The sequence below is a fragment of the Emydura macquarii genome, unplaced genomic scaffold (genome assembly GCF_026122565.2).
Source record: "Emydura macquarii macquarii isolate MOO-44397 ecotype Brisbane River unplaced genomic scaffold, CSIRO-AGI_Emac_v2 contig_1043, whole genome shotgun sequence".
In the NCBI taxonomy this organism is placed as follows: Eukaryota; Metazoa; Chordata; order Testudines; family Chelidae; genus Emydura; species Emydura macquarii.
In genome coordinates, this window is record NW_027131180.1 from 19,765,634 (window position 1) to 19,837,722 (window position 72,089).

A 72,089-nucleotide genomic window follows, 5' to 3' on the forward strand; every position below is an offset into this window, starting at 1 on the left:
CATTTCCCTCACTAGGACATAATGAATAGGCTACTCAGAGTAGGCTGGAATAGACAGTGCTGCAGGCTGATTTATCTTAATGGCACGACGCAGTGCTTCCCAGATTTAGGCCCATCCTGCATACATGACACACCCAAAGCTTACACTCAAATCAACAGGACTCTTCAATGTACCAGGTTTGCAGGATCAGGGCCTCTGGAGATCATCACTTCTACCGGCAAAAGCACACCTGGGGTTAGAGGAATATTAATTCTAAATTATATCAGACAGCTGTTCTACACGCAGCAAGTATGTTACCAATTCACCATGGCTCCACAGCTTTCTCCCCATTCCCTGACTATTTAAAGTGATTTACTGTAATCTTTGCTTTTGCTGTATGTAAATGAATATGCCACACATTTAGCTCCTTCAGCATGTCCTAACTACCACACCCTCTCGCTACACCACAAAGAAATCAGCAATCGCTCAAATTAAATTCCTTTATTAATGGAATGGTTTAATAGACCAAAACCAAAATGGATCAAAGGAATTTTTGTCCATTAATGTTGCCAGAGAGAGTAAATATTAGCTACAGATGTCATCAAGCTTTCTTTTAACAAAAATTAACTATGGCCCATGGCAAAACAAGCAACCTTTAGAAATGTATTGTTAGGCTGCTAGTAGAAATGATCTACACTTTATGAAAACAAAAGTCCTGGCAAAGCCAGTTTTAACTTAGTTAACTACTGTTTTGATTCTGTGTTAACTGCCCTCTGCTCCCTCCCCATATATTACATACAAGCCAGCCATTAACATGGGAAAAAAAAACAAATTAGGGTTTAAGGAACTAATGGTCCCTAATGGAGCAGAGAGCACCCTTTAACAAAGCCCAGCAGAGCTATTAGTGTGCAAGTCATTTTTTCTCATTCAAGATAAAAGAATATGTTTACTGGCTATAGTAAGTCTGCAATCAAATTTGAACCAAATTTCTCTCATATTAACTTATTTTCAACAATATAAAGACCACTTAAAGAAATATCTGGTATGAAAAAAAACATTTTGAAAGAGCATATTTCCTTCTGGAAGCATTGTATGCTAACTTTGAGATCCCACTTTTATAATTAAACCATGGCAAATAACTATGTGAAGAAATCTGCTCAGAGTATCAAACTCCACTTACCAACTGGAATGTAGTATGTCTGATCTGACAGCTAGTACAAGGCAGAGTCTTAAAATAAATCCAACTCTATTAAGTCATTATGATAAACAAAGAAATCCCACCTAATTAAAAAAAAACCGTAATTAACAACTTGACTTGATAAAAGGACAGATTTACTCTGTACCAGGGCAGCTTGTTAAAGAGGTCTCTGCTGCATTTTCTTAAGAGCCATAACATATATAATGTATGCTTTTGTTTCAGTTTGTAAATAGGCGTTACTGATGTTAAAGTTTGCTCATACAATCAAACATTGCTTTGCTGTAACAACATTGTTCTCAGTCCTCTCTCTCTTTGGTCTTCCTGTCTGTATCTCTCTTCTAGTTTCTGTTTTTCAGAGTCCATGCTATAAAAGGTAGAGTCTGCACTTCTTCTGATTTGCTCAAACTGACTAAAATCTGCAACGTATTTCCCGTTTTGAGAGAGAGAAACAACAGGCACAAACTCATAACCCCAGTGGATCTCTTCTGGGATATAAGAAGTTCTGCTTTGGCAGACAGCACTAGTGGATTCTACTGTGGCATTCAAGAGGACAACCAGTTCAAAGTCCTTTTCTTTTAGGTTTTGGGGTGTGAGATCTCTTAAAGGGCTACTCTCATCCAATATGTGGTAAAAGGTTAAAGGTAAAATCAGGAAAGGACTTTCTGAAGAGGAGTCAACATGGAATTTGACACTAGCTTGGTTGAGCAGGATCCTCTCCCCTTCTTTGGTTTCATAGGTTTGAAGAAGTTTCCCAGACAATTGGCACTGAATCAAAAGGCTCTTCCTCATATTTGCCACTCTGATCACGAGGCAAAGTTCTCCGTTGTGTTTGGTAATTACAGCACAGTGACTGAACTTAATAGTCTCAGCCCGTTTTTTGGGTCTTGCAATTTTGGCCAAGAAGGTACCCGTGATAAAAATCTCAATCAAGGTTGTGATGACCAGCTGAGCAACCAGGAGGAAAATGGCATGAGGGCACTCCTCTGTGATGAAACGGAAGCCATAACCAATAGTTGTCTGTGACTCCAAAGAAAAGAGAAATGCCCCAGTTAGTGAGTTTACTTCCTTGACACAAGGCATATGTTTGGGGGGAAAATGATCCCTTTCTAAATCTCCATGAAGAAATGCAATAGCATAATAGATAACTCCAAAGAGGAACCAGGTCATCACAAAAGTAGCAGCAAACAGCGTAAGTTTGTATCTCCACTTCATGTCTATAACTGTGGTCCACAGATCTTGAAGGTAAAGCAGGTATATACCATCTACTTTGTCAATCCTCACATTGCTGTGACCACTTTTGGACATCACGCGGGGTCTGTGTGTCTTGAGTTCAGCCCTGATGATACCATTAACGAGTGGGGCACTCGGTGTATTGATTTGAGTAATGTCCATTTTCAGTTCCTCAGTTCTAAGAAGAGAAAAAAAAGAATTTGGTTATTTAACAAAGTCAAAGTGCATAACTGAGCTTCAAAAACTATTTAAATACCGCAAAAGGATTGAAGGTACACAATTATGACTGCATTATATAGTTATAGGAAAGGAATGCATCAGGGACAAAAGGCTACCATTATATAGTGTCTGATATTAAAGCTAGTTGATTTTTTTTTAAGTAATGCTTTGACTTTTATGATTGCCATATAAGGATAAATGGACTATCTCATGATAGCTTGGAAAAGAAATTTGACCAAACTAAAATCCTATATTAGTATTGTGATTTTTAAAAAAGACATGAGGTAAAATTCTTCTCATATATTACATAGACAAAGCAGGAGAGACTCTTTTACTGCTGAATTTATTCCCACTCATGCACTCAGGAGAGAGATTTCATTAAAATTAAACCCATTTTGATGCCAAATTTAGAATGCTGGACCACCCTTATCTCTCAAAACAACACAGTCAAAATAAGCAAAACAAATTTTGATCATGGCCAATTAATTTCCACATGTGATTTAATCAATCATTTTCTAGCTCTTCACTAAACATATAACAAATCTACAGGGAAGCAGCACAGCTCTCTGAACACATAAAGGAGAGTTTTGGAAATAAATATTTGCACCTGAAAACTCTTCAAGGCTGTTTGAAACATATAGCACTCCAATTTCAAACAGTCAGTGGAAAACAGGAGGCAATTCACAAATTCAGCATTCTAGCATTAGGCCCTGACCTGTGCAAACACAGGAATCATTGGAGCACGAGACTCAAGAAGTTTGTTTACTGTGAACCCAGTTCGATCCAGATGGAGGTTAAGTGGGAGTATATTCAGGACTGAACAAAGCCCCCAAAGTGCAGGAGACGTTTGCCTGTGCCAGTTTGATGAGGCAAATACAGAGAAAGAGCTTCCAGGACAAGACAGTGGTTACGTAGTGCAAGGCCAGGGCATGCTACAGTAGTTTCCAATAACAAAACTTCCTGCTCTAAAAAAAGCCCCCTGTGCATCCTTTGTGCTTTTGGCAGTTAATACAACAAACATTGGTTTGTTCCATTGTTTTGCTTAAAAAGAAGCTTTAATAAGTGATTCATTTTTATGAACCACAGGAAAAAAAAAGTTCTCCCTTGTAACTACTTAAAAGAAACTTTCAGGAAACTCAAGACGTATTTGTGGTGAGGGTGTGCGCCAGCCCAGGACAACAACATAATTGTTCACTGTTGTAACTTTCCTGTTATGTCAATAAAAGAGAGTTTTGTTTACTAAATACACTGATAACCAAATTACTGGTTTTCAGGGAAAGGGTAATTGAAATTGTATTTGTATTGGCACACTGTAATTCATTCCGATTTTGTTTTAATTGTTAAAGCTCATTCCCCTTATTTTCGGGTCAGTTTTAAAATATAAAAATCCAGGAATGTACTGATGATCCCAGTAGGAGACCTTTCATGTGACAATCAAATCACCACACACACTGAGCAGCATGTCCGGATGATTAAAAAAAAAAAAAAAAAGACCAAGCGATCTTAAAAAAAGAACTACAGGAGGAAGCAGAAAAAGCAAAACAAAACACAGCAGCATATAAGCAACTGCTGTTTAGACAAGCTCAGAATTCAAACTGTGCTGCCAGGGACAGTGCCGCTTGTGTAAGTATATGCAACATGCAATGCAAAACTCCTTAGGAAGAAATGCTTGCCATATAGTCATGTGGCTCCATTGCCCACATCAAGCATTACCATGATAAAATATTGATATAAAAAGTGCCTACATTCCATCCTGATGTCAGTCCCTCTCCTCTAAAGCTCACTTCCCCACAGTCTCTGCTTCCATTCATGAGAATCGATCTGTTACAGTTAGTTCTCTGCCACAAATAACTTTAATTTTCTAAAGGCCAAATTGTACCTGGACTTTATGAGGCCATGAAGCGGTATAGGGCCAGCCCCACTCCCCTGTGCCTCCTACCCTCGTCGCTGCTTTGTGTGCATGGAGCACAGCAGACTCCCCAGAGCCGCTACCTCCCTGGAATTGTGCAGGTGCATGAGGCGTGGGTGGAGAGAGCTAAGGATCTGCACTCTCCCCTCAGTGCACCAGCTAGTAGAGTCGAGGTGTAGGGGGAGGAGAACGCTGTGCAGGCCGAGGTGGGAGGGTCCCAGAGCTTGGGTTGCAACCCAAGCCCAAACATTTATACCACAATTAAACAGCCCTTAGCCTGAGTCAATTGGCACGGGCCAGCCACGAGTGTCTAACTGCAGTGTAGACATACCTTATAGCAAACTATAGCTATAGCAAACTAGTACTGTCCAAGAGACCAGGGAGGAGCCAAGGAAGGAACTGTGATTGTAAGGCATAATTCTTTCCCAGGGTTGCTCCTGGCATGGAACAAGTACAATGTGTGCTGCCTCTTCCAAAGCACAAGACATAAGATTTCAGTTAAACTGTAAGTGACCTACAGTGTGCTCTAAGTAACCTCCCATTCATCCCTTTACTCAAGTGAGTTCTTGTTCTTTCTGTCCTTGCCATCCGAACCTTCCTTCCACTTCTGTAGTCAGCCTTACAGATCTGTAGGTTTCTGGATTTTCCTTAGCTTATATATGAATTATAATAGCTTCACTCTGGTCTTTACTACACTCCTCTCTTGATTTGTATTTCTATATTATCTCAAGGCTCTCAGCTTTTCAGATACTTCCTTTTGTATTCTGGAATGGATCCCATCTGATCCTGGGCTTTTTTCTGACTTCCTGCATTTTCCCTGTTACCTCATCTATTCCTGCACAATCCTGAATTCCTTTAGTACATGTCTTTCCTCTCTTGGGAAATTCATGCTGGTTTTCTCTGCAAAAGTACTTCCTCGGTTTGGTGTAATCCTTGCTTCATTAATACCTGAACAGAAACATTGCCATACTGTGTCAGACCAATGGTCCATCTAATCCAGTGTCTTGTGGCTGACAGGGACCAGTGCCAGATGCTTCAGAGGAATAAACCCTTTAGTAACCAGTTATGGGATAACCTGCACCTAAGGGAAATTTTCTGTTAGCCCAGATAGTTAGAGATTGGCTTATGCCCTGAAGCTGAGGGGTTTTATCCCTTCCAAAGCTCTTGTTTTTTAAAATATTTTCTATTTTAACAGGATAGTCTTGTTACTCATATATATATATATATATATATATATATATATATATATGTCTCTAATCCCTCTTTGAATCTGCTAAACTCTTGGCTTCTGTGTGGCAGTGAGTTCCACAGGTTGCCTGTGAGCTGTGTGGATAAGCATTTCCTTTTATCAGTATTTGCCACCTTTAAAAGTCATTGAATGTCCCCTGGTTCTTGTAGAGACTAGAGACAAAGACTGAACAGAAGTTGCCAACCACCCTTCTCCAAATCATTCATTATTTCTTATACTTTTACCCTGTCCCCTCTTAGGCAGTTCCTTTCTAAGGTTAACAGTCCGGTTCTTTTCAATCTCTCTTCACGTGAGAGTTTTTCCATGCCCTTAATAGTTCTCATCACTTGTCTCTGAACTCCCTCTAATTCTGCAAATATCCTTTCTGAGAAGGGGTGACCAGTACAGAATCCCAAATGAAGGTAAGTCAGTGCTTTATATAATATCATTATAATATTTTCCTGAATATTCTCCATCCCACTCCTTATGCATCTTTATATACAGGCTCCTTAAAACATTTCTACATGGTGACTTCCTTACATCTGGAAGTTTTTTGTTCTGTCTTGATTCCCTGCCCAGCTTTTATTCTACTTCTTTTCCTTTCAATTTTTTCCTGAATCAGCAAATGTTCCTAAAACAACAAGGTTACATTTTTCAAAGAACCATTCCCAATTACAATAGAATATTTGCAAGCTGTAAGAGAGCATCTACGATCTGTCAACTAGTTGATTTACACTGAAGTGAAAACTACCAGTTTTACTTAGCCAAAATACCCTGTTAAAAAGAAACCAAACCCCACCCCATCTCTAACTATAGAGTGAATTGAATGATTCTTTAAAGAGACAGTAGCATAATAAGGGAAGGGAAGGGAAGCAGTAGTCTCAGATGTGTATAGTACTGAAATCCCAAAAAGTTATCCACTCCAGACAATGGTGGATTTACCGTGAAACAAACCGTGCAGGGGCACAGGGCGCATAATGACAGGGGGCCCCAAAATACAGGACAAATCTGACAAATGACAACTTCATAGGCGTTGCAAGTCATGAAGCGGTCGAGGCTTTCTGCATTCTGCAAACTTATTCTGCAAACTGTTCTAAACGTGTTTTTTTGAAGTAGTCTAGCAAAGAATTTTGCTTCACCATTTTTCCGCTGTCTCGGCGATAGCATAACAGCAACTAAGGGAAATTGTCATTTGCCAGTCAAAGTCTGTCTGCTTGACCAATTATCCAATTGAACAAAAGCACTTTCCCCTGCACTTTGCAACAATGCCCGTGATTTGTCACTAGTATATAATGGTTCAAATATCATTTTTACAGAGCCTGATAAAAACGCCAGATTAACTGTGTTAAACCTAATTGGGTGGTCCGCTTGCCGAGTTGTGGGGATACCACAATGACTGCAAAAGTTAAACAAGTGGACTCTGAAGTGACAATGGAACTACAAAATAATGGTAATTTGTCAAAGTAAGGGAACAAACCTACCCTTACGACATTGCATTATGGCCAAAATCTGTTTAAGTAGATATGATAGAATATTTCTTAGTAAATACACCGAAAAATGTAGGTAATATGGAAAATTTGAGAAAAGAGTATGAGGTTGGAGGACGAAAGCAATTTAGAGGTCTTCATGAATCCCATTTTCTGAGGATGAAGAAAAATGGGACTACAGAATTAAGAATTTGGTTGATTTTTTCGGAAACCACTAAGGCATTCTACTGTTATGTTTGCAAATTATTCCCTGACCATAATAAAGGAAAACAAACATTCATTGACGGGCACTCTAGTTGGAGAAACGTTACAAGAGAAATTGCTGATCATGAAACTTCCAAAGCTTATACTAATGCTATGTGTAAGTTCATTCAAAGGTGTAAATTATCTGGAAGAATTGATTCTGTGTTATCGGCTCAGTTTGAAAAGGAGCGTTCTTACTGGAGGAAAGTGCTGAGACATGTTGTTGCCACGGTCAAACTGCTGTCTTCTTTGGGACTACCTCTAAGAGGACATGATGAGTCAGCATTGTCAAATCAAAAAGGTAATTTTTAAACTTGTGTTGAATATCTTAGTGAATTTGATGATTTTCTCAAAGAGCATTTGAAAAATTATCAGTATTGTGGCTCAGGGAAGACCAACTTTTTAACACACCATACCTACGATGAATTCATCACTATAATGGCAGAGCGGCTCAGAAACCAATTCACTGATGATGTAAAGGATGCCAAGTACTATTCCATAATAGTTGATTCAACACCAGATGTGAGTCATGTAGACCCATTAACATTAATTTTAAGATATGTGGCCAGCAATGGTAAATTGTAGAGCTATTTCTTTGTTTTGTCCAGCTAAAATCCCACACTTCTGAATATCTAGAGACAACTGTTTTGGAAATCATTGCAAATTTAGGTTTGGACATCAAAACTGTCATGGGCAGAGCTTTGATAATGCTGCAAATATGGCAGGAAAAGATTCAGGTCTACAGACAAGACTGAACAATGCAAGCCCTTCTGGTTTATTCACGCCGTGTTCCAGCCATTCCTTAAATTTAATCTGCAACGCTGCAGCTGAATCTTGTGAGAGAGCTACACATTTTTTTTTACTTCATTCAAAATGTGTATGCCTTTTTTTCAGTTTCCACGCATCAGTGGAGTATGCTACAATCATGCTTGGAGCAGGCGAATTAAAAACATTTGACAGTCAAAAGAATTTGTGACACCAGGTGGTCTGCTTGTACAGATGTTGTTTTGGCTTTGAAAATGAGCTCTGATGATATATAGAAAACCTTATTAGACATAGCCACAGTAAATTCTGAAAAACCATGTGCAAAAACTGAAGTAAATTTCTTAGCAGAAAAGTTTTAAAAGTACAATATTGCTGTTTTTACTCTTTTGTGGAACCGTTTACTTCAAAGAATTAGTGTCATCAGCAAATTGCTGCAAAAGGTTGATACATATTTATTGAATGCTGCACAATTGCTAGCTTCAGTTAAAAGTTTTGTCATGGAAGTTCTAAATGACTATAGCTCGGTGGAAGCAGCAACACTAATATTAACAGAAAATATAGGTTCCTCTGATATATCTGATGAGAAGCATAAAAAAAGCAGGAAGTTTTTTTTCGATGAAACTAGGGACAATGAAATCAATTTAAAAGGGAAAGAGAAGATCATCATTGAGACCATCAGTGTTATTTGTGACACAGTAATAGTGCAATTGCAGAGTAGAGGTGAATCTCTAAAGATACGAATGGCTGTCTCTGGCTGACCTTAGACAAGCATCTCTCAGTGAAGGAAGTAAAACATCCAAATCCAGTCATGGTTCTTAAGTTCTTCTCTGCCTGACTGACATATGGTCAGTTCAGAATGAGGTCAAACCAAAGAACTCTGGTGTTCCATTGTGTCCAGCAGAGATTCATATGGGAATCATGCTATCCCCAAGGGCCTGATCAGGGACATTGCTGTTGATTTTATGTGGAGGGCACTCAGGTAACACAGTGATGGCCAGAGGAATAAAGGATACATAGATTAGATAGATAATCCATCCAAGTCAGTGGAGAGATTCCATTGTTTTCAATGGGCTTTGGATCAGAACCCCAAACAGGTTTGAGGAACATAGCTTTCACTGCCACTGCCCATATTCGGTAGATAAACTGAGGGTTTTTGCTGTACACAGAGCAATCAATCTGGAATCCTTTGTGAGTACCAAACTAAACTGTTAGTAAAATTAAATTTTTCTGTTGTATAAAACAAGTTATAAAATGCTACTGGAACGGAGACAAACATTTATGCAAAGTGTCACCAGAAACCTGGTATGTTCAAACCTTTTTATGAATGACTTTTCCTCAATAACAAAATGTTCGGTACTTTTTTATGTCTCTTTGCTGGGGATTTTATTTTTTCAAATTCCTTAAGTTCAAAGTGCTTTCATCTTTAATCTTTATTAGCATAGCCAGGCATTCTGATTCCTAGCGCCTGAGAGATGCTCTTCCCTCCCCTCACCCTTCCTCCAGTTCATGCTATACAAACCTTACCTGTCTCTGTAGAAGGGCAAGTCTAAACAGACATTAGTTCACTATGAAGTCACGCTTTCCATTTCTGAGGCTGGTAGTGCTAGAATTAAACTGCAGGTTACAAAGAGACATTATCAGCCGAATATGCTTATCATACTAATACTTAGCACTTTCCCACTGTATCACTTACAGCTTCAAAGTGTGGTATGAACATTGATTAATCATCACAACACCCCTGTGGAGCAGGCAAGCATCTCTTTACTTGGAAGAAAATGAGCACAGAAAAAGGCCAATGTCTTAACCAAGGCCGCATAACATGTCAGCAGTAGAGCCAGGCATTGGATTAGAACTCTGGAGAGCCTAGCGCCTACCCATGGTCTATCCAGTAGTGACTGCTGTGTGAGGTTCCTCTTTTCTTTTCCCCTTACCTTGTTAGGGTGCCCTCCTGGGGAGCCCTCCATTCCCATGTTCTATCCCCCTGTGTCCTGTTTTCCATTGTCCTGTGAGGTGTCCCTTTCCTGTCCTGCTCTCCTTATCTCTTTGAATTAAATGGGCTCTATCTATTTACATTTGTGTTATAACATATTCAACACTGTGGTATCTTTGTCTCTTGCAAGTTTTTGTTTTATTTATTTTCTTACAAGTATCTTATGTTAGGCAAGGCTAATAGACCGACCTATAATGAAGGGTGTCTAACATTTCCCATTATCACACCTTGTTTTCAGTTGTTTTAGAACTTTGCCACACTTTAACCATCTGGGCTGAAATTTCCACACTGGGTGTCTGAGGCAGGGTGAATTATTTTTGGCAGTTTCAGCCAAAATGGATCAGCCATTACCAAAATGAGGCTAGAAAAAAATATGTTGTTTTATGTAGGGTCAAGTGTCCACCGCTCTGGGGCAGCCCTGTCGTGTGGCTGGCTTTGGGGACAGGGACCTCAGAGCTTCCATGGTTCCGGAGCACCTCCTCTAATTATGGCATGGATCCAGACTTTTGGGCAAGGCTCAAGCTGTGGAGCCATAACCTGGAAACCCTGAGAGTTCTCAGGACTTCCAGGCTCCCTGCCATGGAACCAGGAAGGCTTGGGATGGATTTCCAGAATCCAGCTGCTGGGCAGCCCTATCCCAGCCTTCCAGACTCTCGGGCCAGACTTTGGAAGCCAGTTTGTCTGGCTGTGTGGAAGTCCTGGCATTCCCAGGGCAGGATCATCCATGTGACAGGGCTGCCTCAGCTGCAAATCCTGGAAGCCCTGGAAGCTTGTGGTGAAATTGATAGGATTCTTGTCAGTTTTACTGCTGTTCACTCCTGAATAGTGCTGACAAGAATCCTGTTGATTTCATGCAGCCTAGGGGAGCCTTTTTCATTTCAGAAACACTATGTGTCAGCATTTTCAAAACCAACAGTTTTTGGAGTTTCTGGCTCACAAGAAAATGTCCACACGTGCACACACACAAAAAAAGATTTCAGTCCCTCAGAATGAAACCAAATTTTAAAATGTTAAAATTTCTTGCACACTGGAAATTCTGAGTCTAGGCCAGTGCTAACAAAGAGCTAATTTCTAAAGCAGTCAAAGCTCTACTTAAGGTGCTAAGCCCCATTAGGACCCTTCCTGAAGAGACTTCACTGTGAGAAACAATGCAAACTCAGGACTTTGCTGCAACAGACAGTGCAGAGGACTTTCTGGTGAGAAACAGTGCAGGGGATAGCAGCACAACTGAATGGACTCACTCCCCTTAATAAAGGTGAATTACTAAAATGAGTTAGAAAGTGGCACCTCCAGGCAGGACCAGGCAAGCAGCACCCTTGGGACTGGAGTCAGACCTGCAAAGGGACACTTGGACTACTACTACTGGCTGATTTTAACAATGAGTGGGGCTGGGTGGATGGGTGAGGCGGTACAGTCAAGGGCCTATCATCTGTGAGACATTCCCATAGCAGGTGGGAAGGAAGTTACACAGTCTACTGCTGAAGTCATTGAAATGGGTTGTGTTTATTTGCATATATGTTCTGTTGGCACATTTTCCCAACTTTCTCACTATGCGCGCTTTCCCCTAAGAAAAATTTCCTTCTTTGTACACAGCCTCTTGTGAACAAGAAAGTTCGGCCTGTTAAGAGCTAGGGTGCATTTAGCTTTCCCAGATTTCTGGGCCAGGGCTCAAGACATCAGTTTAGATAGTTGTCAAGAGGGACCCTACTTACATTGAACCTGGCTTTTATTGCTGCTGTTACAGGCCTGGCAGAAGGGTTACCTATATATATACCATAAGACAAGCTCACACTGTCGCCACTGATGAGGGCTGCAGAAACAGAGACAAAACTAGAAGAGGAACAGTCCCAATGAGAAGTGAAGGCATACAGTGCAAATAGCCAGGCCAATGGTGAAGGAGAAAGAAAGGCAACATCTGCTTCTTAGGTAGCGCATGCAGAATGGCACACCCTGCTGGCACCCAGGAAGCAACAACCTCTCTCAGTCCCAGCTGCTGAGGAAACAGGAATGCAGCAAATCAGGGCTCCCTGAGGCAAACTGGAGCAGCTGGTGAGTCAGGCTTGATTTTTGTTAAGTGCAGATGCTCAATTTTGCTAAACCGATGAGGATTTTTAATTCTGGATCTCAGCCTCTATGTAAGAAGTAACATTTTGTACCAAGTGGAAATATCACTGATAAAAGCCTCTATCCAGGGGCTCAACAGCCAAGGGGGTGGAGAGAGAGAGAGAGAGAGAGAGAGAGAGAGAGACCTCCCTCTTGTAGACAGACCATTCACCCAGTTTTAGGCTGGATAGTCCTGTCTTTGTAAGGTTTCTCTCTCTGTCCAGTACTGATCTAAAACCAGGCATGGTTTTGTCCAGTATCATCATAGATGCATGGAGAATGCCACTTTACCGGGCCTCACTGTTGCACCCCTGGATAAAGACTTTTATCAGTGATATTTCCATTTGGTATGCCATGTTATGTGCTACATAGTCACTGAGATCCAGAATTAGCAAGCCCCATCGATCTAGCAAAATTGATCATCAGCATTTAACAACAATCGAGTCAGACTCACCACGTGGCATGACTGTGCATGTGAGGTCATGCTGGTGGGGGCAGGGTGGCAAACTCTGCAAAATGATGGCCTCTGTGTGGCGTGACTTTGCATGTGCTGTGCATGTGAGGTCAGGCTGGCAGGGGAGGGCCCACACCATGCCGGAAGTTCATGCAACTGAGCCAGATGTCCTGTATTCTGGGGATGCATCAGTGGCCACTCTATTCCCATGGCCTCTGACCAGAGCTGGAAATTTGAGTGGCATTGGGGCCCCCATGCACCAGGTTGCAATGCCACTCACTGGACAGCTGGACCAAATTTGAATAGCATTGCAACACCATATGCTTGCTTGCCCCCATCCCCCAACATTTATAGTCTTTCCAGTGCCCATGGACATCGGGCATCCCACAGCTCCTCGGGAGAAGTGGAGCAAGGGGGACCAGAAATTCCCAGGCTGGTGGATCTGGGCTTTCAGTGCTTTCTGGGGAAGTGGAGATGCAGAAGGAGGATGGGATCTGGGGCTCCCAGAACTTCCTGGCCCCTGGTGAGGATGGTGCTTTTCAGCCTGATTGCCTCACTGGGTAAGAGCATGGAGCTGGGGATGGGGAGGCGGGGACAGAGAGACTGCAGGGCTGCGTGCAGAGAGTGCATGGGGTTGGGGGGGTTAGCAAGAAGGGAGTGCATAGGAGCTGGGTGCAGGGGAGTGAGCACAGGTCTAGGTGCAAAAGGAGAGAGCTTGAGGCAGGCTGCAGGGCCAGGGAGGGAGAGTTCTGGGCCCCTCCTCAGGAAAATTCTGGGTGTGCTCCTGCCTCTATCCATGTGTCATACCTATCCTGCCCCCATAACCACATTATCTGGGTACTGTATATATTAACAACACCTCTGTGAGGTAGGGCAGTGCCATTATCCCCCTTTTACAAATGGGGAAACTGAGGCAGAGAGCGAACGAAGATGAGTGACTTGTTCACAGTCACACAGGAAGTCTGTGACAGAACCCAGTCTCCCAAGTCAACACCCTAATCATTCTTATCCCCAAACCTTTGCAATCTATTGCACATCATTTAGGGTGATCACATTCCCAATTTTATAGGGACTGTCCTGATATTCTGGGCTTTTTCTTATATAGGCACCTATTATCCCCCACCCCCTGTCCTGATTTTTCACACTTGCTAACTGGTCACCCTAACGTCATTTCTCACTATTCAAGCCTCATGATTTGTTAACATTAATAGGAATAGGCTCTTTGAGGTTTACTTTAGCCATTTTCTACTTAGCACCATTCCCCCGCCGCAGAAGCACATAGTAAGAGATGCACCCTTCCCCAAACTGCTTAAAATCCATATAGACAAGACAGATAAGGAGTGAGAAGAGAAGCAGAGGCACAGAGAGGTAAAGTGACTCACCCAAAGTTCCCCAGCAGGTCATGGTGCAGCCAGGAAGAGAACCCACGTCTCCTGGCCTACAGATGAGGGTTCAATTCACTGGCCAACATTGCATCTAAAATTAACTAGATTACATTTGGTTTTTCACAGGTTTCCATTTAAGGTCTCAAAGATTTCAACCCAGACCGACTTTCCCAGTGCAGCATAGTTGCAGAGCGGAGGAAATACTTGTTTTAAAATGTGCGGCTGTCTACTGGGAACATCGTTTTTAACATGATTGCCAACTCAAGGATAACTAATGATAGTATGAATTTACTCTGGTTTTTTTTTTAGTCAGGAGTTCACAAGTAGAAGAGCCTGCTTTAGGCCCCAGTGAGACGGAGAGTGCAGTTGCACGTACAGGCCTCACTTTTAAATGGGCAGGCTTTCTTCACTGTAAATAAATTAGGAATAATAAACAACCTGGATGGCTCAGAAAATTCATATGGGGACACAAGAGCTTTTCTGGGTCATAGGTTTGATACTGGCACTAGTGGTCAACATGTGTTACCATTTGTCTGGCTTTCTAGGAACTATATACAACTGGAACCTATCTGCCGTAAATCAGGCTAGGTCCGTCTACTTCAGTAGAACTTGGAGGGTTGATATCAGCTGAGCATCTGGTTGATAATCTGGTTTGGTCCCAGAATAAATTATCTTTCATTGCAGAATTTTGCCCTGGGAAGGCTGGCATGGTCCCTCTGTCACCAATTCCCGTTATTCTTCCTTTCTCTCTTTTAACAGACCAGACTTTACCACTGTGACACCTCTCATGCTTACACTCTCTCAAAGGGAGGTTCCTACATGGGCCCAGCTCATACCCCCTCCATGGAAAATCCAACAAGAGCACCAGGGGCCTCCACAAAATTCCCCTCATGGATCCTCCTGTCAGTTGGATAGAGCTTTCCCCAACATTGAGGAAAGGGGGGGGGGGGGAGGGACTTGGTCCCCACAACCAAGGGTCTTATGGATCCAGTGGAAGTCATGACCACACACTGTTCTTGAAACTTTCCTTAAATAGGGATTCCACAGCCTGGGGTGGGCTTTACTCAGCAGTTAATTCACTCCTGCATTTGTTCTCCACGTGCTTGGGGAAGGAGACAGGAGGCGTAATGAAAGGATTGACCAGGCACTCACATAGTAAATCAGTTACACATTGCCATGCTATATGAGGGTTGCCTGTGCTTCAATATGGTGTTTCAGTCACACACACTCTGAAGAGCTCTTTCTTTTAGGTAGTCACAGTAAACTATTTGCTAATTCATTTCACTGCTTCATGCATGTGCTCTATTACAGTCAAGTTGGAGGTTTGTTTTTTAATTAGTCTCAATACACTGTTGCTTTCATAGCAGAGTGTAGGTGGGGCTGCAAGGTGAGGCTCACGGAGGGCGTCAAATTTTTGCTCTGGCAGATTTTGTAACAAACTCACTCCATTTGAAAATGGTGCTTTTTTGGTAAATCACTGTCCTTCTTTAGTCAGCACCTAGGAGACCTACTGCATCATCAGTAGTGAAAAAGGATGGGTGGGTGGGTGTAATGATCAGAGACCCCATGTGTCTCCCATCCTGCACACTCTTTCCAAAATGATTTACACACTGTAATGCAACTAGGCTCTGAAAAGAGCTTATTGGAAAGTTTATGATGAAAGAAAAAAAATTGCATCAATATGGAAACATATTTGTCAACTAAAATTCTTCTGGTATATAGTAAGCACAACATATTATTTAAAACCATACTACAGCTTCATAAGGAAGAAAAGGGGTGAGGTGCAAAAGGTCCTATATTAAAAGATCAGTATATTGTTGGCCTTTTGGTTAGCTCTGATCTAATGTAGATAGAATCTAATCTAGTTGGGAGAATATAGCATATTCCTGCCCAGAAATGGGATAGACCCAGTCACACTATTAGAGTTTTCCAGCTCTGAAAGCTATGGGCCAGATTCACCTGTATGCTTCAGCTGCTGGGCAAAGTAGCAATAAATCTGACATAACTTGCTAGTTAAACCAGCTTTATGGTTGCTTTGCATGACCAGAGCATACCAGTGAATCTGATCTTATGATTTTACAACACTATAAAGTGTGTTTCCAAGAAAAGATGACTCCTCTTGTCAAGGTTTCACCTCAAAACTTGTTATAAGCTGATTTTCTCAGGAAGTGCTTGTGCTATGCAGACGAATTCCATTGCCTGTGTGAACAAGTTCATGCAGTGGAAGGGCAGCTGAGAAGACAAAGTCTCTTTTTTTCCATCTCAGTCTCTAGGTTTTGAAAGCAAAACTTTAATTTCACTTTGCTAAACACTAACTCAGGCCAGGTCTACACTACACAGTTGCGTCAGTAAATCCACACCCCTGAGCGCGGTAGTTATACCACCTAACACCCCCCCCCCCCCCCCCCCCCCCCCCGGTGTGGATAACACTATGTAAGCAGGAGAACTTCTCCTACTGACCTAGCTACTATCTTTCGCAGAGATGGAGTCGCTAAGGGCTGGCCTATACTAGAGAGTTTTGTTGACCAAAGTCAGCTTTTTTTGGGCAAAACAGTGCACACTGCAATCACTACCCCCAACAAAACTGCCCCATTTTTCCCGAGAAAATAAAACCGCCTCGACGAGGGGCATAGAGCCTTTCTCGGCACCGTTTAAACAACAAAGTGTCAGAATAGGCACAACCCTTGGTTAGAGCGCTGTAAATGGCCGCCGGCCGTATCCCACAATAACCGCTGTGGTAAGCAGTTTGAACTGAGGTGCCCCACGGCCACCTGCCACTCCCTTTTCAAAGCCCCAGGAAGTTTTCAAATAACTCACCGTGGAGAACTCAGTCCACAGTGGCAGCATGCGCAGTCCTGCCTGCCCTAAACTACAGGGAGAGGTGTAACTCCTGGTGGGCTGTGCAGAGCCAGGGAGGGAGGTGGGGGCTATGTTCCCCTTCCCCCTGCACGGTGCTGAGCTGGGGTGGGAGGTACGGGGAGCGGGGGGTACACCAGCTGTCTGTGCAGCAGCTTCCGCCTCAGGATTGGTTGCTTCCAGTTACTGCTGTCTGAACTTAAAGAGACCGAATGTGGACACACTCACTGGCCCCCAACACACACTGTCTGTCTGTCTGTCTCTCTCTCTCTCCCCCTCTCTCTTTCACAAACACACACACACACTCTCCCGCTCCCTCTCTCTGCCCACTTCTGTGAGCTTCTTGTATTTGTGGCAGTTTGACTGACAGGGCAGTTGAAAAGTGGCTGTCAATCGAGCAGGATGCCCGTGGAATGATGGATTCAGAAACCTTCACCATGCGACGCTGTGCCTGCCCTGTGTGGCATTGCAAACCCTTCCCAAAGCACCCTACCGTGCCATTGCTTGGTGGGATGGCGCCTCATAGAACACAGCTCCCTGTGTCAACAAATGAGCTGACAGTGTGACGGCACTCCACTGACACAAGGAGACAGTGAAGACACGCATCAGTGGTTTAATTACAGCAGTGGCAGTATGCTGGCAAAACTTATATCAACAAACTTTCTAGTGTAGACAAAGCCAAGCCAACAGAAGAGCTCTGGCTTAGAGCGTTTTCATCAGAAGCGCTACAGCTGCGCCGATGCAGTGTTTGTAGTGTAGCCCTTCCCTCACATACCGTATGACAGCATCCTGCTTTCAGCTTTATTCAGAAACTAAGCAACTAAAAAAAAACCCAGTTACAGCAGAATTTCACTAATTTGCATGAGCAGCTAGGACACGCACTAGAGAATACTAAAAATCTGGGTGAAATTCACTCCAGTATAGCTGGCCAGTACAAGGTCTATGGACCACTAAAGCTACAGAGGCGTAAATGGTGCCATAGACTTCATGCTGGCCCTCTGCACAGTGATGAGTTTCACCCTTTGCTAATCAGTAAACATCCATGATGAAAATTAAAAACTAGCTATTTTTTCAAAATAAAAAACTGGGACACTCGTATTGACTTTTTTTAGGGCTGCAACATAGCCATTCAAAAGATAAAAATACACATTGGGAGGAACCCTGGCTGCACTGAAGTCAATGGCAAGATTCGTACTGTCTTTAAGGGGGCCAGGATTTCACCCTTTATTTTGAAAATGTGTGCTGGTGTCGCTGCTGCCGGCTTCTGACACAGAGTGACACATGCATGTTACTGGGGAGTGGAGTTACTTCGTGTTTGGAATGAGGTGATGGTGTATTACTGAATAAGCATGGTGACCACTCATGCCAAGTAAAAGAACAGCTTTGATAATGCCCACTCACATTTGTGTTTTCGCTTTAAACGGCAAATGTTGTAAAGCACACTAACCACTTGATCCTTTGGGCTGTTTGTTTAAGCCTAAGTGACATTTGCTCTGAATTTACAAGAAACAAACACTTTTTAGCTCTTAAACATACAAACATGTGACCTGATGAAATGAAAAACAGGGCTTGTCTGGGAAAATCAAGACACACTGTTGACTTACAGATGATGCGTTGTTCATTTATTCTGACAACCACAGGTTAGCTTTCACTACGTATAACAGCACTTCAAAGTACAGTATGCTTGTAAATGATTGGTAGTGTATTTTGTAAAAGTAACTTTTGGGGAAGCAGGAGGGTCTACCCAGACCTATTAAAGTTCAGTATGTTAGTTTGCTTTAGAATTACTCTCCTGTAATGTGTAGTGCTTCTCTATGTAGACATGCCATTGGCAACATGATCTATCCATGCAACACTCATTTGCTGAATCTTTGTCGCTCAGTGTGTTGAGAATGAGCAGTTGCAAGTATGAGCAGGTTTGCCTATTAACAAAGTGTTAACTTGTGAGGTATTGCTGTATTTAGGTTTGGGTTTGAAACATCTGGTTTTGAATACACATTCCATTGCACGTCTTGCCTATAGAACTGCTAGGTTCAATTATGACAAGTCTTTAGATCGTGACACAAATCGAACTTCTGAACTGACCTTCCATGATGCCTGAGCCGTATCACTAATGTCCCGTAAATACAGGGTTCTGATTATTCTCTTTTTGAGCTGAAACTTGATGTTCTTAATCCAAACTCCCATAGAGCTTTGCCAAAAGCCCACACAAACCTGCAGTTCATGTCTTCTAACCTATGTCTGGCTGTGAACTGAAGCAGTGCAAAGGAGCTATAGCAGAATGGAGAATTGGGCCCAAAGCCTAGAGCATCCAAAGTACTGACGCACCTAACTCCCATTGAAATCAATTGGAGTTCCAGGGCTAAACACCATTGAGGATCCAGGTCTAGTGCTTACCTCTGGCTGGCAGCAGCTGCTGGCACACAAACCTCTGAGCCCTCACCATCACCTATGTGGATAATGGCTTAAAGCTCCAGTCTGAATTTACAATGAGCACTGAAATAGTTACCAGGCTCATAGAAGCAATTAAAATGCTTGAGTGAATGTGGAGTCTTTCACCTGCCACTATGAAATTAATGGAATGATATTTAAAATGCCAGTGGCACTTTCCAATTGGGGAGAGTGGTGCTTATTTTCAGGATTTGAGCTGAGTGTATAATTTCAGGGCAAATTTATGTTTCTTTCCTCACCAATCCATGCATGTGGTTAATTTATGGTTTAAAAGGCGTTTTCTCTCTCATACACACACACCCACACCCATATATGTTTTCCACTGAAGTCTGTGCTTTTTCCTAGACCCACCCAAATTCCAGTACATAGTTCACTTGTGCGCCAAGTTTTCATACTCTCCCTGCAATGAATGGAAAAAATGCCCTTTTTTTCCATTTTTATACATTTCTGGGGAGAGGAAGGAAAGGCCTCCAGAGGAATTTGGTTATACCTGTTGTTTCAGAGCAGAAACATGAGAGAGTTCCACTGTTAATGAGAACATTATAGTGCTGCTTGTGGAAGGAAGTTTATGGTATTGGAATCCCACACTATCTGATTGTGTTTTCAAGCAGTAAATATAGAGCACTCCAGAGATTTAAAAAAATAATTATAAAGAAAAAGTAATATAAGCTACTAGATGGTGTGGCTTCCTGTTCTGTTTATACCAAGTATTCCAATAACACTATTGAATGCATTGATGTTTTATGAGGGAGGTTAAAAAAAGAAATCAAAGCTCAATGGGGAGAAATATTAGGGAGCTTCATGCGGAAATGATAGTTTTCAGATGTAACATCATAGACGCCCTTTAATCCAATATTGCAGGGGATTAGAGAGTGTTTGTGAAAGGTGTTGGATTGACAGTATTGCAGTCCTCCTTATCCACCATGCAGAGAGGAGAGAGGCTGCAGGATTGTGGGCTTCCCCACACTACCACTCTAGAGGGACTGTTTTGGGGGCTGAAGGGGACCCCCCCCCCAGACTCCTCTTAGAGCGCCATACTAGTTCCAGAGCTACATGGAAGTCCTGCAGTGTGCTGAAGGGCCTGATTCTGTTACCTTTGCTCACATTGCATAACATCTTACTCCACAGCTAACCCTACTCAAACCTATGCCCCAAATCATCCCCACCTGTAGTAAGGCCCTTAGGACAGGCTCTGGAAGAGGAAATCTTGGCAAGCATTCCTTCATGGAGATGTCGCCACAAGAGAGGCACAGGGCAAGAGGGGATGTCAGCTTCCCAGGAAATATCACCTCCACCTCAAACCTGATGGTTTTCAAGGTATCTGCTGAAGGTTGGGGCTATCTGCACAGAGCTTCCAGGCAGCATGGCTCCATTGGTCGGGGCTGCAGTGGCTATTGGGATGCCATATGATGTGGTGCTCTGTATAAAAGATAATACAGCCCCAGGCTTTTTGTTTTCCAGGTAAACTCAAGGGGAATGGACAGGACAATAGTGTACGTCCCCCTTGCCCACTTTCCCACTGCAAACTCTGCTTCCCCCGACCCAGACCATCAGAGATATCATCATGGATTCCAGAAAGGGAAGGTGTACTGTGGGTTCATGCAGAAAGGGAAAGGGACTGTGAGCATCCCTTCTGCATGGGTCATCTCAGGGGCACTTTCTGAGCCAATAGAACTATTTGTGGAACAAGTTACTAGTCATTCTAGGTAAAGGTTACATAATCCATACCTAAACTCTTTATTTGGGGGGATAACTTCGTGGTATTCAATCCTAATTTATTTTCTCTTCACTTTATGGCTCCTTAGGAAACCCTTGTAAAAGCTGTGCTATGTTGCCCTGCAACATACTTGAGAGAACAATGATACATTCCCAACAAGATAAATACCAACCTGTTTTTCAAAGTCAACATATACATATATATATATATAAACTGCATTGAAGAGAGGTTGTATTACTTGTTTACATATACTCCACCTTATCTTTACGATCCTGTCTCAGCTCAAAAGTTCAATGATCTTATATAGGAGGAAACTTGAGAAAGTCTAGCTTTGATCATTGAAGAAGTAAACTGGATCTTTGTTTCATATTCTGTTGAGAAATAGGTTTGGTTTTTTTTCAGGGCTCCCCAAATGTATTTTTAAAATCCTAATAAATTCAACAACTTGAGTAGTTATTTAAAATTATTTTTTGTCTTAAGTTTTCCAGGTGCCAAGAAGGTTAGAAGTTAGTTTGATGTTTTCCAAGTCATCTGTGTAATCAGAATAGCAAATATGACCCTTCCCCAAGTACTTAATTATGTCACTTCTAGATGTTTGGTTGACAAGGATAACTTATCAGGCTTTTAATGGTTTCATAATGTGTAGCACAGAAGAGAAGAGAGCAACATTTAAATTTAAACATAAGAGCTGGTTGGAAGGTGGGGTGGGGTGGGGTGGAGGGGTTCTGCTGAAAATTTCAATGAAAACAAATTATAAATTTTTAGATTAAAAACTGAAAACCAAACTATGCGGCCAAAACCTCAGATATTTCTGTTCAGAAATGCTCCTGCAGTGACTCATGGGAGTTTTAGTTTGAATGCCTCATGTTTCCATCCTCCGGAATAGGCCAGGCTCTGTGGTCTCCCTTCTCGGGGAGGGGAAGCAGTGCATCATAAGAGTCCTGGTCCTGGTCCATAGAGAAGAATGGGGGCATGAGAAAACCAAACTATATCTGCCCCATGGAGGTGCACAGCAGCATTCCTGAATCAAAATATTTCTATCATTAAATGAAAATGATAGAAAAATTTTCTATCGAAATCAGACACTTTTAATGACAGATTTTGTTTAATTGAAATCCCAATTTTTTTTGACCAGCCATAGCAAACAACCATATGTAGTCTCATTGAGTGGTAATCCTATATAAAGGTAGCTCTTATTCTATAAAGATTTGTTAAGGGTAAGTGAATCTAAAAAGGAGTTCTGAAGCTTGAGTTGATAGGTACTGTAGTCTAAAAAAAATTACATAATATTACAAATCAATAAATGTAAGGAAATCTTCTCTTATTTTTACTATGTAACAAGCTATGAGCCACATACTCTTGGTAATCGATAATAAAAAATAACTAAAAGAGACCCAGGTGCATTAATTTGCAGTAGTGTATTTCAGTAGAATCTGTTTGTAACCATAGTGATGGATTACAGACAGATCCAGTCCGCACACTCCATAGGGGCACAGAGCACTGTGTTTCCATTATGGATGATGCAAATGATACAACATTGTGTCATCTGGATGCAAATATAACATCGATCCAGGTGCCTTCATTTGTTCTTATGTTAGCAAGGTGGCACCCTGGGAAACCCATCATTTACAAAGGACATCTTCTGTGTGATGTAGTATCCTTTGCTTCATTCATTAATGAGCGCAACTCCTCCCTTTCTTTTGGCAGTTAGACATTATAATATCTCCAAAATCCATCCCTTCCTCTGTGAACCCACTGCCAAACTCTGGTTCATTATCTAGGTGTTTTCTAACTTTCCCACTGCAACCACATGTTCTCTGCCTTTCTCTATCCTCTGGCTTAGCCATCCAAAGTGCTGTGGCAAAGATAATTTTTCTCTCCCATTGTTCTGACCATGACTTCCTCATTCATCAGTACTTGCACAGCCTTCCCTTCCATTCCTGCACAAAAGTATAGCTCACCTTCAAAGTTTCCCATAACCCTGCTTTCATCCACTCCTACCTGGCCTCCCACTTCTTCCTGTTCACTTCTGACTCCTCCTTTCATCTACTTTGCTGACTTATCACCCTGAGATTTCTCTCATACCACTCCATGTGCCTGGAACAGCCTCCCAATTAACGTGTAAAATCCGCTCTCTGGCTGCTTTCAAAACAACTTCTGAAAACACACCTGGTTTGATGAAGCATTCCAGCTACCGAAGCTACATGTGACCCTAGGTTTGCCTGTACAGTGCCTGTATCTGTTTGTGCTGTCATACTACACTGCTGCTGTGAGATCTGAAGTTCTTCAGGGCAGCGATTCTGGTCTTTGTATGACCCATTGTAAAGCAGTTTGTAGACCTGCAGCACTGTATAAATAATACATTCAAATTATGGACCACATTCACAGCTGATATAGATTACGAGTGGCTCAGTAGCTTGGAGGTCTGTGTATTGTTCATGACGACAAATGACCCACCTTCAAATTCTGCAGAAGCCCCAGCAGAGGGCTAGAGATAGGAACCCTACAGGAGGTCAGCCTATATGATCTAATGGTGTCTTCTGGCCTGCACATCTATGAGTTTAATTTATATATTTTCAAGCAGGGGTATGTTATGCATTGAGGAGGCAAGAAGAGAAAGATGGAACAGGAAAACAACGAACTGAAAATATAAGATAAGGTGTTGGGATGTGCCTCATCCTTTTGATTGCTTTTCCAGCCCTCTCTTCACCTCCTCTGCATGTAAATTGTACCTCTGAGACTTTCTTGTACTGACTTACTGATGTGTAACTTACACCACTGGGAAGAACTCTAAAAGGCAAACCAGTCTTTGCAGTAAGAGACAGCAAGATCTGAATAATTCAGATGGACTGTCAGGACCAAACAGTTATAGAAATGAAGGATGAAAAAGACCTGTTAAACAATCTAGGTCCATCCCCTACCAATCTAATGCTGTATAGGACTAGCAGCTCCTTGATCCATGATGCAGTTTAGATTAATTTAGTCTAATGTAAGTGCACAACTGTTGAAAGATTGTATTCAAAGAGTAGTTATCAATGGTTTGCTGTCAAACTGGGAGGATGTATCTAGTGGGGTGCCACAGGGGACAGCCCTTGGTCCAATATTTTCATTAATTACTTGGCTAATGTAGTGCAGAGTAGGCTTACAAAATGTGCAGATGACATCAAACTGGAAGGGGTGCAAACACTTTGGGGGACAGCATTAGAATTCAAAATGACCTCAATAAACTGGAGAATTGGTCTGAAATCAACAAAATGAAATTCAGTCAAAACAAGTGCAAAGTACTGCACATAAGAAGGAAAAATCTAATGCACAACTGCAAAAATTGGGAATAACTGGCTAGGTGGTAGTACTGCTGTAAAGGAGCTGGGGGTTATAGTGGATCACAGATTGAATATGAGTCAACAATGTGATGCAATTGCAAAAAAGGCTGTTATCTTTCTGGGGTGTCTTAAAAGGTGGGTTGTATGTAAAACACAGGAGATAATTGTCCCACCTTACATGACACTGGTGAGGCCTCAGCTGTAGTACTGTGTCAAATTCTGGGCACCACACTTTCAGAAAAATGTGGCTAAATTGGAGAGAGTCCAGAGAAGAGCAACTAAAAGGATAAAAGGGACAATGAGGAAGGGTTAAAAAAACTGGGTGTTTTATCTTGAGGGGCTGATAAGAGTTTTCAAATATGTTAAGAGCTGTTATGAAAGGACTGTGATCAATTGTTCTCTATGTCCTCTGAAGGTACAATGTGGGCTTAATCTTCAGCAAGGGAGATTTAGTTTGGGTATTAGGAAAAACTTCCTAACTATGAGGATAATTAAACTCTGAAAGAGGCTTCCAAGAGAGGTTGTGGAATCCCCATCACTGGAAGTTTTTAAAGAGAGGTTGGATACATACCTGTCAGGGATGGCCTAGGTTTACTTTGCCCTCCTTCAGCATAGAGCGCTGGACTTAATGTCTTCTCAATGTCCCTTCCAGCTCTATATTTCTATGATTCTACGTGTATGATCTCCAAAAATGGTATTTTTAGTAGGACATTTCATTGCAAACTCTCCATCCACTATCAGTCCTACATCTTTTGCAACATCACTTTGATCTCCCAAAATGATGTTTGTTTCTTAATTCTACCATTGCTTCATCGTGATATTTGCATTCATGGAGAATTAACCAATAACCAATGGAAAAAGAGACAAAATTTGAACCAGGCACTGTTACCACATGCCTTTGGCAGATGCTGCTCTGCATTGTCTGCCTTTTTCTTTCATGTTAACATTTTCAAAGTTATTGATCACCCACAAGTCTATTGATTTCCACTGGAGTTCTGGATGCTCAGCAGAGTCTTGAAAATCAGGTCCATGGTTTTCTAAGGCTGAGGAACAATGGTATGTCCGTAGCTCAAGCCTTTTTTTGTATGTTCCCATGTTAACTTTTCAGCTCCTCCAGCTCTTGTTTTTAAGCAATGCATTTTAACTGATGTTTTCAGAGGTTATTGCCCTCTGTGGCACTTTCACTCTTATATGTAACAGCTTAAGGTAGTTAACTGGTTTTATAAGACTGTCTAAAGTATTTAGAAAGAAATGCTTTTCTTTGTTTTCTAGCCATTACTCAGCAGCTTTTCAGGAGAAACGTATCTTTAAAAGCTACAGAGAACCACTCTTAAAACTGTCAGTTTACAAAATCATGATGATACGCAGCAAAAACAAAAATGCATTACAGGATGCTTTAGGAGGATATATCATCGGGCCTGCTCTGTTGAATTGGTTTCTGCACTCCACTAAAGGACAAACATGGACAAACAGCATCATGGTAGTATTTTCAAGTTCTCCATCATACAGGAGCACTGAATATGATGTTGCAAAATTAATGCAAACATTATTTTGAAGTCTTGAAAGTCAAGCCACTACTTGCTTATTCTATATTGGGTAGAAATATAAAGAAATAAATCAAGATCAAAGGGCAAATTTTCTGTTTCAGAAAATCCATCTTTACTCTGCACTACATTCATCAGTTGCAACAATACTTCTAAAGAGTATTGAACTCAAAGCACCATGTAATCCTGAATCCTGTAGGTGTTGCACTCATACTATTGTTTATGGGAGCTGTACAAAGGAAGTAGCTTTAAGTATGTTGGTAGAGTTAGCTCAAGAAGAGCAAAGATATGAAGAAAAATAAGACAAACTGTTGGGGAAAAGTAACCACAACAGCACTATTGTATTTGTCTTTTAATTTAACTGAAGTTGAATGTAGTGCTTGTGACCTATATCAGACTGATCTCACTGGAGGCACAGTGTCTGATTCTCACTTGCACTAAGATCTCTTTATACCACCTTAAGGGGGTCACTTTAAAGTCCTCAGCGCAGTGTAAAGGAGCCTTGGTGTGAATGAAAAACATCAGGTTGAAGAAAATCATTTATCCACAGTACACTGATAACAATGGCAGTGCAAGTTTTCCCTCACTGCCTAGTCTATGTTCTTCCACTTCTAGTGATGAAGAAGGATTTCACATGCTGCACCATTTCAGTCTTTGACTCTCTTGTGAGATTGCCAAAAGGGATGACAGTGGTGATAGTAGGTTTTATGATGGATCATCATATAGGAATATTGGTATAGAAGGGTACAAGTCTAAGGGGAGAAACAGTTCAAGAGAGTTGGCAGTTTTTCAAAGAGACATTATTAAGGGCACAAAAGCAAACTATCCCATTGTGTAGGAAAGATAGGAAGTATGACAAGAGATCACTCCAGAGATCTTCACCAAGAGAGCTTCAATGATCTGAAACTCAAAAAAGAGTCCTACAAAAAATGCAAACTAGGTCAAATTACAAAGGATGAATATAAATATATAACATAAGTATGTAGGGACAAAATTAGAAAAGTCAAGGCACAAAATGAGATTAAACTTGCTAGAGACAAAGCGTAAGAAGAAAATATTCTACATATACATTATAAGCAAAAGGAAGACCAAGGACAGGATAAGTCTCTTACTCAATGAGGAGGGGTGGAAACAATAACATAAAATGTGGAAATGGTGGAAGTGCTAAATGGCTTTTTTGTTTCAGAAAGTGTAGTAACAACTGGATGTCTAATATAGTGAATGCCCATGAAAATGAGATAGGATGATAGGCTAAAATAGGGAGAGAACAAGTTAAAAATTACTTAGACAAGTTAGATGTCTTCAAGTCACCATAGCCTGATGAAATTCATCCCAGAATACTCAAGCATCTGACTGAGGAGATATCTGGCCATGAGAGATTATCTATGAAAAGTCATGGAAGACAGGAGAGATGCCAGAGGACTGGAAAAGGGCAAATATAGTGCCAATCTTTGAAAAGGGGAATAAAGACAGCCCAGGGAATTACAGACCAATTTGTTCAACTTCAGAACCCGGAAAGATAATGGGGTGAATAATTAATCCATTTGAAAACACCTAGAAGATAATAAGGTGATAAGTAACAGTCAGCATGACTTTGTCAAGAACAAATCATGTCAAACTAACGTAATAGATTTCTTTGACAGGGTAATAAGCCTTGTGGATAAGGGAGAAGCAGTAGATGTGGGATATCTTTACTTTGGTAAGGCTTTTGATACAGTTTCTCATGACCTTCCCATTAAACAAACTAGGTAAATACAACGTAGATGGAGCTACTATAAGGTGGGTGCATAGCTGGTGGAAAACTGTTCCCAGAGAGTAGTTATCAGTGTTTCACAGTCAAGCTGGAAGGGCATATTGAGTGGGGTCCTGCAGGGATCAGTTCTGGATCTAGTTCTGTTCAATATCTTCATCAGTGATTTAGGTAATGGCACAGAGAGTACACTTATAAAATCTGCGGATGATACCAAGCTGGGAGGGACTGCAAGTGCTTTGGAGGATTAACATTCAAAATGACATGGACAAACTGGAGAAATGGTCTGAAGTAAATAGGGTGAAATTCAATAGGGACAAATATAAGGTTCTCCACTTAGGAAGGAACAATCAGTTGTACACATACAAAATGGGAAATGACTACCTAGGACGGAGTACTGCAGAAAGGGATCTGGGAGTCATAGTGATCATAAGCTAAATATGAGTCAACAGAGTAACACTGCTGCAAAAAAAGCAAACATCATTCTGGGATTTATTAGCAGGAGTGTTGTAAGCAAGACATGAGAAATAATTATTTTGCTCTACTCTGTGCTGGTTAGGTGTCAACTGGAGTATTGTGTCTAGTTCTGGGTGCCGCATTTCAGGAAAGATGTGGACAAATGGGAGAAAGTTCAGAGAAGAGCAACACAAATTATTAAAAGTCTAGAAAACATGACCTATGAGGGAAGATTGAAAAAAAGATTGGATTTATTTAGTCTGGAGAAGAGAAGACAGGTGGGGGGACACAATAACAGTTTTCAAATACATAAAAGGTTGTTACAAGGAAGAGGGAGAAAAATTCTTCTCATTAACCTCTGAGGATAGGACAAGAGGCAATGGGCTTAAATTGCATCAAAGGCGGTTTAGGTTGGACATTAGGAAAAACTTCCTAACTGTCAAGGTAATTAAGCACTGGAATAAATTGGCAAGGGACGTTGTGGAATCTCCGTCATTGGAGATTTTTAAGAGCAGGTTGGACAGATACCTGTCAGGGATGGTCTAGATAATGTTTGGTCCTTGAGTGCAGGGGACTGGACTAGAAGACTTCTCAAGGTCCCTTACAGTCCTACGATTCTATGATTCTATGATCAGTATACCAGGAACTGGCTGAGGCCAAGGGTGAGTTCCAGACGGGCCACTAAAGAGCTGCCATATGGAAATAAAAAGTTTCCTGATCAAATATTAATTTATTGAATCACCTAGTCCCTTGTATTCACTCAATTCACTGAATATTTCCTCAGTTAATTTCTTCCTAAGAAAAGGAATCAGAATCACACGTGTGCTAGACCATCTAAGCATCACCAAACACACACCAGTGCCAGGTTCTTATTTATATGAGGCACAGTTTGACTCACATTTCCATGAAAAATCACAGGAATCACATTTGGTTTTCTTCCATTATTTCTCATATTTTTTCCTACATTGGTTGCTTTTGTAGTTTCGTGGCATTTGGGGGACGAAGGGGGGGGGGTTGTTCATATGTTTAGCATCATGAAAGTTAGGGCAGATGCTTTTGTGGATGGCTGCAAGCAGCTAAGGCAGCAGGGAAATCAGGAGTATTTGCCGGGGCGAGAGAATGACAGTGGATTCAGCAGCTGAGAGGTAAAGTGAAGATGTTGGCAGTGGGACCAGGGAGTTGTGCGTTATAAATAGAGCTTGTCAGAAAATTGAGGGGAAGGTTCATGGAAAATGTCAACCAAAACAAGTACAATTTAGTTTTCATTGCAATTTTCTGCAGAAAATATTGACTCTTATTGGCCCCCCTAACTCTGCCCCCAAAAAACATTTTGACCAGAAAACAGTGTTGAAGAAAAATGTTCAACCAGTCTTAGATACATCTGTGCCTCTTTCATGACTACATTTGCCTTTATCTCCATGATCATTTAATCCTGACATAATGAATCATGACTTTGATTAGACCTTAACTATTGTCCACAAAGTTATCTTACTATGGAGAATTCATTAACAGTAGAACTGATCAAAATGTTTGAAAAAAATGTTTTTTTTATGAGGTTGTCAAATTTTTTGATTAAAGGAGTGGGGAAATTTTGTTGAAATACTTGTGATTTTTTCCACCAGCTCACTCTAATCTACTTTGAAGTCAGAAAAGCAACACTTACAGCATTTTTAACTACATGCATTGAATGAAATGCACCGTGTTGTACACTGTTCCATTATAAATTACACTAATTGTTTCAACAGACAATCTTTATATTAAATATCCTTAACACAAAAATGTTAAGTGCAGATAAAAAAATGTAGATGCAGTTAAGACTTGAGAAACTGGATGTTTTTCTAAAGGATATACTCTAGGAATTATTTTGGGGAAATTCTATGACCTGTGTTATACAGAAGGTCAGACTAGATGATCACAATGGGCCCTTCTGGCCTTGGAATCTATGAAACTAGAGAAGAGGAACAAGCTGTGATTTAATCTAGTATGAAGTACTTGAGCTGAAGCTGTGGAAACAAATTGAATCTAATCAGGTCATACTAGTGTGCCACTGCTGATCAAAACTTACTTTTCTTTATTACTTTCGATTTATAAAGGAAGTTTAAAGCTGGTGAGCCAAAGCTCTGTGTGCCTTTTACGCTTATTTAAAAACAGAAGACACACAGCAAGTCCAGCCGCCAATCCTCAATACATAACAAAAGTAAACTAACCAAGCTTTTCTTTAAAAAACAGGTGAAAATATTTCACCCTTCTTAGCGGCTAGTCCTCAGGTATCCCCCATCCCTCCCTAAAAGCCAGAGGGAGAAAAAGAACTTTGAAGCATGTCCTGGAGGTCAACATATCTGGGCTATTTTGAACCAAGTGGGGAGCAAATTCCTAAGTTAAAGGGACCTCCAGGAAAGTAACACACCGGCAGCTCCTTCGCTCCAGCTTGAGCACCTCCACAGGTTTCAGCTGCAGCAGCTATGGCAAAGGCAGAGATGGGGGTCTCTCAAATAGGCATCTCCCAACCCATTTAGAGCTTCATAGGCCAAAATTAATATCTTCAGCTCCATAAAGAAATCCAAAGGATGTGTAGTTCACAGAGCACCTGCGTAATATGGCATCCCATGGTGAAATGCACATGGAGGCAAAAGATATTCTTAAGATGCGGTGACTTTAAAATCACAGAATTTCCAAAGTCTTATGCTTTGCCTCATCACTCAGCCTGGTGGACCCTGGAACATCTAAGGTTATCACCTTGCAGAACTCAGGAAATCTGAATGGAGCACCTACCCCTTCATGGTATGCCCTAGCCCCAGCCTACCCCACAGTAGCACTGCTCCACTCCACATCTGTGGTGGGCTCCTGGCCCCACCAAAATCAATGGAAGTTTTGCCACTGATTTCACTGGAGTCAGGATTTCACCCCTGTACCACAACTCCTCTCTTGAGGTGAGCAAAAATGAATGGAGTTGAGTTTTTCAGAAACTAAGTGTGACCCTGTAATTGCACACAAGTTTCCAGTGGCCAGGAGGGGGATGATGACACATTGAGCCTCCCTTTCTTGTTTTGCCCATGCCCATGCCCATGCCCATGCCTTTTCCACCTGCCCATGTCCCCTAACTCACAGTGAGCCTCAAGTGTGTGCTGTTCATGCAAGGGACTTTCCCATATTCCTGGGCAAGGAAAGATGCTGCTGCTATTCCTTCCCCTACCCATATTAAGCATTTATCAGCTGCTTTTGGCTGGTATGCATTGCATTTAATCCCATGCATGTCTAGACGCAGAGAGAATGATTTGGCCTTTCACTTTAAACTCCTATACAACAGTTATAAGGGTGTTGTCTTTTTCAACTGTGCCCTGTTTACTCTGATAGCACACACTCTTGACTTTTATCGCATTAGTTTTACAGATCTACAGAGTGCTGAGGTGATCCTGGAGTCCGTAGTAATTCATTCAAGTAACTCATGAATGCTTTTTCATTCCAGCGAGCTAGGGACATCACAGCAGGAAGGCAGCTTTCAAGTATTTGACATTTAATGGATTCAACTCAGACTAGAGAGTTTGAATTTAACTGTTTGATGGCCCAGTCAATGTTTTCCCTAATTACATATATATTTTATAGCCAATAAGGTACAGATTGCCTCCCTCCAACCCCCCACCAAATTAAATATAAACCCATCAACCCACAATTCACTCTCGTTTCTCTGGAAGCAGAGAGCATCGAAGTTTATTTCAAAATGTCTTGAGGTTCAGTGCGCAAAACTAACATTTCTGGGTTGTTGGGTTTGTTTGGGTTTTTTTGGGGGGGGGGGGTTTGGGGGGAAGGGGGGAAGGGTTGGCCTTGCCCAGAAGCACTGCAGTGTACTTCATGGCTTTGGTCTCTACCTGTACCCAAAAAATACAGCTGGTCTCTGCTAGTTGTGTGTGTCAGGAAAGAGAACAAAGGTCAGAGCGCTTTTTGTAAAATCTGTGCAAACCAGAACCTCAGCACCAATCGGTACTGTGCGTTGATGACTTGTTTATTTCTTTGCATGAGCAACCAGGGTAAAAAGCACTATTTGTTTTCACTTAAAAGACTAGTAATGGGACTGAAGTACTATCTGTGTGTTGGAAGAGTGAAGTTCAAGTCATCCGCTGCTGTTTTTGTCTCTAGTCCATGCCTAATTTACCCACATGGAATAATTTTGGAAGTTTTTGGTCTCCTCCATGCTCCAATTTGTAAAAGTGACATCAGTTTGTAATGTGCAACTCACTACACTAAGTTACATTATGAGCCTTTCTTCCTCCCATAACATGGTTACTAGAGAGCCCAGAGCAACATTTTATAACAGAGAAAAATAAAGATATTTCTGTAGCAGCTATCTGTTTTGAAAATGCCCCTGCTCCCTCCCTGTTTTGAAACAAGAAATCGTGAGTGATGACATCAAATCAGAATTAAAAAAATAAAATGTTGAGGTTTAAGGTGAGCACTCAGATTCTATGGTGAAGAGGAATCCTGAAATGCCTATAAATAGAAATAAAGTAAAGTGGGGAATCAATGGTAGTTATAAAGATAATATAATTCTCCATGGTTTATAGAGAAAAAGTTTTGTTGCCTTTTCATAACCTACATGACCTGAAAAAAGTAATTTAACTATAAATATGTTCAAAGTATAAATTCTACTGGAAAAATAATAGTGGGAAGGTACTAAGCTACCCAGAAGTAATGGGGAATTTGCAACTCAGCTCTAAGATTCTGATTGCTGACAATAAGCCATGCTCATTATAAACGTAAGGAAGAAATATAACGACACCATCCAGGAGCTGGGAAAAAGTGCATAAAGCTTTCCAAGTCAGAATTGTTTACATTCCTTATACCTACCACAGAAAAATTACAAAAACCTTTTATATACAGATAGGCAACAGAGATTTAATGTTCCAGTCTAGTTTACCAGTGTGGCAACTACAACTGATTTCTCCACTGAAAAATTAGCAAAGGCAGATTTCTAACAAAACAAAAATCATTAAAAATGTCTTAAGAAAAACACCATAACAGGAAAACTATTGCAAAGATAAATCTTGTATTTTCCCCCAACCCACCAAAATCTCTCTCTCTCTCTCGCTCTCTCTCTCACACACACACACACATAGTAAACATAATGTTTGGGATATTGCATCAATGGGAAGAATAAAACATGACAGCTTTTCCTGCACCATCACTAAATTGCTATATAGTTCTATTTTTCACATGCAGGCATGATCTTATAAGTGGATTTTCTTTTGCAGATAGTTTCTGAAAACATACATTATTAAAATAGTTTAAAATAAGATGAGAATGGACTCATTAGTTTTACTTCAAACATAAAGTTTTCAAACCTTTCTTAAGCATGTGTGCATTATTTTTAAACAATTACTTCTTACCTGTGAAATACCAATGTTCAGATTCCTTATTAGATGTTATCGTCATGACAGGTCAAACAACCGTTTATAAAAGAATGAGTTTCCTTTAGGTACAGCACATATACATGTTTCAAACACTCTCCCACCCCCTCCAAAAGTCTACCTTAACTCACTGTCAGTCAAAAACTAGTTGGTAAGAGTCTGAGTTGAAATTACCTGAATGAGGAAACCGGAGAGAGAGGGAAAGGAATCTGAGAGGAGATTCAGTGATGTCAGCAGTATGTCTTAAGGAAATCTAGAGCTGAGCCCAGCAAACTTTATAACTACAATAGCACTCAACACCCAGTTATGTGGTAAGCAAATACCTGCTTAAAAGGAAACTGATGTACTTTTAAAGAATGTCAGTTAATCTTTGAAGAAACTTTAGCCACAGTGAACAAAGTCCCTCAAAGGCCTTCTTGCCTAAATAAATAAGGGCACAAGGCTTTGCACGCAAGACAAAAAAATAAAATAAAAACCAAAAAATAAAAAAGTCAACATTATTGATGACCCCCTTCCTTCTGGCAAAAAAGGAGACTGAAACTCATCTGAAATGAATTTATACCAGGACTATTTTAACACAGTGAACCATAACAACCATGGTTATAGATGAAATCCCTGAACACTAATGTTTCCAAGCTGGTTAGCCACGACACTGTTTTTTCGTTGTTGACCTATTCTGAGCTTTCCTATGTGCCATTTCCTCTGTTATTTACCAGATGCAGCAAATAAAGCGAGGCGGTGGAGATTTGATTTGGGGAAAATTGGGCACCTCTGAATGTGAAGAGTGAGTGGTAGAAGTGTTATGCCAGCCATACCCCTTCCAAAGTGCCTTAGGCACCACTTTCTTGTTTTGATGGGATTCCCAGAAGTAAAGCCCAAAAGCTGAAATGAAAGGGAAGATATTACAGTACTGGAAACACAGATCTGCTGGCTCTGGAATATTGTTCTCTGACACATATGCACTGCTTCCCAGAATTATGCCACAGCAAGTCAGTCTAATGCAACAGATCATAGAGACAACTAACCATAGAGACTTCTGATGGTGCACTTGATGTTAGATTAATCTTGCTTCCTTTGGTGTTGAGGTACTAAAAGTGTTTTAAGCATCGCTTTTTACTAACAAAATCACAACCGTCTTACTTCAAAGAAAATACACTAGAAGAAGCAAAAGCTCGTTTTTCCACTGTGGAATTGGTAAACAAACATTAATAATGTCGTCGATATGCAACCATAGGAAACCAGAGGCCTGGAATTCTGCCTTCATGTGGTCAAGTTATATAGGCATTTAGGCAGTGCCAGCAGGCAACAGCTGTTTTAAATTTAGGACATAAGTAAGATGTGATTTTATTTCTTTGTCAGAGACAAACAAGTTTCACATCACTCACACATATACTCTTCCCCCAATCCTTGGACCACTGGCACTGAGTGTCCCTTTATTCATTATTATTAGAGGGGGAGCTGGCGCATTCCCTATATTTAGGTTATCTAATGCTTTCCATTAAAAAAGAGTCCTGTGACCTTTTTTTGAGATGCTGTAACTTCTCTTTTGTTTGCAGCAGGCCCTTGGAAACTGGGCAGGGATATAGTCCTTGCGCCAGAGAAATTCCATTCAGAGATAGCTATAGAAGCTTAAAATTGCTATTTCCCAGCTCTCACTTGTGTTCCTCAGGAAAATGGTGGCAGCCTGCCAACATAATAATTGAACGTGACTATTCTGAAGCGTCAGGCCCACTCTGCCACCAAAGCAGCACATGCTGCACTGGGAAAGGCTGGTAGCTGCCAAAGCAACTATAGTGGTGGGATGTAAGGGGGAGAAGAGAGGCAGGCTGGGCCCTAACTAGCCCTGGCACATGGTTTCAGCAACCTGTCCTCCACGCTGTGGATACCAAATGGGACAGCAGTTCCTCCAACTCCCGTATGGGTGGGGAGCGAGACAGACAGACAGAGCTGGACTGAGCTCCCCGCTCAATCACACCTTGGACCCAGCACATGCACCAGCAACGTATTTCCTCTGGGACAAGAGCCTTCTTGTGCTGTTAACTGATAGTTAGCCTGGTATCTCAAGTGGCAGTAGTCTGTACTGCAGTGTTGAAGGTTCATAGTTCATGCCCTGTTAATGATGCATGATGATAGATATTTACCATTTCATAAAAATCTAGACAATTACTTGCAAAAAGTTATGTTACAGTTGCAAAATTAGAGTACTTGAAAGTTAGGAAATGCCTGTTTTACCGCTCCCCATGAAACTTTATTCAGCTCCTTTTGCATATGCACTATAACGCAGTTTTAACTTACATGATCACATACTATTTTTACAGAGGATCCCTGCCTCATTCAGTACACAGGGTGGCTGCACAAAGAGGCAGAATTAGGCGCCACAGGTAAATATAAATCTGACATTTCCCAATTTTTGCATGCTTGACTTTGCAATCTAAATGCCTCTCTTTTAATGTGTGTAATTTATTATATACAGTGCCCATAGTATGCAAGACTCTTTACAGAAAATTGTGAATGTAAAATTCCCGTCTTAAAGTGCTTACACTGCATGTATTCTCTTCTACTGTACCTCTATACTATAACTCACATTTAGAACAATGATAGGGAAGAGTGTAACAACCCTGAAGTTCAGCTATTCATCCATACTTCTTGAATCTATAAATTTGGGCCAGAAATCAAATGATGATAATTTACTTTCTCATGGTATTTCCAGCTCTTACACTGTTTTTGGATAGAATCAAGCAGAGAAGAGATACAAGAAAACAAAAATCTGAGGAAGAAAATTATCCAGGTAATTCAGACTTGCAAAGAAGTTTTTTTCAAGGTTCAATTCAATCTTTGAATAAAGATTAATGTCAGCTGCTGTTTTATTGAAAATGCTTTGCCCATCGCAGGTAGCGCGAGCCCTAAAGGACAGCATGTGTGTGTGTGTGTGCATGCATCCCAAAGGTGGAACAAAAGTCATAATGAACATGTGAGTGCTAGCTCTTCCCTATCACAAATGTGTCAGACAAATGTTTTACTGTCCCTGTGAAACAAAAATAAAGATACATATTTCATTTCTATAGGTAAATCTATATAGGAAATAGGAAAATTTGGGTTACAATTTATTATCATAAACTAGTGCAGAAATACATCTTGACCAAAATGCATCGCTAAATTTTATTTCCTAACAAATAAAAAAATTCTTAACTCTTTACTTATGTGCATTAATTAGAAGTTTCACAGTCAGTGGGTGGGTTAAGCAACAGAAGAAAGAGGCTAAGAAGAGAGGCTTCGTCCATCTAACCATGATAGATGTGCTTGAGCCATGAAAGTCAGACCTGAAATTGTATCTGGATCCAAAACTTTCCCAAAGTTTGGGAGAATTCAGATCTGAGGTGTTGGCCCAGCTCATCATAGAAATAGATGCCACTATACATTGTTCAGCTCCTGATCCAAATGTCCTGCAGAGGTGTTTGAATCAAGGGTTTTGGGTGAAGTCCATCTATAATTATTATTGAAGGATTTGGGGAGATAAAAAAACAAGTTCACGATGTGTCTCAAAATTTTGGAGCAGCAGAAGACATTGTTTTCAAGGGAGAGGATGTTCTTTAGGAAATGCTAGAGCTATTTTAGGTGAGCTGGTAGACTGAAACCACCAATTCAGCCTGTACATAGCTCCTAAGACAACCATCTAAGAAGAGACCAGCTGGTCAGGTTAACCTCAGACACTATGGTTCACTCTCCCGAAAGTTGTTTGTGCTGTAGAGGACAGTTGTTGGGACACTACTGGAGACCTTAGAGGAAAAATCCTAGGTGCAATATCAAATATGTTTTTAGGGGGAAAAAAACCCTCATTTTGATTTAGTTTTACCTTGTTACTCTCTTTCAAACTATCAAATGGCAGAGGATATGGTTAGTGGACTAGTCTGGCACTTCAGTGACTTGAGTTCAAGGCCCAGTTCTTGTGGGAGTTTGGGAATGTTGGTTGGGCCCAGATTTAAAAGCTATTTAGGTGCTGAAAGATGCAGACAAGTACCTTGTGGAATTTACAATAGCTACTGAGCAGATTAGATGCCTAACTCGCACTCAAAGTCAATAGGAGATAAAAGTCTAACTCACTCAGGTGCTTTTGAAAATTCCAGTAGGCATGTATCTGCATCTTTAGGCATTTAAATACCATCACAAGCCTGTCCCTTATACTGTGGTGATGGGGGCCATATAAATACCTAAGATAAATAGAAAAGCTCTCCCTGATAATATTAAATTAATTTTTCAGTATCTTGACAAAATTTCAACAAAATGTATGAGTTTCAGTGGTTGAAAGCTCTGCCTGTCCTAGGTTTGGTCTTTGCAGTTTTCTGTGGTTACTTCAGCTTTTTGCTTAAACATTGTGTCTATATTTAAAAAGTAAACTCCAAGATCTTTAACATTTTCTTTATGTAAAGAAACAAAATACCAGTTGGGTTTCCACTACAATCAATAAAACTTAATTATTTCCATTTTTAGTATAGGCTTTTTCAAATTTAATTTATAATGTCAAGACTTTAGATCAATAAAACAATGATTGAAAAACTGGCATTTAGGTTCCCTGAATTGTCAAGGCAAAAAAATATTTTAAACAAACCCATTGCAAGCTCCTCAAACTGTATTTTGAATAGGAAGTACGTAGTAGAAAGAATGGCCAATACAACTAAAAACATTCATTTCAGCATAACAAAATAAAACACACACAAAGAACTAAGCGCAAACTGCATTTTTATCAGTAACTAGATCAAATTATTTGTAACTAGATCAAATTTTGAATCAAATTGGTTAATCTGTTTCTTAATGACTGAATTGTTGATAAAGTTAGATGAAGAGGTAGCGAGGATATAAGTTTATCAGCTGAATGCACTGTTTCTAGGGCAGTTGTGGCCAATGTGACCATGAAAGGAAATAAGGCTCTGCTTCTGCTCCATTGAAATCAATGAGAAAGTTGCTATGAACTTCAGTAGTACAGGATTAGGTACCGAGAGAGAAGACAAACTCTTCAGTGTCAGTCCCTTGCATTTAGGTGTCATGATGGTAGTCATTACTCTCCACTTCTGTGTCTTCATCTTGCTTTTGTCATCTCCTTGAAGATGTTACAAAAGTCCACACTAGGAGGATTCTACCATGGGATAATTAAAACAGGACAGTTTGTGTACAGTTTGCCCTCCTTCGCATGGCTTTTGGCATTGATGGAGATAGGAGACACATGTCCTGGTTGACAGTTGACAATGATATGCATATATGAGCACATACTTGGAATGGGTTTCTCTTCCCCTTGAAGAGCTTCACGCTGCAAGATTTGGTGGGATTTTCAAAAGCATCCCCCACTGGCCTACCTCTGCTCCCATGGAAGTCAGTGGGAACATTTCTATTTATCTTAGTGGGAGCAGAGTTACCCTCACCAATTAGTGCTTCTGAAAATTCCTTCCTTTGTATCAAGTAACTTTATTTCATCAAGTGAGCTATTGCTGAGAAGGTTCTTATCAGTGCATGGTAGGGGATTTGTTTGTTTTTCCAACTGATTGGTCACATTATCAGAGCAGCAACAGAAGTGATCGCATGTTAGTTACATGAAAGCTTCCATTGTAAACCCAGTTTAAAAAGTGGATTTAGGACAAGCTTTTCAAAAATGGACATTGACAGTTAGCTTTCTACCTCCTGAGGTTTTGCTCACAAATGACAGAAATATTGATATATTTCAGCTCAAGATGTCATGAATCACAAAAGATTTCACAGGATGGCCATAATCTCACGCTGATAGCTGTTCCTATGAATTTATGGCTTCATTTTAATTAAATCAGTTAAATTAAACCCTTCTAGTTTTGAATGTGACCCAAAACCAAGACTGAAGGGCTAGATTTGTATGCAAGAATTCAAATGGAAATAGGGTGACCAGATGTCCTGATTTTATAGGGCCAGTCCCAATATTCAAGACTTTGTTTTATATAGGTATCTATTACTCCCTTCGCCAGTCCCGATTTTTCACACTTACTGTCTGGTCACCCTAAATGAAAACTGCCTTGAAGCCCCAAAATGGAAATTTTAAAAGGCTTCAGCTCCAAGAGAGTAAGTTGTTTGTGCAACTTCAAAGCAGCCAAAATTCTTTACTAAGAAAAGCTTCAGAATTGAGCCTTGAGAAAACTATTAAAGTTGATAGTGCCTATGAAATTTCATTAGAAGTCCAAGAAGTGGTGGTAATAAAGAGAAGAATACAGGATTTGAGGTTCAGGATATGTGTTCAATGATTATCTCTAGGCATACTATCTTTTTATTTCTACTGTGAAAAAATTAAGAAATGCCCTTGAGCAGTCACAGAATAAATTTATTTCCAGATGTAGCTAAAATTACTCAATCTTAAAAAATAATCTGTAGAAAAGAGAACTACTATCCATTATCCTGCTTAATTCAGGATTGAGAAAAGTCAAAAAAAATTCTTCCTTCTAATTAAATTGGTCCAATAAAAGATATTACGTCACCCACCTTGTCTCTTTAATATCCTGGGACCAACAGAGCTACAACAGACGCTGAAAGACAGTGTTTTTTTTCACAAGAAGAAGATGGGATAGTGCAGTGGTTCTTAACAAGGGGGTACACGTACCCCTGGAGGTACGCAAAAGTCTTCTGGGGTACATCAACTCACCTAGATAGTTGCCTAGTTTTACAACAGCTACATAAAAAGCACTAGCGAAGTCAATACAAATTAAAGTTTCATACAGACAAAATGAGAAAGTAAGCAATTTTCCAGTAATAGTATGCTGTGACACTTCTGTATTTTTATATTTGATTTTGTAAGCAAGTAGTTTTTAAGTGAGGCAAAACTTGGGGGTACACAAGACAAATACTCCTGAAAGGGGTACAGTAGTCTGCAAAGCTTGAGAACCACTGGGATAATGGGTGCTAGCCACACCCATTATCACTATAGTTGCAAAATAGTTTCCATAACCCTCTGTTTTCACATGCTCAAACATTGCAAAATGTTGACCTTTGGGGCTTCATTTTTCCATAGTTGCTCTCTACCCTGAAGGTGAATTCTTTTAGGAAGTTTGAGAAAAATCCCTTCAGAGACAGAGGCTATTGCTTTCAGGTGGCCGCTGGGATAATCTGCCTGAGAAAGATATTGTACAATCAGTGTTTTGTTCCTCTGCGGTAAAGTAAAACCTTCAGTAAACCATGTACATCTGAAAATTACAGGCATGAAAAATAATCATGGATCTCAGAATGTTAACGTCTGCAAGGAATTTTTTAAGTTTGCAGGTGGCGGGGTAGAATAGGGAAATAATGAATTGGAAAAGTTACTTTAGGAGTGATTGTCTCTTTTCCCCCTCCCCTCACCCAATACACATCTCCTATAATGCAGAGTATATTATTATTCAGAGTATTCATATTAGCAGATTATATTCCATTCAAACTCTTGGTTTGATGGTGCTGGTCCCTGATATTTGAAATATGTATGAGTAAAGCAGGGGGAAAGGATTTTCTCTGATTAAGGAGATGGCAATGAGAGGGGAATCAGGCTAGTTGGCATCCACAGAAGACAAGGCTCAATTTTTCAAACTTGGATGCCTAAAAGGAAAAATTAGGTCACTAACTTTCTTCATGCAGCTAAGCAAAGAGTAAGGCAGTATAAGTTACCACCTTTCTTCCCTGTATGGCCTCTGTGCACTGCTGGGGAGAACAGGCTCCAGGGGATCATCCACCAATCCCCTCACCTCATCCCCTAACGTGCATACACACACACAAGGCGATTGGACAGAAGTGAGCAGAGAATGGATGGAGTTTTGGCTCCCACCCCTGCAACATCTGAGCTGGCACAGAGTAGGAAGCAATCTAATACTGGTATAGGCCAATAGTAGATTAGTTTCTCTTTAGAGCAAGGGGGACCAGCAAAGGAATTGTGTTTACTAAAGCTTCTGGGACAGGGGAGCTACATGTGGCCCTTTACAAAGGAGCAGACAGAGTCATTGGGTGAATTTCTTACCCTATTCAAGTCAATAGGAGTTTTGTCATTGACTTCAATGTGGCTAGGATTTTGCCCTTACTTAGGCACCTGCATCCATTAGACACCTAAGGAAGCGACCTGATTTTCAGACATTCTCTGCTCACAACCTGTACTGATGTCAATAGGAATTGCAGGTGCTTTGCACCTCAGAAAAATCAGGCACTTTTTTAAGACTCTAAATATGGATTTCAATGCCCAACTTCAGGCACCCAAGTTTGCAAATGTTGGCCTTACAGAATACCTATCAATGTTCATTATCCAGTGCTGCAGCAATCATGGATTAAGTACATATAAGGATCCAGAAGAGCAGCAAGACCAGGCAAAAGTAAGTTATGGTATTAAACAACAGCACTCCAGGGAGTCTGCAGCCTCATGTGCCCACACTCCTGATTTTGTCATTAACATAAAACCTGTTGGAAAGACACTGTACAGACAGGAAAAACAAGTCTCCTATAGGCAACAGCAGAACTAGAGCTGTCCAGATATTTCTGGATTTGCAAATACATTTCTTTTGTTAGGTCTAATATGTGTGGATTCATCCCACTCAAATCTCATGTCATTCGATGCCAAGTTGCAGCAGATGAAAGTTGATATTAACATCATCAGCAGCTCTGCAGACCAGTTCATTACCCTTTGGTGAATGCTGAATCTCCACTGTAAAACTGGTTGGGAATTTTTGATGAATCACATCTTTGTTAAAAACCGCCAATTTGTCTAACCCAAAGCTTATCACAAAACAACAAATTTTCTCACTCAAAACAATGCCACCAAAGAAGATTTTAAAAAAAAATTGTCCGAATGTTTCATTTCGGCAATTTCAAAACAAAAAATCCTGGTTTTTTGTTTTAAAATAACATTTTTTAGAAACACAAGCTAATTAGACTGAACAAAGAGTTAAAAAAAGATCAAAACAAAACCAAAATGTTTCTATTGACACAAAACAAAAAACTTCTTGGTTTTTGAGTTTGCAAATATTGTCGAGATAGCCACTTTTCATCTTGATTTGAGAAAGAAAAAAGTTTCGAACTCTTGCAAAAATTCCCTGGATCGGAAAACAATTTCCCACCCAGCTCTGCTTCAATGGCCCGCAGGAATTTCTAGTTCATCTTAGATTTTAATGCACAAGCTACTTGATATTTTGAGGTAAAACTAAATGCTCTACTGTCATCATGATCAAGTTATGCCTCCCATGCCCCAGCAGAGCCTTCACGCAAAACTCAACTACAGTCCCTCAAAAATGTTGCCTCTTTATGAGACAAACCTCCTGTTTGTTGTGTCACTGTCAGAGGATCTACTGTATAACGTGCACTAGGGAATCTTTTGCAATCGACCTGAAATTAACCCATTAAACTTCACCCGTAGAAATTCACAGTACTCCAGATAGAGCAATGCATTTCAGTTCTAAGTCTGACAAGAAGTTTGCAGGCAAGCACCGACCCTATGGGTGCCCTGGGGCTCAAGCACCCACCAAAACAAAAATAGGAGATGCTCAGCACCCATGAGCCACAGCAACGGTGATGGGTAGAAGAGGCTTGGAGAAATGCCAGATGCGGCGCACCTCCTTTTGGAGGCATGCCAGCCCACTTCCTTTGGAGCACCAGTGATGGAAGCTCCCATGAAGCGAGGGGGTCACCAGCGCCCAGACTGTAGCCCCGCTCCGACCTGAGGCCCTGTTCTTCCCCTTCCCCCGAGGTCCCCTCTACCCACCTCTTGGTCCTCCCACCTCTCTCTCTTCTCCCCCTCACCTCCCCCCGTTGCTCACCATTAAGGCAGGAGGGGGCAGAAAGGAGCAAGCAGCGAGCACCTCAGGGGTGGGGCGGAGAGGAGCACCTACCAGCAAAAACAAAAGTCAGTGCCACACTGTGAACAAATCATGTCACGGCTCTAGCCAAGAAGAAACCAGCTGACATTGAGAGAAGGTTAAGAAAATGTCCTCTCCTTCCCCCAGGAGGTAAGTACCACAAGGCTATTGCTCCTTGCCAGCAATTTCTGAAGCCAAAAACCAAAGTAATAAAATAATCAAGATAATCAAGTTTGATAGTATATATATGCAGATTAAGAGTGAATCATTAAGCCTTCAGACGGTGCCTAGACACATCTACAGACTCTTTGTTTCCTTGTGCCTCACCCTTTCAAAATATTCCCTTTGAGGTAGGAAGAAACCATTTGCTCCTCCTCCTTAAGTGTTACTGGAGCTACTTCCATTCAGTCTCCTTTCCTTTTCATTCCTCTGCCTCCCAGCATATTGACTAATCAAAGCACAACTCTGTCTCCTTTACTCTCTTTCTGCCATGTTAGGAATAGGACTTTGAATCTCAAGGATGAAACCCTAAATTGTGTAATATCTTATATATAAAAACCTTTACGAAGCTTCAGTCCAATTTGCATTTTCACACAGTGCTACAAAAACCACAGCAGTTTGTGGTGATTCTAAAGGAACGCCTACAAAATATCGGGTAAATAATATTTATTTTCAGAACTGATGTGCAAGCCAAACACAATATGGGGTATTTATCAGCTTGGACCCATTAGGTAAATAATATTCTGGTTTTTAAAAAGCCTAAAATGTGTATCTTAGCCAATCATGTCACCTCTCATTTCCTTCAAAGAGAGTGGGAGAAAGCAAAATTAAGTCTGAAACTCTCTTTTGAATTCACTGCCACTTCATCATTAAGTGACCTTGTTGTGCCAAGATATCACTGCAGATATTGTTTCTGAGATCACTCGCTTACCTCAGACTGCTGCTGTGCCTAAATACAAGGTGGAGCATGAAAGCAGTAATATCACGTTACATTGATAGAGCGTTTCTCATCTCAAAAGGACCCTCAAGCAATTAACACACTGAGCAACTAACTATGGACTAGACTGAACCCTTTAGGGACAAGCTCACGCTGTGGGTGGTCTTAAGTGCTAGTAAGTGGGGGGAGGGGGGAGGAGGAGCCAACTTGTGCTATCCCAAATGCTTCCAGTTAATTTACCATTTCTAAAGTGTAGCCCACTCTGAGGTGAAAAACCACAAGAAGTGCACAGCAACACTGCACTGCACTGCCAAACACAAAACAAAGAATGCTCAGAGCCTTATTCTCATTTACACTAAATGTCTAAATGTCTGGCAACACAAAGGGACCTTACATAAGAATCAGGCCCTCTAACTGAAACTTCATGGAGGGGGGGAGGATTTTATGTTTTCACAGTGTGGTTAAGTAAGCTGCAGTATAGCCAGAACTTCAAGGTTAATGTATCCTTATTCTTATGAAGTACCATGTCATCTTTAATTACCACAGTTTAAGTGGTCAAGACCTTATTACGCTATTCCCTTAAAATCTATCAATTCCAACCCCTCATACATTCTTCTTGTCATCCTCAATGCCCATAGATGCCTCAATAGCACCTTCTGCAGACATCCAGGCTGAGCAGCTCGCTCGTGATTCTGCTGGGGTTGGTGACTGAGACGCCCATCCTCCCCTCTCTCGGTTCTCCTGCCAATTTCTCCCACTCCTTCTCTACTCAGCCATTCCTTCCACTTCCTTTCTCTCTTTCACTGGAAAAGGCGGCAAGCACAGATAGCGGGCTGGCAGGAGAAGAAGGGATGGAATCTCTACTATTGGCCAGTCCTACCCTGGAAGACAGCCAAAAAAACCACAACCCAGGGGAGAAGCCTGGGGACTGGACCTCAGGCCGGAGAGCTTGACCCTCCAGCCAAAGTATTTGACAGGTCTATTCCTGCAGCAATATGATAATCCATAATTTCTTAATTACCAACACCAGTGACGTGACAGGTTCCTCTTGTTAAAATGCCCTGCATTCTTCTTCCCTGATCTGCTGAGCAACAGAAAGAAACTAGAGCGAGAAGCTGACAAAGAAACCAGCTGCACTGGAAGAAGCATGCTACATTTTGTCCAAAGGTGCAGCAAGAACTAACTAGTAGGGAGCTTGATGCACACAGTAGATTGAGCTAGTATGCCTGCTCCTGACCTCTGCAGCTAAAATGCCTGCAGCCACTGTCACTTTGATGCCTCCTCTTCATGCCCTCATTTAGTTTAATTGTGGCCCTAGGAACATTAATTCAGACTTTGACTTCGACTTCATTTATCCCAGCTGCTGCATTAGGGGGAAAAAACCCCCCAGCAATTCACTGAAAACAGATGCTGCCTCTGCATTAACTAGATAAATCGGCTACACAAATAAAGGATTGTTATGTACAGTTTTGATTCTTTGGTAATGTTTCTGTGTTTTCACTCTTAATACACTGATATTTAAATCCGAAGTATGTCAAAGCATTTTATACCATGGTCCATCTGGAATGGGAAACATCTCACTAGTATTTGTTCTCAACACAGTAGATTAAAATGACTATTAATTTATCATTATAAAATTAGGGGGAAATCAGCATTCAGATTATTAGAGTGGAACATACAGAACATTCCAGCCTTTTCTTCAATTACATTTCTTCAGTCTACATTATAGCTTAGAGAAAGAGAGAGAGAGAGCAAGCACTGTTCCTCTTAGGTAACTCAAATTGTTCCAGCACACTATTTCTCAGATTACATTGGCTCTGCAATAAACACCTGTGTGTATCTCCTAGCTTAGCAGTGGAACATGGAAAAAACACTTTTTGCCACTTATATATGCTTGCTTGCTTTCCTTTGTTTCAATACAATGCAATGTCCAGAGCTCACCTTTCAATATATTAGATAACACTGATTTTTTTGTTGTTGGAAACATGTAATCAGTGTTTACAGTTCTAGGGAAATAAAACAATGTACTGAGCACTATAACCTTGAAATCTCACATGAGAAATATTGGTGCATTTCAGAAGTTGAATTTAATGGAGACAAAAGTATTATGTTGAATACAATTTTTTCTATGCCTGTTAATTCATCATTTCATTTAGGATAGCTGAGTAGGGAGTATACTGCATTTCAGAAGTAGACAGATTTGGAATTTAGTTAAGCTTCAGGTTTTTTTTCCTTAAGTTGAATTTAATAGAATGTGTTTATGAATGTACATACACAGTGCACTCACCAATGTGTGATGAAGTTTATCTAAGATACACAATGGAAATTAAAAAGATAGCTATGATATTTTTGACAACAAAGGCACCTTCAAGCATGATTAAGGAAAATGTAGAGGTTGCAAAGAGACACAAGGAGAACAAAAGGTTAAAATCAAAACAAAAGATATGATTATGTACTCTACTCAAACCATTGTTATATACACTCCCATCATCCTCCCTCGCCCTTGGGACTTGCGATGTCTCCTTTGGGAACACGCAAGAACAATGACGCAACGAACCTGGTGTCAGATAGTCCTTCCTACAGCTGGTCCAGAAAAAAAGAAGAGTGCACTACTCCAAGCACTTGCTTTATGGTGCCAGCAGATTCTCAGACTGCTAGGACCTTGGCCACATCTCAATACACCAATCAATAAACACTTAGGGCTAATGAACATCCCTGGCATCTTAGTTAGCCTGCCGGCATAGAACTCAGAATATTAAGTCACCATTCTACCTGGCTCCTGTGTAGTGCCAATTAACTGGACGGCAGCAGGTAGGGAGAGAAGAGTCTCCCAAACTCTCTTCTTCCAAGTGCAAGACAAGGCAGAACTTATCCCGTATCATTTTCCTTTACAGATGATTTCAAAAGGGGATCGTGTTTGAAGCACTGTTCCTTATTTGACTATTTTTAGTCATCTGTTTTTCTATTTACAGCCAAAATGCTGATGCAACACTTACTATTGACTTCAGTGGGTTTGGATGAGGCCCCTACATCACTCTCTTGAATACTCTCTAATATAACACAGGCTATAAAGCAACAGAGGAGAATATAAAGCCTTAGCCTTTGACTGAGCTTGTGATTTAATTAGCTAATTGTTCACGCCATGAACAGATCACAAGCCCACAAGTATATATATAAATCTTGAACATGTCTACAGATGGGCAGTTCATCTTCATAAGTATAACTTCTTGATGGAATTTACACCAGGCCACTAAAGTCACAATCAATCTCTCATGTTCCCGAAGATTAAGAGAGGCTGTAGCTACACATAGGAATCTGTTCAAGAGTTGGTTTCCTACTAACAAGCACCAAGATTGAGTGTTGAGATTGCCAGAGTCCTAAACACCAGCTGATGTTAAATAGGAGCTGGTTGTGGAGCCACTGGAAGACTCCCTCTTGCTCAGATTTACAAAGTATGCTGGAGACTGTTGCTGAATCCTGATAGTTGTTTGTACAGTGTCCATTCAAGAACAATATTTCTGGTTAGAATATTTGTTACTGATCATGGATATTATACCTAAAACCAACCTTCTTGTGGCCCTGCCTTGTGAGTGACACGTGAACATCTGTTGATCAGTCTCAAACATTTCCCCTTCAGCACTGAGCACTATAATTTTTTGTAGAACCAAAAATGTGCTAAGATATATACACTGTTGGTGTAGATTAGGTGTTTTAGACAGTTTTTAAAAGTAGTTCATGTGGGAGTTTCTCCCTCAAGGTTTTATTATTGAGGGTTTAAGAGCATATGTGTTATAAGAAGAGGGAGGGGGGAAATATCTTACATAACCAGAAACAAGAGAGGAAACATCCCCAGCCAAGGTTACCATGCCAGACGTTCAACATGAATGTGCAGAGTTCCTACATCTCCAGAGCATCTTTCTATTATGTCTCACAAGTAGTTGTTCTTATACAGTTTCCTGTGTCCCAGGCCCCAGGATATGTCTACACTGTGATGAAAGACCATGTGGCATGGCTGTGACTGGCTTGGGTCAGCTGATTTGGGCTTGTAGGGCTGGGACTGCAGAGCTCTAAAATTGCAGTGTAGACATTTGGGCTCGGACTAGAACCCAGGCTCTGAGACAACATGAGGGGGGAGGGTCTCAGAACCCAGGCTCCAGCCCCAGCCTGAACATCTACCCTATTATTTTTGCTCCCATGAGCCCAAATCAGTTGACTTGGGCTCTGAGACTTGGTGCTGCAGGAATTTTTATTGCTGTTCACAAACCCTAAGAGTCTGAATGGAACTTCATCACTTCCTGTTTCATCACTTCTCCCTGACCATCTGCGGCAGGTGTTAGCAGGGGCCTTATTCCTTTCTTGTTGGGAGCTACTGACATAGTATGCAGACCAGTTTCCTGCCCAAAAGAGCTCACAATGCAAGTCACAAAAGTAAAGAAACATCAGTCTCCATTTTCATTATAAGACACTCCATCATTTTTTACATGGATATGTTAAGCTGTGACGTTGATTACCTATCCCACTCATTTGTCCATTGAGGCCTTTATTTACTAGTATCCTCCTTCTTGTATTGGCTGGAAAACTGGCTTCAGCTAAAACTGAGTTTAATAAGTGCTGCTATAATATGAATGCAAATTAGCAGAGTATTTGTACTGGCTATTGTAAATTAACCCCTAGCATGTGAAATGAGACTTGACTCATGAATCAGAAGTTTTAAAGATATCTACTGAAGTTCTCCAGGACTTTTACTGATAAAGGTGGGTTAATTCTGTAAGTAACAAAAAGCGGTATTAGTTTTTTTGCAAGTACAATGAGATGTTATTTCGGAGGGGTAGTGCCAACAGTAAAATTTAAGGTGAAAAGTAAAAGTAGCTATAATGTCTCTTGGCCCTATTGAAGTTGATGGTGACTCTCCCATTAACTTCGGTGGATACAGGATTTCATTCTTGTTCTTCAAACACACTGAGTTCTAAGAACAACCCTTTAGCTGCAACTATAGAAAGGAAACAACAGGTATTAGCACCTTCACTGAAGAATATTTAATATTTAACTTATTTTTATATTTAATATTTTAACTTTAATATTCACCTTCATCCTCTTTAATATTTAACTTGTTCTTACAGCTACTTTTACTAAATTACAAAGTTCTGGCTACTTTTTAACTGCTTTTGATGAGGATGATCCTGACAATGAGTGTCAAGGCAAGCTGTTACATAATCATAGTGTGAATTTTTAGCTTAGTTAATTTTATTGACCCCTCAGCCAAGTGGTTAAAAGTATAGAGAGTAACTGAGGGTCTGGGAAACCTGTAACATGTTCATAGGGATGAATCCTGCTCACCTGAACAGTCCCATTAAAGCCAATGGGAATACTTGCATGAGTCAAGCAATTAGGAATCTACCCATTCTCATGGTGGCTGATGCAGTGGCCATGGAAGTCACTGGTAAGACTCCCATCAGTTGCAGTGGTTGCTGGATCAGGACCTTATCTTAGAACACGTTAGGGTTATGCTTGGGAGGTAGGAAAAAGAAAGTGATGGTTGTATAAAATTGTGGTGTGCTTTTTAATTTAATTCAACAGGTTTCAAACTGTGCATTTTGTAATCTTCTGCAAGAGGCAAGACCTAAAAATTAAAACAAAGCCCTGGAAACACCTTTCAAGTATCGCAGTAAACAATTACAAAGTGTCAATGCAATTATTGTTCTAAGCAAAAACAATAAATGTCAGTGTATTGATCAGATTATTTAGCTGCAATGTTAAGATCAAGGATCTGGAAATTCGAGCCAAACATCTGCGCTTTAACTGATGAATTTTTAACAAAAATGCCATTTTTCCACTGTACAGCAGCCACAGCAAAGCAGATGCTAGAAATTCTCACTCCAGAACTCTCTGCTTTCAGTCCAAAATTAAAGCTGTGTGGTGTTCCAAGTTAAACTCACAAAGGAGAGAGAAATGTGCTTGTGTTTTTGCTGTAATATGAATTTTCCATTGAAGATGTGGTTGAATTAGCAGTTCATTTTTTTTTAAACTATTACTTTAATTTACTCCTTGTGGTCAATGTTTTTTTCTATAAAAGCCATGCCTCAGTCCTAGCTCTTTTGAGACACCTCACAATAAAACATATAAAAGGGCTGAGAACTGTCTAATTATATGTCTGTAATAAGCCTAGCACACTTTTGGGTGCAGTAAAACAAATAACAGAAAATGTGGTGGAATGTGCTGCTGAATGGCCGTGGGCGTGGCCATCTTGTTTCTGGACATGTGCAGCAAATACACAGGTGTTGGGAGTAATTCTTTAGTTAATGTTGAGTCTAGACACCCATTATAAGCCCTGTATTTTCAACCTCCCCTTAACTTTTGCCTGAAGTAAACGATTTATTTCCACATTGGGACACTTAAAAATAAAGCACAAAGTCATTTTTTCCCCCTGAACATTTGGAATGTACTTAATTAAAGGGGTTGGGGTTTTTTTTTTGTTTTTTTTTTTGGGTTTGGTTTTTTGCTGTTTCATCACAAACTGCCTGTGTTTTAAATTCTTCTCATCAATGGTGGGTTTTCAGAACCTCAGATTTTATAGTCGGATATGGCTATTTAGGGCAATTTTCAAAAGAGAGAATTATTTTGGACTCTTGATCCTTCTGGAGAGAAGCCACATAGAACCGGAAGGCATCAGGGTAAACAAATTAGTTTCACTGTCCCAGGAAGTATCTCACGTGTTTGCTATGATTTTCTATAATTCTAGAGAAGAAGAGATGAGAACCCAAGAAGCTGGTGGGTAGAAAGTGGAAAATGGAAAGAGGAACCGAGAGGGGAGTGAGAGAAGTTGGGGACCAGAGTGGGAAACACAGGGTGTGGAATATAAAGGGTGGCGGTGGAAAGGTGCCCCTATGTTTGTTGTGGCTGAAGATGCCAGTTAGGCTCACGGAGTGGCTGAACTGCCCAATAAGGCCCCTTCTGTTGAAGGAAGGAGAAGGGGTTCTGGGGAGTGGAGAACCATTGCCCCATTTCACATCATGATACTCCTCTGGCCCCATGCAGGGACAATGAAGCACTTCTACGCCACCTCTCCTGCTACATCCGGATGCTCTTCAGCACCCATGCAGTAGGTGTCTGCCCTTTTCACACCCCTGCATGGGCTCTGGTAACATGACCATTTCACTTATGTGTTAAAAAACAAGGAAATTTCCAGATTAAAAACCCCCCCAAAACAAACAAAAAACCCACACTCCTTAGTTAATGCAGGAGTTAAGGTTGAAAGCAGGTGTCAGACAAGCTTCCAAGAACATGACTGCACATTCTGGAATGCTTTACTCTTAACTCGTACAGCAATTGCACAAACAAAGAGTTTTATACAGAGTCTGAGGTCACTGATGGGATGAACATTTCTCTTATGGATGGATGAAGTTGTCTTGGGTTTTGGTTTCCTTACGCAGGGCATGACCACCAGGATAAAATTAAGGTTGTTTGGATGCCTTAACAGTGCATTTTCATGCTTTCAAATGTTTGGGATTCTTTTAAATTCTTTTAACCTTGATTCTGATTTTAATAGATTTCTAATGCTTTTTTGTAATTGCAACATTCCTACACATTTTTTTCTTCTTCTCTAAAGTACTGATATGTACTCTCAGCAGTTCTTTCCTAATTCTCTACTTACTTCCTAATTCAATCAAAACTAATTTTTCTGAGAACAGCAGCTGAAAGACTTTCAGAATAACTTACTATGGATTTAGACTGCACTTTTCCACCAGAAGAATTCCAAAGTGTTTCATCTACCACTAAAATAATACCTTGTACAGGATGAAACACTGACTTTTTAACAGCATAGTGTAACACTATGCAGCAGGTTAATCCAAGAAATGAAGAATATCCTTATCCAGTTGAAACAATGCCTTTCAAGGCAGGCACCTATCATCTGTTTGGCATTGACCTATACCTGTCCAACATATATTTGTAGCAATATTGAAACATTGTGCCATATGCCTTTCAGAATTCTCAATCCTTCCTCCACACTAGTAGATTTTCATACTTACTCCTATTCCATCTTAATCCATATCTGACTTAATTCCCCCAAATTTACTTAGCTGAAATGGAATGTCTTTGTGTTGCTGCAGGCTACGATTCCCATTCCCCTTCCCACTCTACTGTATGCAATTTCTGATTATACCTGTTTATCTATATTTTCTACTCAGCAGCTGTCTGGATGGTTAAAATCCCCTGTGAATCCTCTTCCTGTCTTTGAGGTCTACAGCTTATGTTCACAGTCCTCTCTGCTTTGTTTTTCATTTGTTGTTTCCTTACCTAAAAAAAATGACCTAGGACCAGATTCAGTAACAATTTACCCTAATGTAAATTCAGATTATAATTCACCTGATTTTAATGGAGTTACTCTAGATTTTTACTTATTTAACAGAGCAAAATCTGGCCTTCTGATCCGAGTTGCCATATGGAAACAGGGAGAAATATGATGAATATTTATGCTGTCTGATCACAATAACCCAATTGTGCAAACTTTCTTCATACTGGGACTTCTTGGGTGAGTAAGTGCTCTCCAAAATGAGTAAAGGCTACACAACGGAGCTGTATGTCTTCATCAATTAACTAAGAGCTCAGTTCACCAAAATACTTGAGCATGAGCTTAATCTTCAACATGTGCTTAAGTCCTTCCCTGTTCAGCAAAGCCTTTAAGCATGTGCTTAACTCCCAATGAAGTTAAGATCATTTAACTATATACTTAAATGCTTTGCTGAACAGAGATGGACATGAACATGTGCTTTGCTGAATGAGGGTTTAGAAGTCTGAAAAAAAAAATTCAACTTGACAGAGTAATGTGAGATAGTTTATGAGAACGCCGTGAGCAGCCATGATACACTTTTCCTACTTCTAGTTAAGGAAAATAAAATATTTCAATAGAAGGTGGCTGATGTTTCAGAACAAACTTTGTTGTAAAGATAGGAAAATAGTGACCTTGCCTGTGATGCCTGTTCCAAAAACCTCAAGGCCACTGACTGTTCTGAGACTAAAACTATTTGTAATCTAAGGCTGAATAATGTACTGCTTCAAAAGAGAGACTGTGAAGTAGATCCTATTGTGGTTTTAACATGCTGCTCCAATAAGCTCCAGAAAGACTTTTTCAAAGTTTAAGAATACTAGAGGTGTCAGTGTCACCTAAGCTGTTCCTAAGCTGGCTATTCCCAGGGCTGTTTAAGAAACGGAAGGCTTCTCCTTCCAACAAAACCACACTGCTACATGTTCACTCACAACTGCTGTGGAATTTTTCTCTTTTTGACTTTGACCCTGCAGGATACTGAGTGATTTTGAGAGGCACTGCTTTGTCCCACCAGCCCCTGTTGAAGTCAACCATTCAGGATTGAGCTCTTTGTTCCTAGCTAAGGCCTAATTCAGGAAAACATAGGGATGTGAACTTAAACATATGCTTAACTTTAAGCTCATGCTCAAGTCCCATTGAAGTCAAATGTTTAATATTAAGCATGTGCTTATGGGGTTTCCTGAATTGGGACCTAAATTCAGAATTGTATCAGGAGGGCATAAAGTACATACTATGGACAGAGATGTTGGTTTTGTAAAGATTAAATATCAGCCTGAATCTTTGAGCATCTCTACAAATGAATCAAATCAAATTTATTTTAATTATTTAAAAAAACCATTTAGGAAAGTGCATTAAAAACTACTCCTCTCCCCCTCACACACTCCCTTTAAAGCCTTCCCCTTTCCAGATCTGGCCTGAGGGTCCCCTTCTTTCCTCTACTCCACCATCAGTCAACATGACCTCATTTGCCAGCCAGTGCACTAGCTACTATGGACTTTTGCATGAATTCGCGCCATCACTGCCCCGAATTGTCCCTCTGACAGATCCTTTGCCACCACAACCATTGCTGTAGAAGAATAGCACGTTTTATTGCCTGTTTGCCTAGGTCTCCCACCTTCCTCCCCACACACACACCCCAAGTTCCCAGAGTAGTTTCTTGCTGCTCTGATTCCTGTGCTTGAAACTGTTGAATGTTGGTGACTATTTAGGCTCAGTCTTCATTCTGAGAATAACTGGCAGCTGACCAAGTTATAACAATAAATGAGTTTAATGGGTGAACAGCAGTGAACTTGCAAACTCTAAGGGATAGTATGTTTACCACTTTGGCAAGCGGTACCCTATAAATTATCTATAATGTTATTTTAATGTCTTAATAGTAAACTGAAAATGCTTGCATTTTGCCAAAGACTAAAATACAGTCAACTGACCCAGGATTAAGTCATTGGAAACAGTAGAACTCTAAAGTAACGCAGAAAACTCTCTAGTCAATGTTTTAAATTAGAGGTTGACCAAGGAAGCTGTGTTCAGGTCCAGATGAGGTTGGAGTTCAGAGGACAAATCTGAGGACAAACCAGAGTAATCTTTCAGTCTCCGATTCAATAATGATGCCAAGTCTTATGAGGCTTGGAAAATCTGAACAACTGACCAAAAGAAGAGATACCAGGGAGCAAGTGACTGTAAAAGGACAGTGCTGCACAAGCTTGAATTATAGGAACATTCTATAAGAGGGCGACAAGCCAAAACTAAGTACTCTGTTAATGTTGGTAGAGAATGCAGATTACTGTTGCTTTATGATAGCTGGTGATGTATTCAGAAATAAGAACACTGGAAAAAGGTAGTTACAAAACTTTTGTCTGATTCCATAGTTAACTTCAACTAATTCATTCTCCCAATACCTACATTAGGTATTTAAGTAAGTATGGGCAACAGAAACATACTGAAAAAGAATGGACCAAATTCATTTCAAATTGGAGAGAGTCCAGAGGAGGGTACCAAAAATGTTTAGGGGGCTGGAGAACATGACTTACGAGGAGAGGCTGAGGGAGGCTTGTTTAGGCTGCAGAAGAGAAGAAGGAGGGGGGATTTGATAGTAGCCTTTAACTACTTGAAAAGGGGTTCCAGGGAGGATGGAGCTAGGCTCTTTTCAGTGGTAGTAGATTACAGAACTAGGAGCATTGGTCTCAAGTTGCAGTGTGGAAGGTCTAGGTTGGATATTAGGAAAAACTTTTTACACTATGAGGGTGGTGAAGCATTGGAATGGGTTACCTAGGGTGGTGGTGAAATCTCCATCCTTAAAGGATTTTAAGTTGCAGCTTGATAAAGCACTGGGTGGGATGATTTATTTGGGGGTTGGTTCTGCTTTGAGCAGGGGGTTGGACTAGATGACCTCCTGAGATCCCTTCCAACTCTAATCTTCTATGATTCTATGATTTACTCCTCTGACTTCAAGTGACTTTCCTTATCACACAGCAAGTCTGAGACAGAGTTTGGATTAAAACTCAGGAATTTCTTGCTCTCAGTCCTGTGCTAAAACAATCGAACAATGTCTCCCTCTCTCCTTTAGGAGAATAAGATGGCTGGTAGGGACACCTTTACAGAATTTGGATGAAGCAGACAACTATCATTTTGAATCAAATGAATTTACATTTCTATACATTTTTCTATGTATTCCATCTTTAAAAGAACTTACAGTTTTCATTTTACAGATTAGTGGTGACTATAATAACTACGATGCTGAAATGAGTTTGTTGACATCTAGAAATAATTTTGATAACTTCTTTCAGAGGCATTGGGGAAAAGTTAGTTTTTAATTTTCTTTTATGACTGCTTTTCTTATGACTCATCTTATCCTTATGAGTACTTTGTTCAACGAAAGGCAAGTATGTACAGCTACATTGAGAATGTCACTTACTTTTAAATCATGATTCTTCATCAAATTACTTCAAATTGCCCTAGGTGTCTGATTGGGAGTTAATTTTCTCCAGCTATTATATGTGACGTGTTATTTTCTTTTGGAAGTACAGCAAACACAGTCAACTGTTTCTACAGATCTATGTGTCACTCATATATTTTGCAATGTACCTATCAGTTTGTATGGTCTCAATAAGCTGTTTCATTTGTGTGCATTTTAACTAGGATGAAACCATGGGATTCATTTGATTTTTATATTTTTAAGTAAACTCAGCAATCGATATTTACATATAAGGCATGTCACAAGACTGGTGATGAAGACTCCTTCATAAATAATTCTGACCAAAACAACTGAAAAGCAAGAGGCACAAAGTTATCTCAGACTTAGAGACACTTTGCTATCAATTGTGGTCAATTATCTACAGGATTGCCAGTGCCCATGCAATTTAAACAAAGAAATGGGAGCTGCCACTTTCTTTGTGAAATAAATAATGCATTTGCAGCTCTTATATATGGAAGAGTCTCTTCCAGCATTAACTTTCATTAAATCTTGATTCACAGACATCACCCTTAGAATATCAATGGTTAGTGTAGCAAATGCTGTTTCTGCACAGCCTTAAAAACTGCAGTACTAAGCCAGTAACAGGCTACTGCCTGGACCTTGATTCTGAAAGCTGATTACTAACAGTGCTTCATTGTTCATTGTAAAATGATACAGTGCATTCTAGACAACATCCAGAATTCTATCCCTTCAGGTGAGTTTATCCCCAACCTTCATGTCCTAAAAGTGTAGTAATACTTTTATGCAAGCAGATCTGCTGGTGAAAGGACAGGTGAAAGAATCATTGTCTGCTTTCAGTTGACATTTATTGTCATATTAACTGTGGCTTTGATCTTAATTTAGACTACCACTTCTTCCATTAAGAATAATTATTATTAATCACAGTAGCACTAAAGATCTCAACCAAAATTGGGGGTCCTGTTGTACCTAAGTACATAAACTTTAGAGCTGATTGGGAACTTTCCACTAAAATGATCTTTTTGACAGAAAATGTAATTTCTGCCAATCAAAAATTTCTGTTGGAAAAAATTGATTTTGCTGAAATTTTTCAATTTCCTTATGGAAATCCAAACAAAATGTGAAGTTTCCGGTCAGTTTGACTCAAATTGAAGTATTTTGATTTATTGAACTGTATTTCTCTGTAGTGCTGCATTGCTTCAATGGGAGTTGTAGTTCCAGGTGCTTCATGCTACCATTCTCTCCTATGATATGGGCTTCATGGCTGGACTACATTTCCTATGGCACACAACATGCTCTCTCCTCTGACTGACCCACACTGTGCATAACAGGAGTCATATGACTACAGTGCATCATTGCAGATGTAGTTTAACCAGGGAGCTCAGCGCATAGGCGTCAAGGGGGCCGGAATGACCGAGAACTATAATTCTGATGACGCAATGCAGTACTATACGGAAATACAGTTTAACATTGACCTCCCTCAAAACTAAATGTTACAATTCTGTTCCACAGAGTGAAATGTTTTGCTTTGACATTTCTGAACTGAATCTTTTCAGACCTTTTCATTCATTGGAAAATTAAATATTTTGCCTTTCAGCCCAATTTGTGATGAAAAAAATGTCAACTTCCCACATGATAGAATTCTGATTTTTTTTGCTCAGCTCTTACAGACATGATAAAAGAAAATTCATGCTCTGAAGAGCTTACAGTCTAAACAGACAAGAAAAAGTGTGCGAGAGCATATTACTATTATCCCTTTTTTACAGCTGGGGCACAAGATAAAGTGATTTATCCATGTTCTTACCAAAGATTGGCGTTTGAGTCAGGGACAGAACCCAGATTTCCTAATTCCTGGTCAAGTACCTTAATCACAAATTCTGCACATTACTCTCCTAGTCTGATACACAATCAAGAGGCCAGGCTACCATATGCTATAATTCTACTCTACTTTTTCTAGTGATAGAATCCCCAGCTTCTTTTTCTTCCCAGAATTCTCAGCTAATTGTTGTGAGTCTCCCGGACAAATAGGAGTCTAATCCTGACCCTCTAATAAGGGATGATGTAGGATAGGCTTTGCTGGCAACAGTTCTACGGTAATGCGGGCACAGATTCTAGGAACAGAATGTAATAATGGGATGGGAACGTGCTAGAACATGGATTTATATTAGCGTTCTTAATTAATCTTTCAGTGAAGTTTTCTAAGAGCTTGTTTCCTGACATGTCTGCACAAACTCTGCATTTATCCCTCTGATGTATTTATACAGAGCAATCATATCTCCCCTCAGTCTTTTTTTTTTATTAGGCTAATAAGTCAAGCTCCTCAAATTGCCTCTCATAAGGCAGGTTTTTCCATTCCTCAGATCATCCTAGTAGCCCTTCTCTGCACCTGTTCCAGTTTGAATTCATCTTTCTTACACATGGGAGACCAGAACTGCACACAGTATTCCAGACAAGGTCTCACCAATGCCCTATATAACGATACTAACACTTCCCTGTCTTTACTGGAAATACCTTGCCTGATGGATTCCAGGACTGCATTACCCTTTTTCATAGCCACATCATATTGATGGCTCATAGTCATCCTGTGATCAAACAATACACCACGGTCTTTCTCCTTCTCTGTCACTTCCAATTGATAAGTCCCCATCTTATAGCAAAAATTCTTGTTAGTCCCTAAACGCATGACCTTGCACTTTGCACTATTAAATTTCATCCCATTTCTATTACTCCAGTTTACAAGGTCATCCAGAACTTCCTGTATGATATTCCAATCCTTCTACGTAGTGGCACCATCTCCCAAGATTGTGTCATCTGCAAATTTTATTAGTACACTCCCACTTTTTGTGCCAAAGTCAGTAATAAAAATGTTAAATAAGAGTGGTCCCAAGGCCGATCCCTGAGGAACTCCATTGTTAACCTTCCTTCAGCCTGACAATTCACCTTTCTGTATGATTCATTGTAGTGTCCCCTTTAACACCTTTCAATTCTCATATTAATCCCCATCTTCTCCAATTTAACTAATAATTTCCCATGTGGAACTGTATCAAATGCCTTACTGTAATCCAGGTAGATAAGATCTACTGCATTTCCTTTGTCTAAAAAATAAGTTATTTTCTCAAAGAAGGAGATCAGGTTGGTCTGGCACGATCTAGCTTTTGTAAAACTATGTTGTATTTTATCCCAATTACCATTCATCTCTATGTCCTTAATTACTTTCTCTCTCAACATTTGTTCCAAGACCTTGCATGCATTTGAGGTCAGACTAACAGGCCTGCAGTTTCCTGGATCACTTTTTTCTTCTTTCTTAAAAATAGGAACTTTATTAGCAATTTTCCAGTCATAGGGTACAACCCCCGAGATTACAGATTCATCAAAAATCCTAACTATTGGGCTTGCAATTTCATGTGCCAGTTCCTTTAAAATTCTTGGATGGTGGTTATCCAGGCCTCCCATTTTAGTCCCATTAAATTGTTTGAATTTGACTTTCATCTCAGATGCAGTAATTTCTACCTGCATATCTTTGTTGATATTAGCACCCGCCCTCCCCCCCCCACCCCACCCCCCCGCCCCTATCCCTAAGCTCATCATTAGCCTCCTTAAAAACAGAGGGAAAATATTTGTTTAGATATTTGGCCATGCCTAGATTATCGTTAACCTCCACCCCATCCTCAGTGCTTAGCGGTCCCACTTCTTTCTTTGTTTTCTTCCTGTTTATATGGCTATAAAACCTTTTACTGTTGGTTTTAATCTCCTTCGTAAGGTCCAACTCTGCTTGGTTTTTGGCAGTTCTCACTTTATCTGTACACTTTCTGACCCCAAAGAGGTAGCTTTCCTTGCAAATCCCTCCCATCTTCCATTCCTTTCTCTCACCTGTTTAAGATGCTTGCTTATTGAGCTTGGTCTGCAACACTTCCCTATGAATTTTTGTCCTCTTGCCTGGGATGCAGGTTTCAGATAGCTTCTGCAACTTTGACATAAAATAATTACAAGCCTCCTCCACATTCAGATCTTTGAGTTCTTCGGTCCAGTCTACCTCCCTAACTAATTCTTTTAATTTATTAAAGTTACCTCTTTTGAAATCAAGAACCTTTATTGCAGATCTATTTTTATCCTTCCATTTTAGTTTAAACTGAATTAACTTGTGATCACTCGAACCAAGGTTGTCCTCTACAACTAGTTATTCTATGAGGTCCTCACTATCATTGTCAGCTATCACATCTGGGAAAATCTGGGTCCTACTGTTATTAGCAGCACTTGCCCTCCAATCTATATCTGGGAAGTTAAAGTCTCCCATAATCACACAATTCCCAGTAGTATTTATTTTATTAAAAACATTAAAGAGGTCTTTATCCATATCCAAATCAGATGCTGATGGTCTGCAACACAACCCAAGCACTATATCAGGGGAACCTCTAATAGCTTTCTTCTCCAAAGTGATTTTGGTTCAAACAGACTTTGTCTTATCCATTTCATCACTTTTATTTCCTTTACGGTCTACCTCATCATTAATATACAATTCTACTCCATCACCTTCACCTTTATTTCTGTCTTTCCTGAACAGCACATATTCTTCAATACCAGTCCTTCAGTACTCCAGTTATCACTACTATTCCACCTAGTTTCTGTTACCCCCATCATATCTGGTTCCATTTCCTGCACCAGTAGTTCTAATTCCTCCATTTTGTTACCCAGGCTTCTTGCACTGGTGTATAAACATCATAATTGTTACTGCTTGGCTTCGCCCACATTCCTCGCCCGACTGGGTACAGTCATTCTACTGCCAGTGTTTCCTATCTGACTTGTATCAGCACCATCTTTCCTCTTAATGTCCATTCTCCTCCCCACTGCTCTTCCTTTCTCCATTACAGTGTCCTTTCCTCCTTGATTTTGCTCCCTCTTTATGTTAAAAGCAGGTGAGGAGATTACATGAGCATCTCCCAACAGTCTCCTATGAGGACCTAGTTTAAAGCTCTTTTAATTAGTTGTGCCAACTTCCATTCCAGACGTCTATTTCCCTCCCTACTCAGGTGGAGTACATTCCATGAGAACAGTCCTTTGTCCATGAATACTTCCCAGTGGCCATACATCCCAAAGCCCTCCTTATAGCGCCACTGCCCAAGCATCTGTTGATCATCATAATCTTGTCTCGCCTTTGTTCTCCTCCTCTAGGGAAGGCAGAATCCCACTGAAGATCACCTGAGCCTCCAGTTCCTTAAGCATCTTCCCGAGTTTGACATAGTCTCCCTTGATATGTTCCAGCAAGAATCTAGTTATGTCATTTGTTCCCACATGAAGAATAATCAGTGGATTCTTTCCTGCTCCCATTAGGATCCTTTTCAGCCTCAGAACCACATCCTGTATCTTAGCTACTGGCAGACAGCAAACACTTCCGTTCTCCAGATCAGCTCTGGTGACAGTCCTGTCTGTTCTTCTTAGAAGGGAGTCCTCGATTATGTAGACTTGCCTTTTGCTGGTGATGGTTTGATTCTCCGGCCTTCCTCTTGTTCTTTTTGGCTGCAAGTCCTCTTGTTTTTTATTCTGCCTTACAGTTTTCTGAGAGTCATCCTGTGTCCTCCTGGGCTCTGATAACTATTAGCTCTTTTTCGTTTCTTCCTTGGTCTCCCTCCTTCAGTGACATCCTGCAGTGCCCCTTCTTAATTTTCCAACTCAGAAAACCTGTTCCTGAGCTCTATTTCTCCTTCACTAGCCTGTCTTTTCCTCTGCCTGGTTCTCATAGTCACATTCTTCCACTGACCATGTCCTCACCCAGCAGTCTCCCCTCAGAGTTCTTCAGTCCAGCTTGCATCTGCAAGTCTTGACTTTTCCCTTCAGCCTCCTCTTGCCTTTGCACCATCATCTGCTTGAACCCCCTTTGAAACTTAACCAGTTTCCACCTGCATATTCAAGGTTTGGATCTTCTCCTCCATCAGCTCTATCAAGTGGTACTGCATGCAAATGAAGCTCTTTTCAGGTACCCTCTCGAGGATCATGTACATCCCACAGCTTCCACATCCGGTCAACTTCATTGTCTCTTCCATTCCTTGTATCACTGCCACTGCTGCCTCTGTATCTGTCATAGCCTTCCCACCTAAATTCTTGTCAAGGAAAAAAAAAAAAAGGAAGACCCAAACAAACACAAAAATAAAACCAGAACACTGCATCCCCACCCCCAAACTCTCCTCCAACAGAGCTCCCACACAAACTCACCTGTTTACAGCTCTGTTTGCTGCTCCTGTGCTGGTGCTCCAGCTACAGGGAATACTTTCCCAGGCACCTGTCTGGTGGGTCTTGCCCACATGCTCAGGGTCCAACTGAGCATCATATTTGGGGTCAGAAAGGAATTTTCCCCTAGGTCAGATTGGCAGAGATCCTGGGGGGTTTTTCCCTTCCTCTGCAGAATATGGCACGGGTCACTTGCAGGTTTAAACTAATGTAAATGGTGAATTCTCTGTAACTTAAAGTCTTTAAACCATGATTTGAGGATGTCAGTAACTCAGACAGAGCTTATGGGTCTATTTCAGGCGTGGGTGGATGAGGTTCTGTGGCCTAAAATGTGCAGGAGATCAGACTAGATGATCATGATGGTCCTTTCTGACCTTAAAGTCTACGAATCTATCAATCAATCTTCTCTTCATCATTGCTTAACCTAGCCATAGAGATTTTGCTTTTTTTAATCTTCCCTCACAAATTCCTCTCTCTAATCTTTTTTGTTGCTCTTCTCTGAATGGGTCTATGTCTGTTGGTGAGGTTCCCAGCATTGAGCACAGTATTCTAGATGCAATCTCACTGTTTTAGAGTGTATGTATGTGTCTGTGTAACATAGAATGGCATCTGAATTCTTGCTCACATCAGGCTTGCTGTTATTGATGCCATTTATGCCATCTTCTGGTTGCTTAGTGAATGGTATTTATTCCAGAATATTTGTGGCACTTGTATCCTTTGGGAAATGCATAGGTCTCTTTAATTAATTTTACAATGGCTTACAATCATTTTTCCCCTTGAAGAGTTATGACATTCTGAAGTATTTCTGTTTTTTCTCAGTAATATTTCTTGTTCAAGATCTGTGACTATAAAAAGAGATTGCCATTTCCCCTTATGTGACAGTGTTCTGCATTGCTCATCAGTAGGCTGCTCCTACTCTGAAGAAACATTTACTGAACCTAATCCAACATCCTGCTTTGGGAGAAGCGCTAGATCAGTGGTTCCCAATCTATGTCCTGGGGGCCAAGAGTGGCCCTCGGGGTCTTTCAAAGTGGCCTGCAACTCCCCTCCCACTGGCTGCAGAAGGGAGAAGCCGCCTAAAGACCCAGATGGAGCATGTTGCCGCAGGGCTACAAAACTGGTGCAGGCTCCTTGCTACAGCCAAGGGGATGGGAGATCAGCGTTCCCCTCCCCCTGGCTGTCGCAGGGAGCACGGCAAAGTGCTCCTCCTAGGTCCATAGGCACTGGGGTCCCTGTTGGAGCCAGAGGGAGGGGAGCACTGATTTCCCATCCCCCTGGCTGCAGAAGAGAGCCAGTGCCTAGGGACCCAGGTGGAGTGCACAGGATACAGGATGCGTGCAGTTTCCCTGCTGCAGCCAGGGGGACAGGAGATCAGCAAGGAGGCAGCCTCCTCACTGAACTCCTTCTGTCTGGCTGCAGTGAGGGGGGGACACCACTGGTGAAGCAGCCATGCTTGAGGGGCAGAACTCTAAAAATCAGTGCCTTATGGTTTGGCCTGCACTTAGCAGGCCGCCCACCATGACTTAGTTGCCAGGCCATGTACTTCAGTGTGTAGTGACAGTCACTCACCTACACTAGTGCTTTGTGAGTGTGTGACATACTGTGAGTAATTTGTAGGTATAAAATAGTGAATGTAAAAATGAGCACAGTAGCATCAAAATATTTACTTTAAGTTTATAGTGATTTGCAGTCCTTAATGGTGTATACGTCAATACATTTTTAATGAGTTTATAGACTGGTGGCCCTTCAGGGTTGTAAAAATGATATTTGTGGCCCTCGAGCCAAAAAAGTTGGGAACCACTGGGCTAGATTAACTGATCTATTTGGTTGAATACTCGTTTGGAATATTGCCTCTTTTTTGCTGTAAAGTGCATGAGTTAGTATTTGCTATGGGCTGCCTTTTCAATACTTAGTGTCCTTTTATTTTTGTATCCTTTCTGGGGCTGATGCCATTGACTCCAATAAGAGCAATAGCAAGCCTTCCATTTTAGAAGTCTGCTCTTTTTTAATAGCCTGCTATTTTTGAATCGATTATGTCTGAAGGATGCCAGGTTCATTAGTTCCTTTGGGGATAAAGGAATGTTTTAATCAGCTTCTTTTTAAAAAATTTTAATTATTCTCCTACCAATATTTTTGTTATCATCCAATCACAGATGAACTTGTATTAAAAGAAAAATATTGATTTCTAATAGTCTCAAATTATTTGCTGTATAGAATTTACAATAGTATCTCCTGTCTGAGGCTCACATTGAGCAAGTTACTTGAAGTCAGTAGGACTAGTTAAAGTTACATACATGCTTAAATATGTGGCTTGAATCAGGGCCTGGCTAGTGAAAGATTTGAATAATAATTTTAACAGTAGACATAGTTCGAAAACTCTGCTCAACATTCAGGTTTTCATCTCAACTCCACTACATCGCTTAAAGGAATGTAAATAATTCATTGGAAAATGGAAAGAAATAATTGGATGTTTCATTTAAAAAAAAATAAATTTATCAACTGGCCATTAGGGATTGAACTGTGGAATGGTGCTTTTGTACAATAGTTTCTGGATTTCAGTTTAACCCACTAATAACTGGTGCTTTTGAATAAAAAATGGAAATTACAATTACTCCAGGGTGCAATTTTTTTGTGAAAAGTGGCATTTTTGCATTTGAAGAATAAACATTAAAAATCAATCAAATGCTCAATTGCCAGAAAGACATTAAGGTAAATCACTGATATTAATTTCATGTCTTGCTGCTACTTATGTTCAGTTTCTGTACAAAAAATTAGACTATTTTTGGTTCAGTTAAGAGACAAAAAACAATAATCTGCATAAATGTAACACCTTAGTCTAGAACACAGACTAAGAACAAAGAATTCTAAATATAATTACCACTGTTATATTACCTTACATTAAAACACACATCTATTCACTGACAATGTCTGGAAAGACAATTCCTGCATTGTTTTGCATGTATCTAATGGCCACCATTTCTTCTATGTATAGTTCTACATTTTTACAGGCCTGATTGTAAAACAAATTATTTGTGGGACCAAAGGGTTCAATGGAAAAGTTATGTGCATATTTATATACACAATTTTATTTTAAAAAGGAAATAATCCAATTTTGTCTATATCTAGTTAAATTAGTGATTTAGATAATTTACAGATTTTTTTTGAGAATGAGGCCTCCAGTCTACATTCTCAGTGCACACATAATGTCATACATATATGACACACAAATAATCCCTGTCATGGTGGATGCAAATTAGAATTTGCACATGCTATTAGGATGTATGAATGGCTATTTTTATACAGAGTCACAGCAACACATACGTTTAAATGCATGTGAACCTTGGATTTCTCTTACTCAAATTTTGACACAATTTCAAAGAAATCTGTTTTCCTCTTCAAAACTAGCATTTTAATATAACTAGTGAATAAATAGCATTTCATACATAATAACTGTGAGGATGATATTACTTTAGATCAGAGGTAGGAAGCAAGGCAGACAGGGAACTAGGAAAGGTACAAGTCAGAATCTTTTCAGTAAAGCAAAAGAAAGACAGAATAGCTTTAAGTTTCACACTGCTTGCTTTAACCTCCAAACCTGTTCCTTGTCAGAAGAAAGCGACTCTGTCTTCAATTCTTTCCCATTGTGTCATGACAATAATTTATTATTAGCTTTTTTTCTGTAGGTATTTAACCTGTTTCTGCCTTAAGGGCCAATAAGTGGGAATATGCAAAGTATTGTCCTCTCCCAGTTGGAGTATGCTGCCAATATTAGGAAACATCTCTCTGTTTGCAGTTACTGCCGGAAGTCCTGCTGGTCCCAGAAGAAGAGGATCATTTCCTCCCCAATAGCATCCCTTGGGAATATGAGCCAGAGTAAGGAACTAAGCAGGACCTTCACTTTCTCTCTCAGGCCTTGGGGGCAGAAACTGAACCAGCCAGAGAGAAATAGCCACTTTTCTCCCCTCCAGAGGGGAGGAACTGAGCCCTGGGGAGGAGATCTTTATTCTCCTCTCTGCGGACAGTAGCAGACCCAGAGTACTAAATTATTAGAATATATGTGAAGATCTATGATATTTCAGTTATTTAAGGGGATATCAATCATATTAACAGTTGGGAAACTTGGTATCTGATTTGCCCATTTTTTTATGCTATGAAAAAGAAAATCAGTCATCTCGATCACATATTTTTCATTTTCATGTGAGTCTGCAGTTCCAGATTGTGGCCAGGAATGGAAGTGTTGAAACACCATGAGAAGATTTATTCTTACACTATTTCTGGCCTGACTGGAAGCAGAGAGTATCAGAAATCCAGTGCCTTGAGATACTAGGTTTCCATCCAATTTTTGGAGACTCCACAGGTTCAGATCGTATCTATCGAGCACCATAAGAACCCAAACTGTTGGGTGTGCGTATATGCAAAACAAGCCTCTGCATCTTTTCAGGTTCACCCATGATTTATACCAAAGGTGGTGAAGCAAGAACACTATCCCAGAATATCACAGTTATTGCTTGATTTCAAATCAAGCTGTTAGGCTTCTGCTTGCTAAATAATGTTCTTAACATAATCAATGACAGGGTCAGAAAGAGTTCTGCCTCAAAGGGAGCAAAAGACTCCTATCAAATCTCTACCTGTATCGAAGTGAATTATTAAATTGGCTCATGCTCTGAATCTAAGAGTGATTAGTCCCTAGATGTGTGCATTCCAGTTTCATTTTATAGGCAAGTTTCAGTTCCAAAATTTAAAGATTCCCGTATTGTGCCTCACAATCATTTGGAAATAAACATAAATCACAGATGTACTCCTTAACCAAAATCTTGGAGCTGAAGTTTGAGAGAGATGGAAATACAAACTTGAATCTGGATTCAAATTATACAGCTGGTCTTTATTTCTATATTATACTGAACCAAAGCCCAAATCTAAACACCCATAGTTTCAGAGGAGCTGCACGTGTATTTCCACCTCTCTCTTGAGAGCACCCTCTTAAAGGATTCTGGCTTCCAGCCACCACCTCTCCTGGGCAAAAAATAGAGTCTCACTCACTTCTGACCTGGGCTTTTAAGGCTGCACAGCTCCCTGATATATACTGTAATATTCTCAGCAAGCCAATCTGCTTTGCTTTCTCTCTGAGGACTATGACTAGTGTAGTGCCAGCAGTTTCAAGTTACCACACAGTTCTGTATAAGCAAGCACATTTATTCTTTAAGTAAAAGCACTGCAGAGAAAACATATAAAAATAAAAGACATTTCTATATGCATGGTAAAAGCTCACCAGAGGTTACCTGTCATTCTTATGGGGCCCTTAAGTCTTTCCAATCCTTCTGCAAGGGTTGGGGGCCTCCCTTGGACAGAAAGTCCTGTCCATTTTCTGGATCAGGAAGAAGAGATCTGAGTCAGTTTAAACTCAGGCTGTTTATCCAAAAGTCTCTTGAGAATCCAGTTTGAACGAGACTACACAAGCCTTCCCAGGCGGTGGTACCTCTTTGAGGGTATTGCAATCTGGATGAATCACTGGTTCCTGGAGAAGCTACAGCAGCCCTCCCCCACGGAATACAACACAATCATACATAAACCATTATTTTAATATGAAGATATTTACACTTAATTCAATAAGGGATCCAAAGGACATGGCAGGAAGTTGCCATGTCTGTCACACTCCTCTCCTAGGAGTATTTGAAATTCAGACTGAAACCTAAATTTTGCAAGTTGGGACCATCTTTTGTAAACATAAGTTTGCCTTTCCATGATCTTTTTCATCGCAGATTTAAAAATGCTTTACAAACATTAATCTTCACAACAGCCCTGAAGAGTTAGGTAAGTATTAGCATTCCCATTTCACAGACGAGTAAACTGAAGAACACAGGTGAAGTAACTTGCTTAAAGTCCTATAAGTCCATGCTAAAAGTTTTAGGAATCCTGATTCTCCAGTCTACTGCTCTCACCCTGATAGATTCCATCTCCTAACTCAGTTAATTTTATTATAATTAATCCACTCTGATGCCTTTTGCATGAAGGACAGCCCTAAAAATAAATGAAAAGACATATTACAGTGAGAATGCTTTGCAAAGTCAGATACAGCAATTTGTATTCTGGCAAGAAAGGGAAAATAACAGAGAGAGAGAGGAAGTTAAGTAATAGAAAGCTGAAAGTTACAATGGTAAAGATAATAAAAGAAACCACACACTTATAACATCATCTTTCATTTGAGGTTCTCAGAGTACTCCCTGAACATTAATTCCCCTCGGAAATAAAATATTTTACAAACAGATAAAATGAGACACATAGAGACCAAGGCCAATATTTTCAAAGCGTCCATTAATTTTTATTATCTCATTTTTGGATGCTCAATGTTGTTCTCAGATGCCATGGTAATAGATGACCCTATAAAACCTAGGTAGATAAATGGAACTCAAAATATCTTTTGCCCAATGTCTAAATGTGCTGAGCTTCAAGTTTTCAGCTGGAGAAAATGAGGGTCAGAGCTACTCAGCACCTTATAAAAATCAAGTAAAATGCTGCACAGGTTGGGTACTGATGCACCAAGAATTAATGGACTTTTTAAAAAATGTGGGCCTTTGGGATTGATTGTGTTGGTCTAGCAATCCTGATTCCTTGTCTTCTCTAGCCACTAGATCATTCCTCCTCTTATACTTATGCAAAGAATTATACCTAGAGACTAATGAAGGTGTGAGAAGAATAGAAAGATGCCGGATTGTCGGGAAAGGAAAAAGGAGCACATTTCAGTGCTGATCAGCCGCTGAAGAGAGAAAAGGTTATTAAAATTACAGAGTGGTTTGGAGAGAAAGTAACAGCATCAGACAGATGAAGCAGTAGAAGTAAAATTCCCAGTGTCCCTGGTGGAAATTAGAAGAGAGGGGGACAGAAATAACAGCCAATTAATCACTGTGTTTAATAGCAATCAAACAGATTACACCCACTCATGGAATTCTACTCTGACTATTCCAGATTATAAATGTTCCAGTCCCCAGTCTCACCTGAACAGTTCGACCTTCAGAAACCCACCACCAGTTTCCCTTCATTCTTTTCTAATTGCATTAATAGTCTCTCTCTCCTCAGCATGGCACAATGCTTCCGAAAAAGAAAAACTGCAAACAATACCATTCAATAATCAGGCTTCTCCATTGTTTTCTAAAGAGCCATTCCTAATCTAATGATCTGATCCAGCATACTTATGACGCTGCTCCTAAATCCACTTTGTATTGTTAACAGATTATTTCTGTCTCAATAATGGGACAGTCTTATTTGCTGTTCTTTCATTATTTCTAACGTGATTGATATTAATCCCATGGGCTTTTGGATGTTGGTTCTGGAAGATTTAATCCAGGTTTGCAAACAAGTGCTATAATCCCTTGATAACCCTTTTATATCCAGTATATATTAAACAATTGTGCAAATAGTTCAACTGTATTTATACAGCAGAGCAGCAGATTTTTAAGCATTGTGTTGTAGGCATTAGTCTGTCTTAAACAAACAGGCTGGCTGAAACACAAGAGAATCAAGAGACTTGCCCAAGGTCCCATGTTAGAGGCTCGATCCTGAGAGAGGCAAAACATCTTCTGTGTGGCCTGGAAGTCAATGAGAGCACTCAGCACTTTTCAGGCCAGGGCCCTAAAATGAGTGGTTTAGCTCAGATTAGGATGAATTCTCCTCCTGGCTCCAAGCATACAGAAAACCAAGAGTCCGTGTAAGAGAGAAACTGAGAAATGTACTGAAAAACAGTGATTGAGGCCACGTCTACACTACAGCCACTACAGCAGCACAGCTACGGCATTGTAGCACCGGAGTGTAGATGCTTCCTACATCAATGGATGGGAGTTTTCCATTGATGTAGATAATCCACCTGTCTGAGAGCCAGTAGCTAGGCTGACAAAAGAATGCTGCCACCAACCTAGCCATTTCTACACCGGGTAGGTAGGTCGACCTAACTACGGCATTAAGGATGCACAATTTTTCACAGCCCCTGACCAATGTAGCTAGTACAACCTAAATTTTAGATGTAGACCAGGTCTTAGACTAAGACAGAACTGTGTTTGTGTTTGGTTGATGGAAGTGACTGAAATAATATTGAAATCTCTCTGCCAAAACCCCAACCTATGAAGGTGTTTTGTAAAGAGGTAGATGGGAAAGACTGGGATACTGATTAGGAGAAAAAACACTGGGCTCCTTTACATCAGTGCAAAAGAAATATCAATGGTCACCATTCTGATTTAGTAGATTTTACACACACTTTGTACTCAGGTTGCACGGGTGTAAATGACTACGTATGGTACAGCCAGAGAGCCTGTCCCACTGACTCTATCTTGTAATACACATGCCACTATGGTTAGCAAGGGGATTGCCTTTTGTTTAGGTGTTAATTCCAGTTGTGTGCAATTTTTTTATTATTATTTATTTAGGCATGCATAGCTTTAGTCAGAGCAGAGAGATTGAACAAATTTTGGCACAGACTCCTGCTTTAATGGTAAATTTTTGGGATAAGGCATAATGATCTATCTTTAAAAAAAAGATTTAGTGGCCAGTATCTAGTCATAAAATTATCTAATTAAAACAACCCCCTAAATCTGATGTTAAAGATGAGATCCCCAGAGATATATTGTAGAAATAAGATTTGAGTTCGATGACTTGGGATTTATTTTTAATGCTTACATATTCAGTGGAATCTGCTTTCAGTCCTTTATTTTTCACAAAAAGATGTCATTAGCCAGAACTGTAGTTTACACACTTCAGTGCACTGAAAGAACTAGATTTCCAAGCCACTATGAAGAGAGATGTACTATAGTTAACTCACCATTTTCCTCTTAGATGTGCTGAACTGACTAGTTCAGTGGTTCCCAACCTGTGGCCGGGGGGCCAAAAGTGCCCCACAGCTCCCCTCCTGCTGGCTGCAGAAGGGAGACGCTGCCTAAGGACCCAGGCGGAGCGTGTTGCCGTGGGGCTACAAGACCGGTGCAGGCTCCTTGTTTCACCCAAGAGGACAGGAGATCAGCACTCCCCTCCCCCTGGCTGTTTCAGGGAGCATGGCAAAGTGCTCCTTCTGGGTCCATAGGTGCTGGGGTCCCTGCTGGAGCCAGAGAGAGGGGAGATCAGTGCTCCCCTCCCCTGGCTGCAGCAGAAAGGAAAGCACTCTGCCTGGGTCCCTCGACACTGGGGTCCCTGCTGGAGCCAGCGGGAGGGGAGTACTGATTTTCAATCCACCTGGCTGCAGAAGGGAGCCACTGCCTAGGGACCTGGGTGGAGTGCACAGGGCTACAGGATGCATGCAGTTTCCCTGCTGCAGCCAGGGGACAGGAGGACAGCAAAGAGGCAGCCTCCTCGCTGAACTCCTTCCATCTGGCTGCATTGGGGGGGTGGGGGAGAGGCACTGCTGGTGGAGCAACCAGGACCTGCCATGCTTGAGGAGGGGCAGGACTCTCAAAATCAGTGCCTTCCAGTTTGCCCTGCACTTAGCAGGCCACCCACTGCGACTTAGCTGCCAGCCATGTGCTCCAGTGTATAGTGACAGTCACTCATCTACACTAGTGCTTTGTCTGTGAGTGTGTGACATACTGTGAGTGATTTGTAGATGTAAAATAGTGAATGTAGAAATAAGCACAGTAGCATCAAAATAGACCAGTGGTCCTTCAGGGTTTTAAAAATGATATTTGTGACCGTCGAGCCG

At 40.6% G+C, this 72,089-nt stretch overlaps 1 protein-coding gene across 2 annotated transcripts; it reads right to left on the reverse strand.

Moving 5' to 3' along the window:
- Positions 1–540: 540 nt before the first annotated feature.
- Positions 541–33,998, reverse strand: KCNJ15 (potassium inwardly rectifying channel subfamily J member 15). Of its 2 annotated transcripts, none has more exons than XM_067545338.1 (2): positions 33,864–33,998; positions 541–2,585 (listed from the first exon to the last, which is right to left on the reverse strand). In XM_067545338.1, exon 2 carries the CDS (start codon positions 2,567–2,569, stop codon positions 1,442–1,444), a length of 1,128 nt encoding a protein of 375 aa, XP_067401439.1. In that variant the 5' UTR covers positions 2,570–2,585; positions 33,864–33,998; the 3' UTR covers positions 541–1,441. The 2 variants fall into 2 exon arrangements, with proteins under 2 accessions (XP_067401439.1, XP_067401438.1); XM_067545337.1 differs by lacking the exon at positions 33,864–33,998 and adding an exon at positions 33,669–33,816.
- Between the last annotated feature and the right edge of the window lie 38,091 nt (positions 33,999–72,089).

Coding starts and splice junctions, on each gene's coding strand:
- KCNJ15 (XM_067545338.1), bottom strand. CDS start 2,569: ATGGACATTACTCAAATCAATACACCGAGTGCCCCACTCGTTAATGGT.